This window comes from Dromiciops gliroides, chromosome 6 (assembly GCF_019393635.1).
Source record: "Dromiciops gliroides isolate mDroGli1 chromosome 6, mDroGli1.pri, whole genome shotgun sequence".
NCBI lineage: Eukaryota > Metazoa > Chordata > Mammalia > Microbiotheria > Microbiotheriidae > Dromiciops > Dromiciops gliroides.
Window position 1 is genome coordinate 101653101 of NC_057866.1, and position 60948 is coordinate 101714048.

General features: G+C 43.7%; 2 protein-coding genes across 6 annotated transcripts; both read right to left on the bottom strand.

Moving 5' to 3' along the window:
• Positions 1–20680: 20680 nt before the first annotated feature.
• On the bottom strand, positions 20681–58802 carry UBOX5 (U-box domain containing 5). 5 transcript variants are annotated; one of them, XM_043969940.1, is made up of 5 exons: positions 58648–58802; positions 30787–30881; positions 28372–29571; positions 24615–24776; positions 20691–21594 (listed from the first exon to the last, which is right to left on the bottom strand). In XM_043969940.1, the coding sequence occupies exons 2-5, from the start codon at positions 30869–30871 to the stop codon at positions 21386–21388; spliced, it is 1656 nt and encodes a 551-aa protein (XP_043825875.1). In that variant the 5' UTR covers positions 30872–30881; positions 58648–58802; the 3' UTR covers positions 20691–21385. The 5 variants fall into 5 exon arrangements, with proteins under 5 accessions (XP_043825877.1, XP_043825875.1, XP_043825876.1 ...); XM_043969939.1 differs by lacking the exon at positions 58648–58802 and adding an exon at positions 58397–58541 and having other exon boundaries at positions 20697–21594; positions 24615–24779; XM_043969938.1 differs by having other exon boundaries at positions 20698–21594; positions 24615–24779; positions 58648–58787.
• Positions 44218–46903, bottom strand: FASTKD5 (FAST kinase domains 5). Its single transcript, XM_043969933.1, is given in 23 exon segments — positions 44218–44603; positions 44606–44698; positions 44701–44779; positions 44781–44873; positions 44875–44901; positions 44903–45093; positions 45096–45150; positions 45152–45210; positions 45213–45252; positions 45254–45478; positions 45481–45573; positions 45575–45636; positions 45639–45779; positions 45782–46009; positions 46012–46158; positions 46161–46298; positions 46301–46495; positions 46498–46543; positions 46546–46590; positions 46592–46645; positions 46648–46770; positions 46773–46882; positions 46885–46903. Coding segments are annotated over 23 exon segments (2409 nt in total). The 3' UTR covers positions 44218–44457.
• Positions 58803–60948: the final 2146 nt, after the last annotated feature.

Genomic DNA, 60948 nt, shown 5'->3' on the forward strand with positions numbered 1-60948 from the left:
GAGGATAGGGTCAAAGAGTAATTAAGCCATTGGCATTTATTTATTCAGAGACTATTTATTATATGTAAAACATTATACTAGGCACTAGGGAGACAAAGAAACCAGAAACAGTCCCTTCCCTCAAGAAGCCAACATCCTATTTGGGGAAACAACAAGTACACGGATAAATAAATGCAAAATATATGTATGTAGTGAGGACCATTCCATGGAGCATGCCCAGAGTTGCCCTTCCTGGTTCCAGTCAACTATGTGCGAGCTTTGGGGTTTGCCATTTGATGGTCCAGCAATGGACAAACTTGCTTTGATATAATGCAGCAAGCCTTTGGTCCCTTGTTCTTCCTCTACCCGAATGCCCTGTCCCATGATAGTAACGAGGATGCTGAGTTAATTAAAAGAGATAGTTTTCAAATCAGCCTCTCATTTAGTCTCTCATAGGAGAAGGAGTATACTGTGTGCTGCACTGTGAGAAAAAGGAATTAGCACCATTCATTAGAGGTCAAGACTGTATCTGAGTCCAAAACTGAGGGAGTGGGAATGGGTGCAGACCCCCAGTTCTATTGGTTCCAGAAGTGTTTCCTCCGTGTTAGGCATAACAAGTAGATATAAAGTAATCAAGTAAATATAGGTAAAACCCCAAATAAAGTAGTTGAGGGTACTGGGAAAATCAGGCTGCCTTGCATAAAAAGTTACACTTCATTTGAATCTTGAAGGAAGCCAGAAAAAAGCAGAGGAGAGAGAGCATTTCCAACATGGGAGACCAACTTGGGCAAAGACACAATAATGGAAGATGGGACAGCAAATAGATATTTGTCTGCAGTGTGTGAAGGAGAGGAATTTGGGATGAGTCTAGAAATGTAGGCTGAAGGCAGATTGTAAAGGTCTTTAAATGTCAAATTAGGAGTTCTGATTTTATCCTAGAGCCAATACAGACTCTCTGAAGCTTCTTGGGCAGAAGAATGTCACGGTCACATCTGTGCTTTCAACATCAATTTAGCTAAACCTTGAGGAGGATGGAATGGAGAGGGGAAACCAACCAGGAAGCTGTTCACTGCAACAGCAGGAGGCAAATGAGAGTATGAATTAGATGAAAAAGATGAGAGAAAGGGATGGATCTTAGTTGGTGTCATGGAAACTAAATCTATAAGACTTGGCAATTGAGCGGGCAGCTAGGTGGCGCAGTGGATAGAGCACCAGCCCTGGATTCAGGAGGACCCGAGTTCAAATCCAGCCTCAGACCCTTGACACTTACTAGCTGTGTGACACTGGGCAAGTCACTTAACTCCAATTGCCTCACTTAAAAAAAAAAAGACTTGGCAATTGATTGGACATGAGGATGTAGGAGAGAACCAGGAAGAAACCAATTCAGAGACTTGATGAGGAAGCCCAGCTTTCCTCTTGGCATGGAATTTGGTGCTAAATGAGGCACACATTTGAAAACATGGACACATGTAGATGTGGTTTTCTTGCTTGCATTTATTTGTTACAAAGCAAGGTTCTAATGGAAAGGAGAAGTCATTGGAAGTAATGAGGAAGTCAAAAATGAAGGGATTATATAAGCTATTTAAAAAAAATTTTTTTTTTAAGCGAGACCAGATTTGAACTCAGGTACTCGGGACTCCAGGGCCGGTACTTTATCCACTGCACCACCTAGCTGCCCCTATATAAGCTATTTTTAAAGAAATGAAAGAGAGGAGTCAAAAATGACTGTGAAGTTGTGAGCCTTGGTGCCTGGGAGGATGGTGGTGCTCTCCACAGGGGGGAAAAAAGATGTTTGGAGAAGGGGGCAGGGTTAGGGGAGAAGATAATGAGTTCTTTGGGACTGACTCTGAAGTGCCTATGGGGCATACAGGTTGGAGATGTATGATGAGAGCACAGGAGAGAGAGAAGAGCTGGATTAATACATCTGAATAGAGACAGTAGTTGAATCCATGGAACAGATGAACTGGCTGAGAAAGTGTAGAAAATGAAATGAGGAGGTCTCAGAAGAGGTCTGGGTTATACCCACACATGGGGGGCAGGACATTGGTGATGATTCCAAATGTAGGCTTAGAAGGCTCAGTATGACAGGTCAAAATGATAGCACTGAGAAAGATCAATGCTTAAGAAAGAGAGGCAGTGATCAGCCACACAAAACATCTTAGCAGTTCAGAAAGATGGAGATAGAGAAGACTTCAGATTTGAGGATCAGGAGATCATTGAGGCAGTGAGCTCTCGAACTCATGACATGATCGCTTCAAAAAACATCCAAATAATGCCATAGGAAAATGCCCAGAGCAGCAAAACCCACAGAAGAATGTGCTGAAATCATCTTCTAACCAAGAATGGCTTGGATGGTCAGAAGGAGGGAGCTGCTGTGCTGATACAGGAGTCGGGCCCAACCCCACAGTCACCCTGACACAGATCCAGTTCCAGGAAGGCCTCACCAGAGAAGGAGACCCCCAGAGCCTCTGAATCAGCTGAAGCTCCAGTGTTGTCTGGAACTAAGCTCACAGTCTGGTGAAAGGGCTGAGTCCTGGGCAGGGAGAAGACTACAGGGGTCTATGCTGGTGCTGAGGCAGAACTTGGGTTTTCACCCCTGCTGAGAACCAGGAGGTAGGCTTGAGTAGCAGTGGCCCAGGTTGGGGAGGGGCACAGGCTCGTGGGAGCTGACAACCACATCACACAAAGCTGGTTGATTAGCAAGTTGGTCTGGGGTCATCTACGGACCAGGGAACAGGCCAGGGGAGTGAAGAACCTGATTCTCCTTAAATCATACCACCTGGGACTTCTTAAGCTTGGGATACTGCAGCCTGGAAACAGTGCCCCATTTTAAGGAGTTAAAAGTCAAGTAAAAGAAAAGCAAGATGAGCTGACAGAGAAAGGTGAGGACCACAGAAAGTTTCTTCAGTAACAAGGAAGACCAAGGGGCACCCTCAGAGGAAGATGTCAATATCAGGGCCCCTATATCGAAAGCTTCCAAGGAGATCATTGAGACAAGAAGGGAATAAAATATTCCTGCACATAAGAAACTATGGGTATGATGAATACAGAGAAGTATGGGAAGGCTTATATGAACTGGTGCACAGTGAAGTAAGTAGAATTAGGAAAGCAACACACACACACATACCCAATGACTGCAACAATATAAATGGAAACAACAACAATGAAACAATCAACACTGCATGCTGTGAAACGACACTAGCCATTTCATGGGGCTGGTGCAGTGAATAGAGTGCTGGGCCTGGAGTCAGGAAGACTCATTTTCCTGAGTTCAAATCCCTAAAATGAACTGAAGAGGGAAACGGTAAACCACTCCAGTACCTTTGCCCCCCCCCCAAAAAAAAAACAAACCTCCAAATACGGTTACAAAGTCAGACATGACTGAATAAAAAAAACATGGTTGGGAAATTATTGGTCAGCTAAGTGACTCATTGAATAAAGTGCCAGGCCTGAGTTCAAATCCAGGCTCAGACACTTAACTAGCTGTGTGGCACTGGGCAAGTCTCTTAACTTTGTGTGCCTCAGTTTCCTCATCTATAAAATGAGTTGGAGAAAGAAATGGCAAACCACTCCAGTATCTTTGCCAAGAAAATCCCAAATTGGGTCATGAAGAGTCAGACATGATGGAAACTACTGAGCAAGAAGAAGCTTGGCACCAAAAAAGATCTTTGAAAAGGTACTTTCTCCTTTTTTGCATATGTGGGAGACTTATAAGGGTGAAATGTCAGGCTTTTTTTCATGTTTTCATTAATCTTTCCCCCTTTTTTATTCTTTTTTATAAGGGATGATTCTTGGGGAGGGATATGTTGGAAAATGTAGACGATGTAAAAAATGAAAGAATTCGATGCAAATTTCTTTTTAAAAGAAAAGAGAGCTAATAACTTTTAGCAAGAGCAGTTTCCCTTGAGTGATGAGGTCAGGGGTCAGATTGCAAAGGGATGAGAGTGAAGGAAGAGATGACAGCTTTTTCTAGGAGTTTGGCTGTAAAAAGAGGAGGGATACAGGAAGAGAGGTTTCTTCGAGCCGGAGAAGATTTGGTTGTGCTTATAGGAAGCAGAATAGGAGTCAGCAGGTAGAAAGGTTTTAGAAATTGGAAACTGAAGTGAATGGGAGTGTAATTGGAGGTTAAGCTACTGGTGGGATGCTCAAGCAGAGATAGAGCAGTGGGACACGCTTTCCTAGCCTCACCTCCATTTCTACTTTTTTCCAGGTTGGAAAAGAGAAGGGAGAGAGTGAGGAAGGGGAAGAGAAATCAATCAGGCCTTATACCTATACTCTTTGTAAGGGGGTGAGAGGGAGGGAGTGAACAAGACTATGGGGAGGGAGGGAGGAAGGAGAGAGTCCCTTGGGCTTTGCTGACCCACCAGCCTTCAGCCCCCAGCCCTGGCCACTGGGGAGGCCTGGAAACATGACATTAGCATGCAGGAGGGAATCATGGACCTAATGAGTGCATCAGCATGGCCAGGGCCAGCAGGGGGAGGTGGATAGGGAGAGAAGGAAGGAGTGGAAGCTCAGGGGGGATACCTCCAGGGGCTGCCTAGAAGGAAGGTGACAAAGAAGGGGATGCAGTCAGGCCCTCAGGACAGACCCAGGTGCTCAGGGAGGGTCCCTCCAGCCCCTTCTAGCTTCCCCCAGGCCACTGTCACTGAATCAGCAATGGAAAGGCTGGGTGCTTCAGGGACAGGGGGACAGGGGGGCTTCTTTCCCCTTTCAGCTATTGAGCTGAATGGCAGGCTTAGATTTCAAGGCAGATTTCAAGCCCCAGGAGGTGTCCCCCTCCTCCTGTGCCCCTCAGGGCTCCCCTGTGGCCCTGATCCTGCTGAGCTTCTCCTCCAACACACCAGGAGTCCAGCTTCCTCCCTTCTCTGTCCCCTACCCTGGACATCCCAGGGAAGACCCCTGTGCCCCCACCCCATAGGACCCCAGAGGCAGAGCCTGGGCCTAGATGCCTGGGCCCTGGACTTCCTTGCCAGCATAAGTTTTCTGGTCTTATGTTCAGGAAATAAGCTCCTTCCTTTCTAGCACAGGTGACCCCTGACCCTGGGCCTGGCCCCTGATCTCTGCCAGTCTGACCTTCCAGGCTGACCCAGAATAGCAAAGTTGGAAGGGCCTTTCCAGGTCATCTAGTCCAGCTTCTCATTTATAAAACAAGGAAACTGGGGCCCAGAGAAGGCCATGGGCTTACTCAAAGACACACAGCATATCCAGGGCCAGCAAGAGAAGGGCTAGCTCTTCCACAGCACCATCCTACTGTCCTCCTATCTTGAAAGGTCCTAGTGAGCTCAAGACATTGGAAATAAAGGTGTGGGGGGTCGGGGCAGGGGCAGGCCTGAGCCCTTCTGGGCAATCTGGCACAGGGCCTCCTGAGGGGGGTTCAGCATGGTCTCATACTTTCCCTTCCCTCCCAGTTAAAACTCTCTTGTCCTATCCCATGCTAACCTTTTGCTCTGGGCCTGCTAAAGGCCAGCAGCTGATAAACACATCCTGGGCTAATAAGACCATGGGGATCATGGGTTTTTGAGCCATCCTGCCCAGCAGCATATTTGATTTCACCAGGAGTAGAGAATGATGGAAAATCCTGGTGTAGGAAAAAGAGCCCTGCATTGGTGGTCAGTAGATCTAAGAGGCAGATTCTGGTCCTGGTTAAGTGACTGTGATCTTGGCCAAGTTATTGTCTTTCTCTGAGCCTCACTTTTCTTCCCTGGGAAAACAAGAAGGATTTTTTTTTTAATTGAAATGAGGAGTTAAACTCTAGCTCTGGGCTAGGGTAGTGGGAGTGGTCTGAGCAGTCCCTATCCCAAGCCTGTGAAGGCTCTGGCTTCTGGTCCTCCAAGAGTAATGTAGGAGCAGCTAGGTGGCATAGTGGATAGAGCACCAGCCCTGGATTCAGGAGTACCTGAGTTCAAATCTGACCTCAGACCCTTGACACTTACTAGCTGTGTGACCCTGGGCAAGTCACTTAACCCCAATTGCCTCACCAAAAAAAAAAAAAAAAAGAGTAATGTGGCCAGAGGCTTGACTTCCCCTGGCCTTGTGTATATTCTGGTCTATGCCACCCTGTTCAGCTACTGGGCAAACAGTTCAAGTCCTGAAAGCTCAGTCCTGTTCATCCCAGGCCATGCCTCTGAGAAGGACTATCTAAATCTGTCAGACTCCTCTCATGCAGCAGAGCCTGGGTCTCAGGGGAAAGGGGGGGGGGGTGTTTGGGAATGGACTTTTCTCAGACAGGCAGTATTACTTCTTTGGCCCTCGTTTTTAACTCCTGAGCCCCAGACTGTTGGTGGGACTGAGGTCTAGAATGGGAGAGAGGGAGGAAGGGCAGGTGAGACCCTTCAGTGTGGTGCAATGATCAGAAGATCAAACTGCCTAGGGTCAAATCCCATGGTTTTCACTGACTAGTTGTGCGACCTTGGGCAAATTGCTTTGAGTCTCTGTTTCCTGTAAATTGGGATTGAACTAGATGACTGACCTCTCAGGCTGCTTATAACTTTTGTTGTTTTTGTTGGGCAATGGGGGTTAAGTGACTTGCCCAGGGTCACACAGCTAGTAAGTGTCAAGTGTCTGAGGCCGGATTTGAACTCAGGAACTCCTGAATCCAGGGCCGGTGCTTTATCCACTGTGCCACCTAGCCGCCCCCTGCTTATAACTTTTAATCTGTGTTTCTTATGATCTGGTTGAAGCAGAAAGGGCCTTTCTTCCACAGACCCCTTTACATAGAGGATCCAGAGATTCCCCTTCCAACAAAACGGGTGGCCCAGCCCCAAGCTGTGTCCCAGGGACTTCTGAGTCTTCTATGAGTCAGGGCCTGCTCTATCCCACCTCTCCTCTTCCTCCCCAGTCCCCAGTCTTGGGAGTGTCCATGTAACAAATGCAGGTTTGGGACTTGCTGGGGTTTCAGACTCCTTGGAGGGAAATGAGGAGAAGATGTATGGTAGCATATGAGGCTTCCTGAGATCTTGGCACAAGGACTGGAAGGTTGCATGAGCCTGGGTTAGCCCTCCCACCCCACCCCAAAGAGTAGCATGAGGAAAGAACTGGGCTGCTGAGACCTGACCTCTGCAACATGGGGAGATGGAGAGGGGTGGGGAGCCTCAACCTCCTGAGAAGAAAACAAGCAGAAGGACAAAGTGAGAAATGAAAGAAGGGAGACAGGAAGAGAATCGTGTACAAATTGGCCAGCATCTATCCCTCCCATGCCTGGCTCTTCATTACTGTATCTTAATGCAGATTAGTGCCTGGCTGTGTCTGGAATTCTAAGAGGGGAATGATGTTTGGACCTGTGTCAGTCTCCTGAGGGCCCCCAAAGGTTAATGGAAACACTGGGTGAGTTAGCATTGAGGAAGGCACTACCCAGCATCACTTAATGCAATCAGGCCCCAGGAAGAAGGTGGGGGCTCCCTTGAGGTAGACCCAGAGCTCAGAGATGGAACTGGGGGGGGGGAGAGAATCTGTCCTTTTTTTAGGAAGTAAAAGGAGGTGTGAACAGGAGATAAGTTCATGGTGTACCAATAGAGAAAAACAAGCTGTCTTGGACTCCCTGACCCTTCCAGATTCAGGACTGTCCTTCCCCTGAAGAATGAAAAGAAGTACTCTGGTCATTGCCACAACACCAAGTGCACCCTCCACTCCATCCAAGGCTCAGGTCACAGTCTTCCTGGGCCTGGATTCCAGGTGCTGCTATCTCTGCCACTAGGTGCCCCTTCCCTCTCTGCTCAGAACCTCTTCCTTCCCACCCTTGGCATGCTTTTATCCAGGGAACTGGAGAGGACATAAAGTCCAGCTCTGCCCACCTGGCCTTAGTCTGGCCTGGTCCAGCCCCTTCCTGAGCCGAGACCACTGTCACTTTGTCTTTGTGGGACAGAGTAGAAGAGATCGGGTTATTCAGGCTACTGTAACGGTGCATTTGGATAGCAACGAAGAGCTGAGCTAGGGCGATGCCAATGGGAACCGAGAGGAAAGGATGGAGAAGAGGGGTGCTTTGGAGGCTGAATGATGTGGAGAGGACAGAGGGCCCAGGTCCCTGGGTCCACCTCCCAGCCTAGGAGTCTCTGGGGCCGTCTAAACAAGGTGTGGGGCTGCATTTCCTCTTTCTTGTTGCACAGGCTGGGCGGCTGGTGAAAAGCAGGTGAGGGTGGGCTAGGTAAGAGGATTGATAGTTGTTTCAAGGCTACACAAACAGATACCCGACATCATGGATCCTCTGCCCCTGAGACTCTCAGCCCCAGACACACTCTGGGCCTGGAAGATATTCATCACCCCAACCAAGCCCTGCCTCTGACTCTTCTTCCTTTCCAAACTCCATTCATTATTGTCTACTGTCCCACCACCTTCTCCAGGCTTCCATAGAGTAAAGGCACCCAGGCCCACTAATTATAACCGGGTTTCTGGGCCCTGCATCAGCTCCTTATAGGGTGTCTTTTCTGTGCTCTTCTTTCTACTGCTCAGTTATGATTGAACAGACACCCCCACACACATTGTCTCTCCTCTGCATGAGAGTCCTTTGCCCCTTTTGGTCTTTCTCCCCTAGAAAGTTGTCATCCATCTCTCCTAGAATCTGTCCAGAAACTGATACAATATTTTTTTTTGTTTTTGTTTTGGTTTTTTTTGCGGTGCAATGGGGGTTAAGTGACTTGCCCAGGGTCACACAGCTAGTAAGTATCAAGTGTCTGAGGCCGGATTTGAACTCAGGTACTCCTGAATCCAGGGCCGGTGCTTTATCCACTGCGCCACCTAGCCGCCCCCGTAAGTCCTTCTTTTAGTCTTTTTTTTTTTTTTTAGTGAGGCAATTGGGGTTAAGTGACTTGCCCAGGGTCACACAGCTAGTAAGTGTTAAGTGTCTGAGGCTGGATTTGAACTCAGGTACTCCTGAATCCAGGGCCGGTGCTTTATCCACTGCGCCACCTAGCCGCCCCACCTGATACAATATTTAACATATTAGCTGCAAAGGGCCTTAAAACTCACCTCCTCTGTCTTTGATAACCAAATTCCTAGACAAAGGAGTCTACACTTGCTCACCTCCTACTCACTTTCACCCTCTTAATATCTGGCTTCTGACTTCACCTCTCTCTCTCAAATGAGAAACATTTTTATAGTTTTGAGTTCCAAATTTTATCCCTCCTTCCCTCTCTTCCCTCCACCCTCTGTGAGGTGGCAAGTAATCAGATGTGGGTTATACATGTGCAATTATGTAAAACATTACCATATTAGTCATTTTGTAGAAGAAAACTTGAATAAAAGAAAAAAATGAATGAAAGTGAAAAATAGCATGTTTCAGTCTGTGTTCAAGCAATATCAGTTCTTTCTTTGGAGGTGGATAATATGCTTCATCAATAGTCCTTAGGGATTGTCTTGGATCATTGTATTGCTGAGAATAGTTAAGTCATTCATCAAACAATATTGCTGTCTCTCTGCACAATGTTCTCTTGGCTCTGTTCACTTCATGATACATCAGTTCATACAAGTCTTTCCAGGCCTTTCTGAAATCATCCTGCTTGTCATTTCTTATAAGCACAAGAATATTCCATCACTATCATATACCACAGCTTGTTTAGCCATTCCCCAACTAATGGGCAATCCTTTGATTTCCAATTCTTAGCCACCACAAAAAAGAGCTGCTATAAAGATTTTTGTACAAATAGGTCTTTTTCTCTCTGGGATATAAACCTAGCAGTGCTATTGCTGGATCAAAGGGTATGCACAGTTCTATAGCCCTTTGGGCATAGTTCCAAATTGATCTCCAGCATGGTTGGATCTTTTCACAACTCCACCAACAGTGGATGTGTTCCAGTTTTCCCATATCCCCTACAACATCCAATATTTTCCTTTTTTGTTATGTTTGCCTGATAGGTGTGAGGTGATCTCTCAAAGTTGTTTTAATTTGCATTTCTCTGATCTATCATGATCTAGAGTATTTTTCAATGATTATAGATAGTTTTAATTTGTCTGAAAACTGCCTGTTCATATTCTTTGACCATTTATCAATTGGGGAATGAGTTGTATTTTTTATAAATTTGACTCAGTTCTCTATACATTTGAGAAATGAGGCCTTCATCAGAGATACTTATTTTTAAAATTCTTTCCCAGGTTTCTGATTTCCTTATAATCTTCCTTACATAAGTTTTGTTTCTGCAAAAACTTTTTAATTTTGTATAAGCAAAATGATCTATTTTACATTTTGTTTTGGTCTCTATATATTCTTTGGTCCTAAATTTTTCTTCTGCCCATAAATTTGACAGATAAATTATTAATTTATCTCTCTTAATTTGCTTATGGTATCACCCTTTATGTGTGATTCATGTACCCATTTTGACTTTTTTAGTACATGGTTTGAGATGTTGGTCTATACCTCGTTGCTGCCATACTGTTTTCTAGCTTTCCCAGCAATTTTTGTCAAATAATGGGTTTTTGTTCCAAAAGTTTGGATCCTTGGGTTTATCATATACTAGATTACTATAGTCATATACTATAGTGTAATTTGTACCTATTCTATTCCAGTGATCCACCTCTCTATTTTTTAGCCAGTACCAGATTGTTTTGATAATTACCAATTTATAATACCTTTTGAGATATGATACTGCTAGACTACCTTCTTCTGTATTTTTTCCATTGATTCCTTTGATATCTTGAGCTTTTGTTTTTCCAGATGAATTTTGTTATTATTTCTTCTAGATCTATAAAATATTTTTAATAGTTTGATGGGTATAGCACTAAATAAATAAACTTAGATAGGATTGTCATTTTTATTATATTGGCTTGGCCTACCCATAAGCAATTAATATTTTTCCAATTGTTTAGATCTGACTTTATTTGTGTGAAGTGTTTTATAGCTCTAGTCATATAGTTCCTGTGTTTGTCTTGGCAGGTAGATTCCCAAGTATTTTATATTGTCCACAGTTGTTTTAAATGGAATTTCTCTATCTAATGTTGCTGGACTTTGTTGGTAATATATAGAAATGCTGATGATTTATGTGGGTTTATTTTGTATCCTGCAACTTTGTTAAAGTTGTTAATAATCTCAAGTAGTTTTTTAGCTGATTTTCTAAGTATAGCATCATATCACCTGCAAAGAGTGATAGTTTTGTTTCCTTATTACCTATTCTAATTTCTTCCATTTCTTTTTTTTCTTATTACTATAACATTTCTAGTATAATATTAAATAACAGAAGTGATAATTGGCATCCTTATTTCACCCGGATTGTCTTGGGAAGGCTTCTAGCTTATCCCCATTATAGATAATGCTCACTAATAGTTTTAGATGAATATTACTTATCATTTTAAGGTAAGATTTATTTATTCCTATGCTCCCTAGTGTTTTGTTTTGGTTTTTTTGGTGAGGCAATTGGGGTTAAGTGACTTGCCTAGGGTCATACAACTATTAAGTGTCAAGGGTCTGAGTCCAGATTTGAACTCAGGTCCTCCTGAATCCAGGGCAGGTGCTCTATCCACTGCACCACCTAGCTGCCCCTTCTCTAGTGTTTTTAATAGGAATGGGTGCTGTATTTCGTCAAAGACCTTTTCTGCATCTATTGAGATAATCATGATTTCTGTTGCTTTTGTTATTGATATGGTCAATTATGCTGAGTTTTCTTAATATTGAACCAGACGTGCATTCCTGGTGTAAATCCCACCTGGCTATAGTGTGTAATCCTTGTGATGTGTTGCTGTAATCTTTTTGCTAGTATTTTATTTAACACTTTTGCATCTGTATTGATTAGGGAGATTGGTCTATAATTTTCTTTCTTTTTTGGCTCTTCCTGGTTTGGATACCAGCGCCATATTTGTCTCATAAAAGGAATTTGGTAGGACTCCACTCATTTTCTCAAATAATTTATATCTTATTGGGACTAATTGTTCTTTAAATATTTGGTAGAATTCACTTGTGAATCCATCTCTGGTCCTGAGGATTTTTTCTTAGGAAGTTCATTGATGGCTTATTCAATTTCTTTTTCTAAAACTGGGTCATTTAAATATTTCATTTCTTTTTCTGTTAATCTGGGTAATTTATATTTTCATAGATATTTATTCATTCCATTTAGATGATCAAGAAACTGCTCTCTTTAAGGTCATCAGCGATCTCTTAATAGATCAGTCCAATGGTCCTCCTTCTGCTTGCCCTCTCTACCATGTTTGACAATCACACCCCCTTAGTCCTTCCTGTGGATTTTATGACATCATCTCATCTGGTTCTCTTCCTGATTGGCTGGCTATTCCTTTACAATCTCTTTTACTGGAGTATCATTCATGGGTCACCCTGGATATTACTGGATTGTAGGATCATAGACTTAAGACTAGAAGGAATCTTCAAGACTACTGAATCCAATTCTTTCTCCACCCACCCCCTAATGATGCAGAGAAAACTGAGGCATAGTTTGAGAAGGACTATAAATGTCAAACACAGAAGCAGTGGCAATGGGGAGCCATTGAAACTTTCTGGCCAGAGGAGTGATATAGTCAGACATGTATTAAGGAAATATCGACTTGGTAACTGCATGGAGGATAGATTTAAGGGAAAAAAGACAGGAAGAGGGAGACCAATTAAAATGTCATTAGAATAGGGGGCAGCTAGGTGTCACAGTGGATAAAGCACCAGCCCTGGATTCAGGAGGACCTGAGTTCAAATCCAGTCTCAGACACTTGACATTAACTAGCTGTGTGACCCTGGGCAAGTCACTTAACCCTCACTGCCCAGCAAAAAAACAAACAAAAAAAAATCATTAGAATAGTTCAATGATCTAAGCTGAACAGGCCTATTTGATTTTTCCCCATACTAGACATTCCACCAACATTCCTTTCCATGCCATTGAATTTGGACCATCTTCCACAGCCTTTTGAGATCTTTTTAGATTAATTTTTTTTGTCCAATGAATCTGTCAGGACTCTACTTACATACTTGTGTGTCCCCCCCCACCCCAAATCTCTTCTAACAATTTCATTCACATAAAGCTAGTCTTTTCTCCTTAAAATTTCACAAGCGGGCAGCTAGGTGGCACAGTGGATAGAGCACCAGCCCTGGAGTCAGGAGTACCTGAGTTCAAATCCGGCCTCAGACACTTAATACTTACTAGCTATGTGGACCCCTGGCCAAGTCACTTAACCCCAATTGCCACACTAAAAAAAAAAAAAAAAAAAAAAAAATTCACAAGCATTTTAGCCTTCATCCTAATTATCGATTTTTTGACCTATTCTTTTTTTTAATTAATAAAGTATTTTTTTTCAATTACATGTAAAGATAGTTCTCAACCTTTGTTTATACAAGCTTTACAATTTCAGATTTTTCTCCCTCCCTCCCCTCCCTCCCTCCTCCCCTAGACAGCAGGTAATCTGATATAGGTGTTTTATATATATATATATATACACACATAATAACATTAATTCCTATTCCTGCATTAGTCATGTTATAAGAGAAAAAAAAAATCAGAGCAATGATGGAAAACCTCAAATAGAAATAAAACAACAGCATCAAAAACAAAAGAAATAGTATGGTTCATTTAGCATTTATAGCTCCGGTTCTTTTTTTTTTTTTTTCCTGTTTTTTGGAGATCCTCTTCCCATCACGAGTTCCCTGGAACTCTTCTGTGCCATTGCATTGGTAAGAAGAATATTAGTCCATCACAGTAGATCAACACTCAATGTTGATGTTACTGTGTACAATGTTCTTCTAGTTCTGCTCATCTCACTCATCATCAGCCCTAATTATTGATTTTTTTAAAAAAATGTTGAACAACAAAGGACCAAGGACAGAAGCCACGGATATTCTATCAAATACTCACTTTCCAGGTAGTGAGGCAATGATCTCTCTCTTTTTTTTTTTTTGGTGAGGCAGTTGGGTTAAGTGACTTGCCCAGGGTCACACAGCTAGTAAGTATTAAGTGTCTGAGGCCGGATTGAACTCAGGTCCTCTTGAATCCAGGGCTGGTGCTCTATCCAACTGTGCCACCTAGCTGCCCCGAGCAATGATCTCTTAATGGATCAATCCAATGGTGTTTTCTAAGTTCCCTTCTGCTTACAGAAGGAAGATTCAGTGGAATATAATAGGAATTCCACTGATAACCCACTTTCCAAGTAACCCATTAAATCTCTGAATCTGAGTATTTGGGGACAGGCACTTTTTATGATGCCTAGAATCAAGGAAGAGTGATAGCAAATGACAAAAGATCAGAGAGAGGTCACTGAAAGGAAGGGGAAAGTGGTCAAAAGATTCAAATAAAATTCAGGTTAGATGTTATATTGCAAAGTAGATAACTATTGGAGATGAAAGGGATATGGCAGAGATGATACCAGGGGAATGGCTGAGAGAGATCATAGTGCAGCTCCCTCTCTCAAAGATACATCTCCTGGGAGCAGCTAGGGTGGCCAGTGGGATAAAGCACTGGCCCTGGATTCAGGAGGACCTGAATTCAAATCTGGCCTCAGGTCACTTGACACTTACTAGCTGTGTGACCTTGGTTAAGTCACTATGGTAAAATAATAGAATTTGGCAGACGCCTAGGGGTCCCACTTGAATGACCTAGTACTGTTTGGGAAACCAACTAGGGATGATTGGATATGGGCCACACCTGGCCTGGCCTGAGTGACGTATGTTGCTCATGTCAACAGGAAAATCCTTCTCTAGTCTGCTCCCCAGAAACTCACCTACAGAAAAAAAAAATCTCCCCATAGCAAGCATTCCTTTTTCTACTTTTACTCTCCCTCCCCCAAAAGGGAGGTCCTTCAAGCTGGATCTGAGAGTGGTTCTCCTGCTGATGTCAGCAGCATACATCACTCAGGACAGGCCAAGTGTGGCCCACATCCAATCATTCCTAGCCAGTTTCCCAAACAGTACTAGGTCATTCAGGTGGGACCTCTAGGCACCTGCCAAATTTCATTATTTTACCACATTCCCCCCTTTGTTTCTTTGAGGAACATGGAGGTTCTCTTGATGAATGCCATCACTTTAACCTTCATTGTCCCGCCCCCGTCCCGCCCCCCCCCCCCCCCCGCAAAAAAAAAGATAAATCTCCTAACCTTTTAAATTTGGGGCAAGGTCAAACACTGTCATATTGTGTTATGACAATTAATAGGGCTTAGGGGATATGAGAAGTCTTTTCCAATTGACATTTCTGATGTTCTTTAAATCACAGCAACAGCAGTATTCTTTCAAAAATATCAGTAGAGAACAGAAGTGCTGGGACTGTGTTTTTGTTTGTTTTTACCATTGTATATCCACTTAGCACAGGACCTGGGACATAAAAGGTATTTAACAAATGCTTGTTGATTTGATTTGACTAGGACGCCCTTAAGGCCTGCTAAGTATCTAACCTAGTTACAATAGTACAAACCCCTTCACAGCACTGTAGGTGGGAAAGCCTGGGACAGCAAAACCACCTAAAACAACAGGGTGGCTTCCACCTGGGGAATGAGATTGCATTTTCTCCCGACCTAATTCCAACTAACCCAGCATAAGGGAATAGCATCTACAATTGAGGTTAAAAGCAAGGCAAAATGGGAATTGTCAGACTTAGTTCAATCCACTTCTGATCAAAATACAGCCTTACAAATCTAAAAGTACTGTCCATTCCACCCCTTCCCTAATAACCCAGATACCAAACCTCAGGGGAGTCTAGCTTCTGCCTGAGACCCGGATATGGAATATTTTACTGGGTGAGTTTCCTGTTCTCTCCTGGTGACCAGGTTATGAAGAGCTCTAAATGCTATATTGAAGATCTGACAATAAGTGACTCCTTGATTTTAACTGTATCTGTAGTGCCTTACAGATAAAGTAGGAATATAAATAGTCCCAGGAAGATGCATACAATCATACATTGTTTTGCTGTTCCAGGAAGTCAAGATACCCAGTGTTAGCTTCCCTTGCATATTGTAAATTTCTCTATTTGTGCAGATGTACAAAAAGTAGGTGCATAATTTGCTCAGAAAGAGATTAAGACCTTAGACTCTCTCCTTGCAATCCTTCATTGTGAAATACTTATTCCCAGATACCACTTTGTGCTGTGACCGCGCTGCACTGCAGTTACCCATGTAGAACATTTCCCTGCTATTTTGGTATCAGAAGTGGGATGACAGTACTCAGCTGAGAACCCTTCTGGTCAGTGCATTTTTTTGATTCTCAAATCTCAGTTGCTTCACTCCCCATTCCCCATTCATGACTCTCTCCTTTGACTGTAGTTCCTTAAGCCCTTTCTGTTTTGTTTTTGTTTTTTTTGGGGTTTTTTTGCAGGGCAATGGGGTTTAAGTGACTTGCCCAGGGTCACACAGCTAGTAAGTGTCTGAGGCTGGGTTTGAACTCAGGTCCTCCTGAATCCAAGGCTAGTGCCTTATTCATTGCGCCACCTAGCTGCCCCCCTTAAGCCCTTTCTGTTTCAGACTCTGAAGAATTGTATTGGGGGCAACTTATTAGTGCTACCCATCTGGTCCCTCTATTTTGGAAAAAAAATAATTAATTATAGGATAAATTACCTCCAAATCCTCCAATCTATCTTTTCTAAAAGGAACTTGAGCAAATTTTATGTGTAATTACAGCCCCCATTCCACCCGTGATTCTTTTTAAAAAGTGAACATCTTTTACTGGTGATAGTAATCAACTGCAGTTTCTCTTAAAGGAATCCTTTAGTATTAAAATTCTCAAAATGCCTTCCTAAGTCTTGAGATAGTTCCCATCCTTAGCTGACGGAGGCATGCATTTTGTGGGAGGCAGTCAGAAATGAGAAAGCAACAAAGCATTATTACCAGCTTCTGCGGCAATAAATTGAAATTGAAACGAGTCAGGGTTCTGGTCCTCTCTCCTACTGTCTCAAAGACCCACCTCTTCCAACTTCTACTGCAGGTTTTGCTCTCTCTTGGACCTCTCGTCCTTATCAACACTAGCTTCTCTGGTGGCTACCCAGCTAGAGACTGAAAGGGAATCTTTTACCACTGGACAAAGGCAAAGCAGTACAATCAAAACATGCTTCCTGGGGCAGCTAGGTGGCGCGGTGGATAGTGCACCAGCCCTGGATTCAGGAGGACCTGAGTTCGAATCCGGCCTCAGACACTTGGCACTAGCTGTGTGACCCTGGGCAAGTCACTTGGCCCCAGTTGCCTCACACACACACACACAAAGACATGCTTCCTGGCCATTGAGGAAGTACAGAATTGGAAGTCATTGGTCATGACTATGACCCCTGAAATATAACAGCTAGCATTTTATAGTGCTTTAAGGCTGACAAAGCCCTTTACAAATATTTTAACCAGACAACAACCCTGGGATGCAAGTGCTATTATTGGCCCTGCTTCACAGATAATAAAAGTGAGGTAGACAGAGGCTCAATGATTAGCCCAGGGTCACTCAACTAGTAAACATGTGAGGCTAGATTGGAATTCAGGTATTCCTGACTCCAGGTCCAGTACTCCATCCACTATACCATGTTCTGCCTCTCTCTGTTGATAACCCCTCAAAGTGAATTCTGAAGTTCAGGGTCATGTGAACAAGATGGTGGACTAGACATTTTCTCCAAACCTCATGACCTCTCAAGCCTCACCAAAACAGGAAAAAAATGTACCAACGGGGGCAGCTAGATGGCGCAGTGGATAGAGCACCGGCCCTGGAGTCAGGAGTACCTGAGTTCAAATTCGACCTCAGATGTTTGACATTTACTAGCTGTGTGACCCTGGGCAAGTCACTTAACCCCAATAGCCTCACTAAAAAAAAAAAAAAAATGTACCAAAGATAAGGCTGTCTCTGGCCCAGGGCACTCAGTGTTCAAAAGGATGGTTATGGTGGCCAAACCAAGCCAATTTTTATGAGGCCCAGACCATAAAGAATATGGCAGGGAGGCTTGACTGTGTCAAGCCCAATGCTAGGTCTAAAAGAATGCTGACCATGAAGAGATATAAGCATTTTGAAATGGGAAGAGACAAGAAAAGGAACAGCTAAGAGATCCCAGTTCTAAACTTCACCTTTTAACATTGTCCTAAGAAGAAAAGCTATCACACTGATGTTGAAGCTATTGTGTTGATCTTTGGTCTTATATCGGCGGTTTTGGAAAGGAAAAGGGCTTGAGTAATCTGAGTCCCGTACCATGTTAGGCTTTTCCCACATAGTAAAAGTTAATTAATGCTGGAAAATGTGGCTAAGGATGTAACTCTCATCAGAAGGTCTCTGAATCCAAACCCCTGCTCTGCCAAATTCAGGTGACCCATCTCACCTCTTCCACTTTTCCCCCAACATCTTCCCTGTCCTCCTTACCAACTTTCCCCCTCCTCTCTAGCCTTATTCGAGGCTGATTGATGTACCTTATTAGGGACCAGCCTTCACCCACATTCCTTCAGGAAACGGTCTCAGGTGGATGTCATTCACTCCTACCTACTTTGGCATTTGTTGCTCACTCGGTAACATCATCAAAGCAGGGAGCAGCTCAATAACATCAAAAATGTTCTTATTTGCCTCTGGTCTTTCTTTTTTACTGGCAAAGATCTGTTCTACTGGTGATATTTGTCACCAACAAACCTTGGAAAACCTATTTATACCCACGGGTACCTGACCCTTCTCCCATGTGCAAATAGATTTTATTGATTTGCTCAGTTGGCTAATATGAAGATGTCCTGGTTATGTCTGCCTCTTTATTTCATTTTACTTTTTTTTGGCGGGGCAATGCACACAGCTAGTAACTGTCAAGTGTCTGAGGCTGGATTTGAACTCAGGTCCTCCTGAATCCAGGGCTGGTGCTTTATCCACTGCTCCACCTAGCTGCCCCCCATGTCTGCCTCTTTAGCCAGTGGCCTGACACACCCTTACTGGAATGCTGCTGCCACTTTGGTGGCCAAGAAACTTTTTTCCTTCCTGAACTAATTTCCAGGTGATCTAACAGGGCCATTAACTTCACTCTCAGAGAACTCTACCACAATAATCAAATTAATGAGTTCCATATTTACACAGCTCAGGTCCCACTCAAGATTTTCAACTGCATTACTGGATCTTTGTCACAACAGAACTGCCTCTCAACCTTGTGGAAGAGAGATGATAGAAGTCTGCTCCCTAACCCTACTGCATGAGAAGTGTCCAAAACAGCTTCAAACAACATGCTTGCTGGGGAGCAGTGGGCCTGCTAATTCTTCTACTTGACTAGACACCCTGGACAAACAGATTAATCTTGGAATATCCTAGACTACCTAACAATCGAACCCCAACTCTGGTAAACTATCAGCATGAACACTTCTCATTTCTGAATAAGTGTACTTGAAATGCTCCTAACACAAACGGAATGCCTTTGGTAGGAATATCCAGGCAGATCCCAGATTTCTCTTGGGCCCAGGCTGTCCTAGATATAAACATGTCCTGACAGAAAGCCTGTGATCTTTGGGAAACAAAAACAGTCATGTTTGAGGAACCTTCTTTTAATGAACCTAGCCACTACCCCCATCCCCACAATGATACATCAACATGGTCTTCTGCATTAATAAAACAATGGTATAGGCCTAAAAGTTGTCACAGTAAATCTATCTTTACCAGCCTTCAAACTATAATCACTGAAGGCATCTGCCATTTCTTTCCATCCCTGCTATGAGAGGCCCTCATAGAGTAGCTTACAGAACCTCTTTAACACGGCATAGTCAGAATTTAATATAAATCCTGGGATGCCAACAAAGAACAACTGCTACTATGTGGGAGAAGTGAGGTGGCATGGTGCATGCTATCATGGGCTTTTACACTCCCCAGGGCCTATGTGTAGAAAAGATGATCTACAATAAAGTTTCCTCAGGTGGATCTCAGAAACTCTGCGGGAAAGTCTTTCCCATGTACGGAGCTACAAGGCAATGAGGCAGCTAATGTCCTTAGCAAGGCCTTCAAAAAATTCACTAATGATCATGAGCTGTCCTTGAGCTTGCTCTGTGGAACTTTTCACCCTGTAACAAACAGCTCTTCAAAGCCATAAAGCTCTAGATATGGTGCCAGCCTCCAAGGGGTGGGGGTGGGGGGTGACTAGCTGCCTTCTAAGACTTCCCTTCCAACTTTCAAGCACAATACTGATGAGCTACCTTCACCAGAGGGCCGGTCTGTCTCCTACCTCTCTAAGATTTCTAGAAAACACAAGCCCTAGCCCCTAGGGCTATTATTCTCAAAAATATTACTATGTGTGAGTAGTCCTAAATAGTGACTTCTTTAGTGTTTTAAATCCAAATGAGGAAACTGAAGCGCAGAGTTTAAGCAATTCACCCATGGTCAAACAGGTAATAGGTGGCAAAGGTAGGATTTGAACCAGGATCTTCTGACTCCAAAGTAAGCATTCTTTCCCTGGCACCATGCTGACTGACATCTTTGGGAAGACCACAGAACATCTTACCTCCATCATGTTCCCTTTAGAAGACAAAGAATGATTTCCCAGAGAGTTTGATAAGAAATAGAAAAGCCAATCCAACCTCTCCCTCATTTCCATTTTTTCCTGCTGTCAGTGGCTTTTCCTGCACAAGTAAAATGACTCAGAAATTGTCACCCTCATTTCCTTCCTGGACCACTTATGCACATTACCAAATGGACTCTCGAGGTTGCAGTGACCGCTCTGAGGCAGGAGGCCCCACCACTTAGTGTGGATGTGTCCCCCACGTTCCTGGGAGAAATTATAGCTAGAGAACAGGTCAGGACGCAGGCAAAAAACAAGACAGTGCAGCCCCAGGCAGCCCAAACCATCCCTTTATTAAGGCTTGAAGTTTCTCAGACAAACAGACAGAGACAAGAAACTATTTGTTCACACAAAAGAATTCCCAGTTCCCCTCCCACCCCTTCCCACCCTCCCCCTGATTTGATGCCACTTTGTTCCCTGGGAGAGTTGGCTCCTCCACCATCCAGAGGCCATGTGCTTAGGTACTTCTGCCAAACTTGGCCCACTGGGAACTCCAGCTCTTTTCTCACTTTGGACGAAGGGGCCAGTAAGAGAAGGAGAGAGGGAGGGAGGGACAGGGAGAGGAAGGAGTCAGGCTGCCCTTGGCTTCTCAGTCAACCCAAAGGAAGACTTCCACAGAGCAGATACTTGTGTCAGAGGGATGGATCTTGGAAGGAAGGACCAGGCATGCCCATAACTGATAAAGGTTTGACTCAAAGGCTCAGACCTCAGGGTGCCTGGCCTGGGGAATGATGTAGGTGGGGGGTGGGAAGGACGGCCCCAACATCTCACCAACTCCTGCCCTGGAAGCATATGGCTTGGCTCTCCTATTACCACTTCAGGGGGGCTGCAGAGGGATGGCCCTTTGGGCAATGTCCCTGGAGACAGAAGGCTGGGTTCTGAGCCCAACCCCACCTAGCAGACTGACCCAGAGTGTGATTGACCAAGACTGACCAAGGGTGGCTGGGCCACCCTGAAGGCATTCCCCTTGGGCTCCTTCCCCCACCCCTCCTCACATCCTCCCCCGGACAGCTCCTGACTCCATGGAGCACAGCTCAGAGGTGCACCCTCAGCACATCCTGGTTGGCAGCAGCCTTCTTACAGCTCACGCAGTGGACAGAGGGTGACTTCTGCCTCTCAGCTAAGCAGGTGCGACAGATCAGGTGGCCACAGGGAAGCTGATAAGCAGGCTCGCTCCTGAAGAAGGTTGTGAACATTCTGCTACAAGAGCTGCACGAGGGACCAGAGCTGCTCCAGGGCAGTCCTGGGAAATGAGGGAGAAAAACAGGGGCCAGGATTAGGACACACATGCTCCATGCTGGCGTGCCTGGGAAGGGGTTTAAAGACATTCCTCTGCAACCACCATGGGCGTCTATGGCAGCTCACATGTTCGCTGCCAAAGGAACGGCCTTGCTTGTCTGTGTCTACAGAGGGGGGTGCTAGAAGGCAGGTCCATCTACCCCAGACCCACAGATAAGTAGTTTTTCTACAGGCTGGACTGCCTGGTGCTCGACAAAGTGAGGATCACTGGCTCACAGAATCCCAGGATGCAGTGGGGTAAAGGGCCTTAGGAATCCTCATTCTAGACTGGGAAAGGAAGGCCCAAGGAGATGAAAGAACCTGTCCCATATCCCACAGGTGGAAAGCAACAAAAACAGTGCCCCCACAATGGCTCCACATGGGCCCACACTCTGGGGCAAGTGCAAAGAAATGGAATAAAGAACCCCTGGTGGCTTCCGGCGGGACTCCACATAGTGAGTAATGATCCAATCAGAGGAGCGAAGCAGAATAAAGGGGACCGACTACAGACCGAGGCAGGCCGAGGGGCCCTAGGAGAGCTCCCAGCTCAGGTGGCTGGGCCAGCACTTCAGAGGCCTAACCCTGACTCTATCGGGGATTTCCTGCGTGAGCTTGGCTTGTGCCAAGTCCTTTCTGGCCCTCGTGTTCCCTCCTTTTAGATCCAGAACAACAATGTTCTTTAGTGTGTCCAGGGGACAGTCATTACCCTGAATTTTGCTTTGAGAATTTCAAGCCCTATGTTGAGACAGCAGGAGATGTCATAGGGTATCCTAGGGCAGGGAATTTGGTCTGAAGGGGACTCTGAGCTCCTCAGAAGGAGGGCCATAAGCCCTATCTGGCTACAAAGTCTAGGAAGCTCCATGTCCTCCATGGGACCGTGGGGGCCACAAGACTTTCTAACATTCTCAGGCCACTTACAATGGCCTTGGTTAGAGGATCCCTTTTTTTTGTGGCTTCAGGAGCAGGAGCTACATTCTTGGAGTTTCTTTTAAATCACACCTATCACTAAATCTCTTCAGGCCAAGGGTCACAAGATCCGTTCTTACACAGTAGCCCCAATTCCAGGATTTTCAGAAGCTGTTATTGGCTCTATAAGCTAAAAAAATTCCCTTCCCTCATCCCCTAGTATTACTCAAGTTTTCCCACTAACTATAGTCCTTTTGCCAAGAGAATAAATGTGTTGACCAAGCCAGGGCAGACACAAAGGCAAGCATTAGATACATCTCAATAGGGAAATTATCTGGTGAAAAGCAGCTCTTGGCTCATGACTTAACTACTGGCAGAAATCAGTGCCCTATACCCACTGAATGTGGTTTTATCAGGCGATTCAACACAAATATTCAATACAATAAAACCTCATTAATTTGGATTCTACTAATTCAGACCAAAAGTATCTAAATATAGGCTGGGCCAAGGCCAAAGTTTTCTTTGCAGAGATGTAAAAGATGATCCACCTCCAAAGAACTGATGGACCCAGAGTGAAGAATGAAGGATGCTTTGTTCCTTTTTGAATTTTTCTTGCCTTTTTTTCCTGTATCATGGTTAATGTGGAAATGTTTTGCATGACTTCATATGTATAATGGGTATTGTATTTCTTGTTTTCTCAATGGGTAGGGAGAGAATTTGGAACTGAAAATAAATATTAAAAATAAATAAATAAGTAAAACAGTAAATACATTTATTTGAAAAAACAGGTTTTTTTTGCAGAATGAAAATTAATAGTGTCAACAAAATGCCAAAGGAACATTCAGCCTTGGGAACCTTTGTGAGCACTTCAGAGAGGCCCCTTAACACCTAAACCACAGATGTAATAATTAACACATCTGTCTTAGACATTTGGCCATAGCTAACATAAAGCCTCTTTGTAGGAGAAAATACTTGTTTTTTGTTTTGTTTTTTCAGATAAGAGATAAAGGTTGCTCTCCTCGCAGGCCCCAGGAGCCTTTCTGCAAAGCCTACTTAACTTTAGGACTCACTACATTTCCCTATCAACATGGATGAGCTGGTTCTGGAAATGGTGAGCCAGTGTAATCTGTCATTCCTATGTTAGCCATGCAGAAGCTTGAAGGCCACACTCATGTTCCCCCCAGTTTTCTCTCCTCTGGCCATACTAGTTTAGCCTTTGCTTTTAAAAAAAGACAACCACAACAACATGTGGATTGGCACAGTCAGATTTGCCCTCGTTTCTGGAATCATCTCAAATGTCCCATAGCTTCCCAATGGACCATGTCAGTGACCTGAGGAACTCAGCATCATGTGAGGAAGCCAGAGAAAAAGGAGACGCCTTCCCTTCTGCACATGGACAGCTAAGTCAGAACTGAACTGTCTGCCATCTACAAAAAAATCAAAATTTCCTACATCTATGAAGTTTGGCGACCTAATTTTTCATTCAAACAAAGTGAAGCATGCAGGCTAAGAAATGTGTCCACAGCCACAGGCACACACCAAGGGTTGGAGAAAGACCCAGAAATCTGAGGCTCCAAGGCTCAGACAACAGTCAGGGAGGAGCCCTTCTGGACTGGGGCTCAGTTCTACAGGCCAGCTTCTGCTATAGTCTCTCTGCTTGGAAACTGAGCTCTCCCCCTAAATCTCGCAGACCTTTTCTATTTGCAGATATCTAAGACTCATGCAAAGAGGTCAAAGGCTCCAAGAGATAGCCTGACAACTTGCTAGCAGGAGAAGCATTTGCCAGCACCTAGCAGGATGCCATCAGACCTGAATGGTCAAGTTGTCAGACACTGCCCAAATCCCTATGTGTATGGCACCTAGTTTTGAAGAAAGAGGGTAACTCACAGCAGTGGAAACCTTTCTCTGAAGATCCAATCTGCTTTAGAGAGTCCCTAACTCTGCCCATGAGGCACAGGGACAAGTACCTCTCTAGCTTCCTGCACAGGAGGAGAGGCTGGGCAGACAAGGCCTCGGTCAGGAGGCTCAGGAGCTTCCAGAGGGAGGAGCCTGGCAGGAAATGGGCAGGGCTTACATTACCAGAACTGATGCTTGAACTCCAAGAGCTGCTGCTGGAGCTCCCTGCGCTGAGCTGAGGCTGAGCCTTCGTCTGACGGCTGGTGAAGGATGGCAGAGAGCTGAGGGCCGAAGTCAGGGCAGCATCCAAGCTGTTGGATAACCTCTGTTCATGGGAAGTGGTACCTGCTGGGAGAAAGACAGAGGGCTATATCTACAGATGGATGGAGGGCCAAGAAAAAGAGGCGAGAACTAAGCAGGAAGGTGGCATCAGGAAGAATTTGAACACAGGCAGGAAAACCAAGGTTGACTTGACATCTACACTCTGGGGAATCATCCCCTTTTGAAACACTAGGTGGCGTGAATGGGCATGGGTTAACACATCAGAAGAGCAAAATTCAAAGAGATGGTTTGCCTGCATGCCCAAGATGGGCAGCACATTTATTGGGCATGACTTCACAGCAAACCAGAAAAGCATTTTCTCTGTTTAAGTCAATGCACATTCCCTGGGCACCTACAGCATATAAGGCCTTGTGTTCAATACAGGGGAAACTCAATATTCAGTACTGGATTCAAGGAGCTCCTAAGTCCTGACAGGGAGGTACAACTGTATGCAAAAACTATAATACAGGGGCAGCTAGGTGGCACAGTGGATAAAGCACTTGCCCCACAAAAAAACAAAACAAAACCAAAAAGAAAAACACCCTTATAATACAAAGTTGATACATCAGAGAGGTACTGGGTATTCTAAAAGACCCGAAGAGGGGAAAATTCCCATTTGTGGGCCGGGGGTTGAGGAGGGACAAGGAAAGCCTAATGGAGAAGATACTGATGCTGAGCCATAAAGGATGGGCAAAATTTCAGCAAGCATAGATAAGGGTGAAGAAAAGGGCATTCCCGACATGGAGCACAGGATGAGCAAACGCAAAGAGGTAGAACAGGACAGGATGGCATGAGGGCATCGAGCTGTCCAGTTTGACAGGACCAAAGAGTGAGGGTCAATAAGGCAGGGAAGGTCAAAATTGTCAAGAAAGGATGTGAAGGGTAGTGAATGCCGACTATGTACATTAACCACCGAACGTTTCCAGAAAAGGGAATAGAGTTATTCTATTTGGCATCAGACAGGAATAGGAACAACGAGTGTTACAAAGAGGCAAACTGAGGCCTGATATAAAGAAAAACCTTACAATTAGACCTGGACCAAAGTAGAATGGGCTGCCTTGGGAGGCTCTTGGGGGAAGCAGCAGAGGCGTGTTGAAGCCCCAGACAACTCAGATTCCACAAATTCCGAAAATACAAAATGCTGCTTTTACATTTTGATAGGAAGGGCCACTGCAGGCTGTGGGAAGACATTCTTCTTCCTCGAGGTAACCAGCAGGAATTATAGTTTTCAGGCAGCCCACCCCAGAGGGCTGACTTAAATAGTGCATCTTCCTCACCAGAGGAGGTAGCCCTCCCTCCTAGCCCAAGGCAAACCCTTCCACAGGCACCTTCCCCAGCAGACTGCTTCCCACTGCATCCCCACTCTTTGGGTCATCTCCCCGCCCTTGCCTGAGGCATCCATACCCACCAGCTATAATCCAGTATCTCTCTCCTTTCTGTGGGGAACCTCTTTCAGAAGGTGGCCAACAAATGGAACTTCCTTTTCTTAACTCTCAGCAGTCAGGCTTCCAAACTCTTCCCTCCAAAGCTCCCGATTACTTATTCTCAGTCATCTTTCCCAATGTCTCTACAGCCTCTTACACAGTGAATCACCTACTTCTCACTCCTTCTCCTAAGATGCACTTTTCTCCTGGTTCTCCTTCTACCTGTCTGATTGCTCCTTCTCATTGTCTTTTGCTTGATCTTTTTCTAGGTCATGCCCACCAATTGTGGGCATCCCTGATGACTCTGTCTGTCCTGGACACTTTTCTCCCTCTTTACTAATTTCATTGGATGATCTCATCATTTATTTAGCCCTAAGCTCTCTCCTGACCTCCAGTTTAGCATCTGCACCTGTCTACTGGACATCTCAAACTGGATAAACCTCAGATATTTTAAACTCAACATGTCCTAAACTGCACTTACTTCTTTTCCCCAAAATCCTCTCCTCTTCCTAAATTCCCTATAATCGTTGAGGATACCAATATACTCCTAGTCACCCAGGTTCACAACACAGGTATCATCCTTACCTTCTCACTTTCTCTCACCTCCCACATCCACTCAGGTCTCACCTGATTCTATCTTCATAACATGTCTCACACGCCCTGTTCTCACCTCTCCTGCATCCTCCATCTCCTGGTGGCTCTTCAACACCACACACCTGGTCTAGTACAAAAGCCTGCTGGTTGATCTTGCTGAGTCAAGTATCTCCCCACTGCAGTCAATTCTCTACTCAGCTGTCAAACTGATCTCCCTACAGTACAGTTCTGCCCATGTCACTCCCTGTTCAATAAAATCCAGCAGTTCCTTGTTATCTCCGGTATTAAATAGGAAATCTTGTTTGTATCAAATGAGATATCTGTGAAATGCTTAGCACCAGTGCCTGCACACAGTAGGTGCTTAATACATTTAAGAGGCAGCTAAATGGTGAGAAGAATAAAGCACGGGCCCTGGAAAGGCCCAAGTTCTTATCTAGCCTTAGACTCTAGCTGTGTGACCTTAAACAAGCCATTTAATTTGTCTGCCTCAGTTTCCTCAACTGTAAAATGGGGAAAATAATAGCGCCTACTTCCCAGGGTGGTTGCACAGATAAAACGAGATAATATTTGTAAGAGCGTTTGTGCCCTCCCCCTCTAACACATCTTCCTCTCCCCTCCTCCACGCACACCCTGTCCCCTCTGCCATCCAGTAACACAGGCCTCCTTGCTCTTCTTTCATAAGTCACAAAGGCAGCCCATCTCCTGACCCAGCCAGGCCCCCTTGTCAAGAACTGTCTCCTTCCTTATATCCACCTCCTGACCTCCTCCAAGCCTCACTTTCTGCAAGCAGCCTTTCCCAGCTGTCCCCTCTGAGACCATCAGGAGGCAGTCACTGAGTCACATGAACGGAATCAGCCTCTGTATGTCACTCTGAGCTCTGTTATTGATCTCTGGTGGGATGCTAGGCACGCCGCTTGAATTCTCTGGGCCCATCTCTTCACCTGTACAAGAAAGCCAGACTTGGATGATTTCTAAGATCCACTCCCTAGCCCTGCAATGCCTTCTTCCCACATCACTGTGAGCTGAAATCCTATTCCCCTAAGACTTCTAGAAACATACTTTCCTCCCTTCTCTGAAGAGAAGGAGCAGTGGAGCTGTGGGATACTGTCTATACCATCAGTCGTGGCTGATATTCGGAGTGGTTTTGTTGAACCTTGTTTTTTCATTTGTCGTCACAAGGAATGGCTCAGTGGGTGGGCAAGGTAGGAGGGAGATACTAAAAAATAAGGTGACAAAAAAAGGATCTGAATGTGTGTGCGTTTTTAAAGGAAAAGAAAGAAATGCTCTTCTCTTGTCGAGGCCCAACCTTGGGACACCGTATGCAGATCAGTGTGGAACTTTTTAACCCTTAACTAGACCAAAATACCAGACAAGGTATAAACAGAGAAATAACAGGGAGAATGCCCTTCTGATTCCCACTGAGGAGAGCCACAGTGCAGGATGAGAGTGCTAAGCCCCCACCCAGATGGGGCCCCTGAGAATTAACCCAAGAACACAAATACTGCATCAACAGACACAAGCCCAGTGGCTCTGTGGCAGCCAGGCCTTATGGCAGAAGCCACTCCTACTTAAAGAACAGGGAATCAGTGCAGCAAAACTACCTGATGAGCAATCCATGTGTGTCAGGCTTGGTTCAGCGTTGGATTTCATTTTCTTAGCGTGGTACTCCGAGGTAGAAGATAGGACTCGTGGGTCTGTGGTAAAAAAATTGGGAGGCGGCTCAACCCGAGGAGGGTTATTTGGCATCTGCTCCAGGAACTCCCCTCTTCTCTTCCGAGAAGCCACTGCAATGGAAGAGGGAACTGCTACCCCAGGAGCCTGGGTTCTTCCCAGAAGGTTGCAGCCAGGAGGAGTGTGCTGGAGCAGGAAATAGTCTATCCTGGCCTTCAGAGAAGTATGGGGCATTGGCTGGGTCTGGGGAGTGAAGGCCACCCCTGTGAAGGGGTCACTGGGCACTCGGCCCCAGACGGCTTCACTCCTGTTACATTTCTCCAAGGTGCTCTGGTCGATGACATTGCCAGAGGGCAGCAGCATGGGGATGGTCATGATCTCCAGAGTGATGGGGTCCAGGAATTCCTCGGGCACATCCTGGATGCCATCTGCCAGTTCCCGAAGCCCTGGAGCCCGCTGGCTCTGGGCATGGCCACGAGGCTCAGAGTCGTTCTCCATAGGCAATGCTGAGGCAGGCTGGGGGGCTGTGGAATTCAAGCCTCGAGGAAGGCTCTGGGAGGCTAACTGCATGACGTTGTCTATGACCTCTTGGGGGCAGCTTTTGGCTGGTTGGCCCCAGACTTCCACCTTCTTAATGCAAGTGATCCCACTGCCAGTGATTTGGTTGATACAGATCTTTAAATTGGATACATGACTGAGAGAGAAGGGGCCTTTACTCCAAAGGTCCTGAACTGCAGATCCAAGAGTGAAGATGTTGTTTTCCAAAAGATGGAACGGTGGCCGGACCTTGAAGCCCCTGTGGATGAATGTTGCTCGACTCTGGTTTTTCAGCAAGATTCTCCCTATCAAGGTGAAAACCTCTTTTTCAGGCTCCAAAACCGAGGGTTCAGACTCCGAGACGCTCCAAAAGGTTTTACCTGATGAGGTAGACGTGGACACTTCCAGACTAACGATATTTTGGATTCCCCCTGCTGTGAGGTCCACATTAATCCTGCTGAGTTCCACGTTAAAGGGAAAGGAGACAGTCACATGGATTGGTGGTTTAATGAAATACTCAGTGCGGAAGCCACGGTTTCTCTTTACAAGGTCTTCAGAGATGAGATTTTCAACTTCATAGCATCTGCTGAGATCTGGATTTAATAAAAAACAGGAAACATGCTGGTTTGAGCGACCCAAGGCCAGGCAGACTGGATTTTCAGAAATTACCATTTAAAAAAAATAACTGTTTCAAGATAACCTATGAGGTTGTGGCAAAAAATTCACATTTCATGAAGCTTGGTTCTCCCTTACTCATAAATGAGGTAGACTTGTGAAGGCAGAGTTACCATAAGTAAACAGGAGCTCAGACAGCATCTATCTCGATTTACTAATAACATCTCAGACCCTGTGACTAAATCCTTAATACCTATTCAAGGGGCACTGAAGCCCAAATTATAACCAAATGTCACAGAAACATGGATTGGTGTCTTACACCTTTGGGGAAAACCGACTTTTCCTGAACTTCCCACATTTGTATCTGGGTCCTACCAACTATGACACTTGCCTTAGATAAACATTCCAGACACATCTTAAAATCAACATGCGGAATAAGAGAGGTATGTTTGCTAACTGCCTGGGAGTTTGCCATGCTTAGTGCTCCTCTTCTAGTATTCACAGCATTGCCTCTTGCAGCCACACCTTGAATGCCAGAAAGATCCTAAAGAATAACAATTCTTTTTTGTTGTTTTTTTTTTTTTTTAAGTGAGGCAATTGGGGTTAAGTGACTTGCCCAGGTCACACAGCTAGTAAAGTGTCTGAGGCCAGATTTGAATTCAAGTACTCCTGACTCCTGGGCTGGTGCTCTATCCACAAAACAGTTTGCAAATATCTTATTTGAGCTCCATTGGAATAGAGTGTGGCACTGAAAATGAAATGGAATTTTTGTTTAACCTGCCTTTCTTGGCAATTAAGCCAAGGTTCGGAGAGAGAAAGAAGCCTCCAGATTAAGCATGATTAGCAGACCCAACAAGGCAGTAAAATGGAGTTTCTACTTTATCTATGCCTTTAAACCATACTGTAATTTACCATGTAAGCAGAGAGATTATGGAGGCGTATGAATAAAACTCCATTATAAAATCAGTCCCATCTTACAAATCAGTCTATGTTAACCAGGGTCTCTAAACCAGTTCAACATAATCAGTGGGTGATGCTTTTACACAAAGTTCATTTAAATTGGTTTTGAAGGAAACAGGAGTGTGGAGGTCAGGAATTATAAAGTAGAAAAATTCACAGTATATTAAACTTGAATAAGCAGACCGACTCACATGCCATCGATTAAGAAAGAGCAATCACGCTGCATTTTTTACCTTGTTGCAGTGAATTCTTGGTTTGAACTGTGGGAGGCAAAGGTTTATTACCATCTTTGCAGATGAAAAGGCAGCACCCAATCATCCGAAGTGCCCTTAAAGGAAAAACAAAATCTGGGATTACTAAGAAGGAGCGGCAATGACGGACTCTCTTAGTTTAATTTAACAGCACACATGAAAACTCCAGGAACAGGCCAACACATGGATTGTTGCTTTAATGAAACCAACAACAACTTGGAACACTTACATCCTCCCTCTCTAGGTCCTATATGATGCTTAAAACGTTGGCTTCTTGTAAATTACCACAAAGGAGCTTTCCTAAACTAGACAGGTAACAGAGAACTCCTGTTTTTTCTCTAACTCTCTTCCTGGCTGTTCCCTTCCACTTTCCTAACAGTATTAAAACTGAATAGAGGGGGCAGCTAGGTGGCGCGGTGGATAAAGCACTGGCCCTGGATTCAGGAGGACCTGAGTTCAAATCCGGACTCAGACACTTGACACTTACTAGCTGTGTGACCTTGGGCAAGTCACTTAACCCTCATTGCCCCATCAAAAAAACAAAAACAAAACTGAATAGAGTGTTTCATTGTCATACCTCTCAGGTAGGAAATTTCAAATATTCCCATTTTTTAAATTCCCTCAATTGGGGAATAGATAAATTGCAGTGCAGGAAAGTACTAGAATAACCCTACACCATAAAACATTACAAATGATTCTGAGAACTATGAAAAGATTTATATGAATTGATACAAAATAAAATAAGAAAACTCAGAAACTATACTAATGGAGATGGAAAGAACAATAATGAGCAAAGGTAGCCCCAGAGAAGAATAGAGAAAATACATAACGCTCCCTTCATTACAGAATTTGAGGACTATGGCTGTGGATTGTTTCAGATACTATCGGAACTAATCAATGAATGGGGTGGTTATGCACAACTGGTTTTTTTCTTTTAAAATCCACTCACTGAGAAGGGGAGAGAGGGGGTATATTCAGAAAGGGATATGATATAAAAAACAAAAGGTATCAATAAAAAAACCACCCCCAAGAACTGCCTGCTCTGATATTGCCTACTCCTTCACTGATACAATCTGTGAACTTCAATCTTTTTTTCCCCCCAGGGCAATGGGGGTTAAGTGACTTGCCCAGGGTCACACAGCTAGTAAGTGTCAAGCATCTGAAGCCGGATTTGAACTCAGGTCCTCCTGAATCCAGAGCCAGTGCTCTATCCACTGCACCACCTAGCTGCCCTGTGAACTTCACTGTTTAAGGGTGTCTCCAAGTCAGACTAGTGATCTGTTCTAGCAAGGAGCCAAAGTGGGCTGTGGGCAGAGGGGAAGAGAGAGACTATATCTGTTCACACCTCTGTCCCTGCTGGCCAGAGCACGAGGAACTCCCTGGGAGCTGATGCACCCCAGTCCTAGGCAAAGACAAGCCGGGAAGATGGCCTTTGTTCTGAGCCGAGAGAAATAAATAGTACTGAATTAAGCCTGGTAAAGGTTTTTGGCAGAAAGATGTCGTTTATGTAGGGAATCTTCAGGTTTACATGTAGGATGGAAGAAGGAAAAAAAAGAATCCATCAACAAGTCAGCAACTGGTTTTAGGAAAATGCTCCTTTCATACCAACCCAGCTGGACCCTTGGTCAAAGAACACAAGGGTGGGCTGACCCATTCAATTCTAGCCAATTCAATAAACATTTTTAAAGAACCAACCATATGCAAAGTTTACATGCAAAAGCAAAATGAAAAACAGTCCCAGTCTTCAAAAAGCTTTTATTGTTGGGAGAATTGAGTATTTTCACAGATAGTGTAAGTATAACTTGAGAAAGGAGAGAGCATTAACAACTAGGGACAACTAAGGAAAAGCCATCTTTTAAGAGGTATCTGACTGACATGGACCAGATTTTGAGAAGCTATTTCAAGGTATGCGGAGAAAGGAGATCAAAACTCTAAGAGATATGCTAATTAAACCAAACTTAAGGAGTAGGGGAGAAATACAAAGGAAATTTAGGCTGTGTAAAAACAAAATACACAAATAAAAATCAATGAAAGATAACCCATTATCTAGGCTGATATGAAAAAGAATGGAAATCACAAATAAAGAAACAAAGGAAAATTATCCAACACTATTCTGTCTAATTAAAATGACACCCAAATTATGCTATAATAAAATTGATGACTACCAAAATACAAAATATAGAGATTTTCACGACAAGAAATAGGGAATTTAGGGGCAGCTAGGTGGCACAGTGGATAAAGCACTGGCCCTGGATTCAGGAGGACCTGAGTTCAAGTCTGGCCTCAGACACTTGACACTAGCTGTGTGACCCTGAGCAAGTCACTTAATCTTCATTGCCCCGCAAAAAAACACCCCCAAAACAAACAAGCAAACAAAAAAGAAATAGTGAATTTAAATGACCAAATTCCAGGAAAAGCAAATGAATGCTATATTTCAGTTAGAGAATTAGCGAAAATATATAATTTGGGTGGGGGGCAGCTAGATGGAGCAGTGGCTAGAGCACCGGCTCTGGATTCAGGAGTACCTGAGTTCAAATCCAGCCTCAGACACTTAATGCTCACTAGCTGAGTGATCCTGGGCAAGTCACTTAACCCCAACTGCCTCACCAAAAGAAAAATAAATAAATAAATAAGTGTGTGTGTGTGTGTGTGTTTCCCATCCAAGTTAAGATCTTTATCCTTATGAATATCAATGCAAAGTTTTTTGGTTTTGTGTGGGGCAATGAGGGTTAAGTGACTTGCCCAGGGTCACACAGCTAGTTAAATGTCAAGTGCCTGAGGCCAGACTTGAACTCAGGTCCTCCTGAATCCAGGGCCGGTGCTTTATCCACTGTGCCACCTAGCTGCCCCAATGCAAAAGTTTTTAATAGAATATTAGCAAAATACCCAAAAGACTGCACATTATGAACAAGTAGGATTTGTAACAAGAATACAAGGGTGGCTCAGTACTAGAAAAACTAAAAACATGATAAACTATATTAACAAAACAAATCAAAATCACATGATTATGTTAAGAAATGCAGAAAAGGGGGCGGCTAGGTGGCGCAGTGGATTAAGCACTGGCCCTGGATTCAGGAGGACCTGAGTTCAAATCCAGCCTCAGACGCTTGACACTTACTAGCTGTGTGACCCTGGGCAAGTCACTTAACCCCCACTACCCTGCAAAAAAAAACCCAAAAAAACAAGAAATGCAGAAAAATGCTTCTGATGAAATATAAAAGCAGTCTTCAAAACTATTAGGCATTGATGACTACACATGTAGAATTTATATTGAATTGCTTGAATTCTTAAGTGAGGGGAGGGAGGGAGGGAGGAAAAAATGTGGAGCACAAAGTTTTAAAAACTGATGTTAAAATTTGTTTTTACATGTAATTTGGGAAAATAAAATTCTAAATACATTTTTAAAAAGCTATTAGGCATTGGCTAAAAACCAGAAAAGTTAGGGGCAGCTAGGTGGCACAGGGGATAAAACACCGGCCCTGGATTCAGGAGGACCTGAGTTCAAATCTAGCCTCAGACACTTACTAGCTGTGTGACCCTGGGCAAGTCACTTAACCCTCACTGCCTGGCCAAAAAAAAAAAAAAAAAAGAGGCACCATGGCCTCTTAATAAAAAACAGAAAAGTTGGACTAATTCAGAAACTCAATATATAGGCTCTGCTTACTTCACTCTGCATCAGTTTATACAAGTCTCCCTAGGTTTCTCTACAAATTTCTGTTCTAACATTTCTTTATGGCACAATAATGTTCCATTAATGCTCTATACCATAATTTGTTCAGCCACTCCTCAGTCGGGTTTAGGAAGTGGAATTGTCTTATTAGATCTCTGTATTGCTAAATCATTTACAGTTCTTCATCAAACAATATTGCTGTTACTGTACAATGTTCTCCTGGTTCTGTTCATTTCAACTATACATCAGTTCTTATGTGTCTTTCCAGGCCTTTCTGAAATCATCCTGCTTGTCATTTCTTATAGCACAATCATATTCCATCACAATCATATACCACAGCTTTTTTAGCCATTCTGAAGTCTTTATTTTAAAGGGCTATGGTATTGAGCACAGTGTTTTCTATGTAAATAAAAACACTTCAGTGAATGAATGGTAGAGATGTCTGTATGTAGAAATGACCCCCTAAACCCTACCCCACTTCTGCACCATGTTTGTTTACAAAGCCAGTCTTTTAGGTGCAGTTCAAATGTCACTCAGTCTAAGAAACCTCCTCTGACTTTCTCCCTTCCTCAGCCAGCAGAGATCTCTCTTCCCTTTGAACTCTCAAAGTCCTCAGTTTACCTTTTACCCACCCCCACATAGTTTTCTATCACATTTTATGCTGCATCTCTCCCCCCACCCCACTAGACTTCTTTGATTGCAAAGACTGTATTTTTTGTTCATCTGTTTATCTCCATAAGCATGAACCACAGCACCTGCCCAGAGTGTAGCATATGCTTTCTATTATGCTTAAGGGTGCAAAGAAATACTTACCCTTCGGTATAGTTAGAAATGAACACTTAGGGGCAGCTAGGTGGTGCAGTGGATAAAGCAAGAGGAAAATGTTTTTTTTTAACATTACTGTGGTCCTCCCAAGATTGTTTTTTTGTGGGGCAATGAGGGTCAAGTGACTTGCCCAGGGTCACACAGCTAGTAAGTGTCATGTGTCTGAGGCTGGATCTGAACTCAAGTCCTCCTGAATCCAGGACCAGTGCCCTATCCACTGCGCCACCTAACTGCCCCCTTGTTCTTTTTCTAAAAAGATCCTTCCATGTGAAGTAACCCAAGGGGAAAAAACACCACAGAATATGAGCTAGAACATGAATGTTAGAACCTATCGAATCCAAAGTATGATTGCACCATCTACTCTCTAACATACTTTACAAGTGGTCATTCGGCCTCCACCTCAAGACCTATGAGAAAATGTCTACCACCTCCTAAGCCAGGACATTCCATTTTTGAATGGCTCTTAATTGTCCAGACCCTTTTCTTTACATCAAGTCTAAATCTGCTTCTCTATAACCTCACCCATTTTTCCTGTCCCAGAAGTCTAACCCCTCTCGCAATGAGGGTTAAGTGACTTGCCCAGGGTCACACAGCTAGTAAGTGTCAAGTGTCTAAGGCTGGATTTGAACTCAGGTACTCCTGAATCCAGAGTCCCTGCTCTAGCCACTGCGCCACCTAGCTGCCCCAGGCAGATATTATTATCCTAAATCTTTCCTTCAGGTTTGGAAACCTCAGTTCCTCCAGTCCTTGATGGTATGTTCTCCACCCTCTGATCACTCTTCTGTAGCAGTTTCATCTTGCCTGTGCCTTTCTGTGACTTGCAGCGAACTGGACTTAAGCAAGGGAGGGCTGTGCAAAGTCACCAACCTCCCTTTCTCCTCTGGAGTCAAGGACTGAAGATGGCCCCAGTGTTTAAGGAAATTGGGGACAAGGAACTTGTCCAGGGTCACACAGCTAGTAAGTGTCTGAAGTAAGATTTGAAGCTGGGTTCTCCGGACTTCAGGGCCAGTGGTCTATAGACTGGGCCACCTAGCTTCCTCTAGGTGGCTGTGACTATAACCAAGGGAAAAGAAAGAAAGGGATAAAAGAGATCTTGTGGAGGTCATGGAAGTGTTGTCATGGATATGGGAGCTGAGAGGGCAAAGTCATGGTCGAGATTCAAAAGCCTGAGTGACTGGGAAGCCCTCAACAGAAATGGGTCATTTTGGAGGAGGGAGCAGATAGTGAAGAGAGCACGATAAACCTGAAAATGTTAACGACATTAATAACAGCAAAACGATACAGGGGCCTTGAAACATCATACCCCTCTACATGAATGTCCTCACCTGGGAAATAATAAGGTGAAGGAGGTTCTCTCCCAGCTCTAAAGTTCTAAGATTCCCCTGGGCTTAAGGAGCCAGACCCCAGGAAAAAGAACAATGACGAGCCTTTTCTCCTTGCTACAAACTGCAGTGGTCTCAGTGCTACCTTGAGTGGGGTTCGGCCTGAGACTGGATGAGAACAAGGTTAAGGCCAGAAAGCTGAGGTCTGAAAACCGCCCCCAGGCAAGGGGCGGTGCCTCCAGAGTCCCCCTTTCTCTTCTGCTCCCTAACTCCTTCTTCTGGCTGATAAAGCAGCCCTGCCATTTTGGTAGCAGGGAGAGACAGAGTGAAGAGGGTAGACAAGCTCAGAATCTCAGCCTATAGGAGAGAACCAACAGTAGGGAAGAGATAGCCAGGGATCAGCTATTCCAGAAGTCTCCCAGTCACCCTCACCACTCTCTACCTACGTATGCTTAAAAAGAGGTGCCTACAATCCATCCCTTGGAATTAGAAAGAGACTTTATCAAGTGATTCATTTATTTTCAGAGAATAATGTACTGTCCATGCACATGAGAGCCATGAGGTGGTTGCTTAGATCCTAGCCAATGCTAGGACCTATGCTTAACAGTAGCAATCCCTAATGTTTGGGGCTGCTAAAGGTGTGGATTTTTAGCTTTTCTTTATTTTTTAAACTTTTTTTTTCAAAGGGGAGGGGAAGGGAAGGGAGAAGAGGAGAGAATTTGAAACTCACAATTTTAAAGAATGTTAAAATTTGTTTTTACATGTAATTGGGAAAAAATGAAATATTACTCAAAATAGGATAAACCCCAGTGTTGTTGTGTCTGCAATGTCGTTGATTATAGAAATGATAGCATCTTACAAAGCTAGACCTGCTTTGGCATCATTCCTACATCAGTAACAAGTTTCTCCCAGCCACACCCTGCTGAATTCAGTCTTCAAAGCCCTGCTAGGACACACACTCTCAGTGGCTGTCCTTTTGGCTAATCTCTAGGATACTATCCAACCTTGAATGGCTAGCTGCTTCCTGATGGTAGTCAGGGCCAAAAGGCTCCGGTGAGTTTGTCTCTTCAGCCTGAGTATCCTTCCAACAGAGATCAAAAGGGTTCCCGGAACAAGTTTATCATCATCAAAAGCTATCGCATGGGGCAGCTAGATGGCTCAGTGGATAGAGCACTGGCCCTGAAGTCAGGAGGAACTGAGTTCAAATCCAGCCTCAGACACCTGAAACTAGCTGTGTGACCCTGGGCAAGTCACTTAACCCTCACTGCCCCACAAGGGGAAAGGAAAAAAAAATTGCATTACTCCAAAGATCACAAGTGAAACAGAAGGTACCTGCTCAAGTCAGGGGAAGGAGCACAGAATACAGAATAATACCTATGACTTGAATAAGCTATAGATAGTTAGCTTGCAGATCAAATGCAGAGATGACAGAACTGAAAAGATCTTTGGGACATAGTCAATGGGGAAATTTGTTTTGCTTAACTATACATGTCTATACCAGAGCTTTTGTTTTCCTTTCATTCTCAAAAGGGAGTAGGGGAAAGAGGTGGGAGGGAAAAAAAGGCGGATTTTCATTGATTGGGGGAAAAATGAATTAAAAAATATTTTCTACAGAAGAGTTCCAGGGAACTCATGATAGAAGAGGATCTCCAAATCCAGGGAAAAAAAAACCAAAACTGTGGAGTAGATGCTGAATGAACCATACTATTTCTTTTGTCTTTGGTACTGATGTCTAGGGGAGGGGGGGAAGGGGAGGGAGAAAAATCTGAAATTGGAAAGCTTGTATAAACAAAAGTTGAGAACTATCTTCACATGTAATGGGAAAAAAATAAAATACTTTATTAATTAAAAAATTTATTTTCAGTAAAACGAAACCATACAATTAGCTTGTCTGACAATTTGTATAAAATGCTGGCCTCATATTTTCCCATCTCTGCCAGGAAGAGGGAGGTGTGTTTCATTATCCATTTCCAAGGCAATTCCTTCCATTAATTCCTGCTTGCCATGATTTAAAAAAATCTCTTCACCATCGTGGCCATGCTCCTCTCATTGTACTCATCTTTCAGTGGTGGCCAACTGTGGTATGGGCAGGGCAGAGTACAGCAAAAGCATCGTCACCTGCCTCATCCTGGACAGAGGCTCAAATGCCACCTTCTGTGTGCTACCTGTGCCCCACTCTCCTTCCCCACCTAACATTTTTCTGTGCCTCTTATGCTCTGCACTTTATTTCATAAACCAGTTATCTGCCTGTGGGTCACATTTCCCCTACAAGATTATAAATTTCACCAGGGAATAAACAATGCCTCATCAGTATCCCCCCCAGCTTGGAGCAGTGTTCTCTCTCTATAGCACGTATCTAACAATATTTGTAGAACTCAATAAAATCTTCCTCACTATGTTCTGCTGGAACCTCAAGTTCACCATAATTAAAATCCAATTCATCCTTGCTGATAAAACACATCCCTCTCCTTGATTTCTTCTCAGTCATCTATGTTCCCACCAACTATACCTCATCCCCATCCCACTGCCACCATACTAGTTCAGGTTGTATAAACTAGACTACTGCACAAGCCCCTCAGTCAATTTCTGTGTTCCTAGTCATATCGTCCTCAATCCATTCCCGTTAACAAATTCATCTTTGGGAGGGGCGGTGAGGCAATTGGGGTTAAGTGACTTGCCCAGGATCACACAGCTAGTAATTGATAAGTGTCTGAGGCCAGATTTGAACTCAGGTACTCCTGACTCCAGGGCTGGTGCTCTATCCATTGTGCCACCTAGCTGCCCCCAAATTCATCTTTAAAGCACAGCTCTGATCACATCACTACATTGCTCTAAAGTTTCCCATGGTTTCCCACTGCCAATAAGAATAAGGCATAAACTTATTGCATTCAAGGCCCCCCTAAGCTACTCTACAATCTCACTTCCTCAGTAACATGGGTTCTCAGGGTTAGAAGGGACCTCAGGAGCCTATCTAGTCCAATCTGTACCTGAACATAAGGAAAACAAAACTCACACCTATCCCCTAGGGAGCTCTATCAAAATTAAAATAAAAGTATTTTAAAAACCTAACAAAACAAAATACCTAATCCAGTATCCATTTTGTGCCCCTAAACTCGATGGTTTTGTTCTTGGGGGAGGAAAATGTTTTTATTTCTAAACTTCTTTCCTAGAGAAACAACTCCAAGAACAAAGACATAAGGCAATATCACCATCTTGATGTCTCTAACAGAAGTTGTCTGGTGACTAAAAGGCTCTGAGACTCCTCACCTTTCCTATGGGAAAACTCTTTAAGCCTGACATTTTCACAGGCCTATGCCTGGGTCTTTAAACATTACCAGATTGGAGTCATGAATGGTCCTGTTATTCTCCACATCACACAAGTCTTCTATGCCCAGGATGCCATCTATGAGATTCAATGGGAGCTCCCGGGGAAGAAATTTTCACAGAAGGAAAAGCTTTGCGGAACCCAGCTAAGGCAACACTAACAGCTCCTGTTTTCAACCAAATGCTAAGCAGGCACTGGATGCCCAGCAAAAGATAGAATATCATGAGTTCAGATCAGCATTCTGCCAGTTGGCCTCAGTCTCCCTACTTGTAAAATGAGAGGATGAGATTAGATGACTTCGGAGGTTCCTTCTAGGGCCTTACATATCTATGAGCCTATGATAGTGATCTCTGGCAATGAAAGGACTCTAGGGAAACTTTTCTGGCAAATAGAAACCTGATCTCAAAGGGAAACCACAAGTTGTTAGGTAGAGAAGGTTCTGATTTCATTTGGAAATCCAGTTTTGTTTTACTTTGTCTGTAGTCCCTCCTGCACATCATTCCCACCAATACTTGAAAAACAAGAGCTAAACATCAGGTATATTAGCACAGATAAACCTTGGTGTGCATATACACAGACACACACAACCAAGAAGGGGATAATCTGACAACTATCTGGTAATTTCTGACATGAAGACAAACCACTTACATAATTCAGGCCCAAATCAAAATTTTGTTTTGTAATGATTGTAATGACGCCACCTACTGGAGACTTACTATGGGAAAGCTCCACCATGAGGAGAATGCCTCTGAGGGCAAGGCTATGCAGCTTTTCCTTGAGGAGCCTCCCATTTTCTGGGAGGGGACAGGAAGGAGGAAGGAGGGCCTGCGGAGAGCTCTGTCTCTTTTTTGGTTCCTGACTTCACCGTGGTGGGAGAGAAGGAGGGGGGTGGGGAGGGAGAGGGAGAGAGAGAGAGAGAGAGAGAGAGAGAGACTGAGACTGAGACTCCAGAGGACTTCACAGGAAAATTGAGGAAAGATAGGATTGCCAGGCTGATGGAATTCTGTTCTCCATCTTTCTCTTTCTATCTTTCAGTAAACCCTTAAAAATCTAAACTCGTTTTATCAGTGGTTTTAGTCAGTTTTCCCCAAAACTGGGGGAACAGATTAGGACCCACATTTAGAATTTTAAATTATACAGATTTTTTTCCCACCAGAAAGGACTTGGCAGTGGAAGGAGGGGACTGGGTTTTACTCAATGAAGCTACAGCTACATGTCTAATTAACTACCCCTAGCTCTCCATTTAAGCCCAGCTAGTGAAGTGACTGCCTATTTTCTTCAAAAGGAGAATCTCAGGGGTAACAGCCTGGCTTCTTAACACCAGGGGTCATGGAAAAGGGATCTTCCCTCCCCTGTACTCTGAACTTCATTACATGAGCCTGGATTGAATGTATCCCACCAACATGCAGACATGACGAAAGGTTGTCTAAAAGCAGAGCCTAGGCAAGGTGAAGGATCACCCAACACCAGGCTCATCTCAACTGGGATCAGCATATGCAAGCACTGCTGGGTGACCATGCATGACATTAGCACTCACCTGGACAAGAAATAATAGCTTCAGACCCACAGAGTATATGTAGTTTATCTTACTACGGTCCTGTAAATAAGTGCAGTGGGGCAAGCTAGGCAGTGCAGTGGGATAAAACACTGGCCCTGGATTCAGGACCTGAAGTCCAAATCCAGCCTCAAACACCTGACACTTACTAGCTGTGGGGCAAGTCACTTACCCCATTGCCCCACAAAAAAAAGAAAGAAAAGAAAAAAGAAAATAAGTGCAGGAACAAAAAAACAAGGCAGGTTAGGGGAACTTCCCAGTCATCCTCACAGACCAGATACCTACTAAGGGATCACACCTTCTCATGAAACTCTAGACTCCAAAGAGAACAGACTCAGGCCTGATGTCAGGATGAACTTCCTTACAATTAGAGCTGATCTAAAGCAGAATGGGGTTGCCTCAAGTGGTAGAAGGGTTTCCCCTAATTGGAAGTCCTTTTAGCAGACTAAATGAACGCTGCTGGATATGTTACAGGAGAGATTCCATTGATGTTATGTTTGGTGGGGCACTGTCCTAAACTTGTATCTCCCTTGGGTGCCTGAGTATTCTCCCTTTTTTTTTTTTGCAGGGCAATGGGGGGTAAATGACTTGCCCAGGGTCACACAGCTAGTAAGTGTCAAGTATCTGAGGCCGGATTTGAACTCAGGTACTCCTGAATCCAGGGTCAGTGCTTTATCCACTGTGCCACCTAGATGCCCCCTCACAGTATTCTCTTTGTGGCAAATAATTAATAGAGGCTTACAATTATACAATGTTTTAAAGTTTACAAATCCCTTAACACACTGTAAACAGATTCACACAAACTAAGACAGGTAGTAGGAACAAGTATTCCCATTTTGCAGATGAGGAAAATGAGATGCAGACGTTAAATGATTTGCCCAATGCCCAACAAAAGCAGCCAGAGCCAAGATTGAAATCACAGCTCTTCATAATTGCAAGTCCACAGTTCTTTTCACCATACTTGGTATGGTGGGATGCCTCTCAAATGCACCGTTAAATGGAAATAATCTATTATTTTCCACTTAATCCTGTAAACAGCTTGCTTGTACGTAGTTCTTTTACATGTTGTCTTCTGGTGAGTTCCTTGAGAGCAGGAATTGGCTTTTAATTTTTTGTATCCCCAGAGTTGAGCACAATGTCTGGCATATGGTAGGTATTTAATATTTACTGGCTGCCTAAATAAAAACATCTTGGGACACTTACTAGCTGTGTGACCCCGGGCAAGTCACTTAACCCTCACTGCCCCACAAAAATTAAAATTAAAAAAAATTTTTAAAAACAAAAAAGCAAAAAACATTTTGGCTAGACCTCTTAGGTACTTAATATATTTATTTTATATGCAGTATTATATTTATTTACACAAATGCCTTCTCAACCATCTAGACTATAAAAGCCTAAAGGGTAGTTACATGGAGTCATCTGTCTTCCCTAATGTCTGCCTAGTGAAGGGAGTTATGTATAGCCAAAAAAAATTGGGGGTGGGGGGGAGAGAATGAGGGTTAAGTGACTTGCCCAGGGTCACACAGCTAGTAAGTGTCAAGTGTCTAAGGCCATATTTGAACTCAGGTCCTCCTGAATCCAGGGCTGGTGCTTTATTCACTGCGCCACCTAGCTGCTCCCCAATATAGCAAATTCTTAATGGGTATTATAGGCAGTATGGTATAGCTGATAAAGTGCTGGTCTGGGAGTTAGGAAGACTTCATATCAAACTCCACCTCTCATACTTCCTACTGTGGCCTGGGGCCTCGCCTATATGAGAAATAACAGTATCTGTGGTACTTACCTCACAGAATCATTGTGAGGATATATATAAAAATATAACCTATATCAGAATGCCTGCAGGGGGAGGGAGAAAACATTTGAAACTGGAAATCCTTATGTAACAAATGCTGAAAGCTATCTCTACATGGAACTAGAAAATAATAAATACTTTTATTTTTAAAAAGCATCATTATGAGGGAATCAAATGAGATAGGTATGTAAAAGTGCTCTGCAAACTCAGAGTGCTAATGTTAATCATTATTGTTGTTAACAAGCTAATCCCATGATTCTAGAAAATACCCGAGCCACATATTTGGCAAAAAAGTAGCTGTAGTATCATCATGTTGCCCCTAGAGGGTGCTGAGGCCAGAATGTGTTGCTCATCAGAGCTGGGGTTGTTAACTTGGGATTTGTGATTTTTCAAGGGATTTGTGAATTTGAAAGGGAAAAAAATTTGAACTTCCCTCTAATCCTGGTGTATTTTATTTACACATTTAAAAACATTTCAAAGAAGTACAAATACATGAGAAATCTTAGAAAATTAGGATCATGTTTACACTTTAAAATGAAAAATGAGGATCAATGCTTACAATTTTAAAATGAATATCTGCGGGGCAACTAGGTTGGCGCAGTGGTTAAAGTACTGGATTTGGATTCAGGAGGTCCTGAGTTTCAAATCTGACCTCAAACACTTGACAACTTACTAGCTGGTGACCCTGGGCAAGTCACTTAACCCCAACTGCCTCCCCAAAAAAAAAAAAAAAGAAATATCTTGCAAGCCAAATAAATTGGGTTTGAAAAGTAGAGATTTTTTTTTCATCAAGTTTTCATGCTGAAAACTCAGAAACAAATCCCGGGCATGTAAATAAGAAAGCACACCAACACATCAAAGAAGTAAATAGGAGCCAGATGGGTAACTTTAAGTTATTTATTGATGTAATGGTAATACCATCAAGCAAACATCACTCCAATCATCAAAAAAATCAATACTAATTCTGGTTTACTGCATTTTTTCAACCTTGTCAGAGGAAAGGTCACATGGATAGAAGTCCATTATTTCCTCTTTGATCTAGCAATGATGGAAATGTGGTTTGCCTCACTTCACTTTGGGCTGGCACAATTATCTCAAAGTGTAAGGAGGAGTGTGCCACCTACTAACTGCAACGTGAAATGATGTCGGCAGATCTCTGATGCTTCAGAAGCCAGTGTTGAACACTTTCTCATGAGATAGGAGAGCTTCTCGGAACGTGTCCTGTTTGGATAAAGGAAACCACTCCCAGAAGGCCAGCTCCACACAGTGTACCCAAGCCTTTCTCAGCTGTCTCCTCTTCATGTTGTGCAGCCAAGCAGGTGCCTGGAACCATAGCAAAAACTGAATTCCTATTGTGTCACCTGAATGGCCAATTTGGACACTCCTGCCTGTGGCCCTGTTAGGAACACAAACTGCTCACTTCTGGGGCCCCCAATCCCGGCAAGCTGTTACCCAGCGGCAGTGGCTTTTCCCTGCCTCTCCTGGGTTCTCACTCTGGCCTCTGCCTCAGCATGAAGACACGTGCTTGATTTTCCCTTTAGAAGCCGAGTTATCAAATCATCTGAAGACTGACCTCCTGCTATGGTTCAGGTGACAGTTAGTCACATCTGCTTGTTATGGCTTCCTGGTTAAAAGGGAGTGGTTTATTATTGATATCAAGCTGAACTTCTAAATCAGATGATCGTGTATGAGGCAAAATCATATGATGTTTGATATACTGAGGTCCCCCTAAAATAGTCTGAAGTAAGAAGAGAGCTTCTAGGAATTCAGGCTTGGAGGTCATATGTTTGTTTGCTAAATCCATAGCATTGCTGCCCCCTCTTGCTGCAGCTCAGCATTAAGACGATTGCCTTTGTAAATCTGGGCACTCAATCCCAATAGTGCCATCAAGAGTATACAGTTCTTTGGTGAGCTCAACTTACTTCTCTCCATAGCTAGCCTGAGAAATTCTGGACTCAAAGGCAAAATTAAAAAGATCCAGTGGAAAGCGTTCAGTAAATGCCAAGCCTAGCAAACTAGTGAACAAGTGGTCAGGGAAGTTGCTAAACTCAGGCATCTTTCTGTGAATCTCACCTATCAGGCTGGAATAAAAGTTTTCAGCATTAGGTGGCTCATAATTCAAAGTTCCCAAAGACCACAAAATTTTTGCCACATCTTTGCTACGACAATATGGTTGCCCTGGAAGGCAATGAATGAATCAGCCCAAGCATTCATGACCCTTTCATCCAGAAAGCGTAAGGATGAGCAGGCAAGAGTTAGGTGCATGACACCCTGGACCCCCCATGGGAAGGGATGCGCTGAGAGCAATCTGTCCAAACTGCTTCATGAAATCCACGTGATCACATGAGTAAAGCGAAACATTTTCAGTATGTTCACCAGGGCATAGTTGCTCAAAGCTGCATCTGAACACAAAACTTTGTCACCAATTTTGCGCATGACGTGCTCAGAAAGGCTGCTGTTTGTTTTGAAGAAGCCTAAACAGATGTGCCAAACTCTTCTAAATTGAATAAATCCAAATACTTGAGAACCAAGGACTCTAGTTTCTGCATTAAGTTCCTGAGGCACTTGACGACCTTTCACCAATAATATAAATTAAGTTGCACCAGCGTGGACAAGGAGAGATCTTTCCAATGCAAGTTAAGATAACTAAAAAATATCTTTAAAAAGGATGGTACACTGTGACCTAAGCACCGCCACAGGTCACCCACCAATAAAGCTCATCCAGGCTCATATCCCACACCCGACGGCAAAATTCTCCCTCATACAGAGACTAGCATTGGTGGGAGCAAGGGATCTCCATCGAACAAACGCCTTTCAAGATACCTATTAGGTCCGAGGCATCAAAGAGTCGTAGGTTGTCTAGCTTAATCTGCACAGTATGGTAAATGTATATTGTTCAAGAGTACAGAGAGCGCTGCTCCAGGGCAAAGAGCTCAATTTGCCAAAGTAGTACAGCGATGGTTTGGGGCGAAGATTATTTTGCAATACTGTCACTTTGTGCAAATCAGATCACCCTCCTCAATGGGCAGGGCCTGGCAAGCCTCAGATATGCTGTAAGTGTGATGCTGGTACTCAGGCCGTAGCTTGAGGAAAAATCTGGGGTCTTCAAAGGTGTCGAAAGTTTCTATATCAACTTCTTGAACATCATCTTTTTGTTACCTTTAGTTTGCCAAGCCTACCACACTAGGCCGAGGAGCAGAGCCTCATTGGTCTCCAAAACCAAAAAAGCACTTCTGGTCCTTGGCATTAACCCGAGAAGAGTGGACCACAATAAGTGTTCTGGATTTGCTTTTCAGATAACATCTGAGCTATCCTTTTCTGGAGGACTTTGGTCGCCATGTGTTGTGCTGCTACCTCTGTTCCACAGGCCACTCTTTTAGTACTTTTATAGGCAAGGGGCTTGTACAATACTCGGTAATCTGGAGGATTCAAGAGCTTGAGAGTGGCAGCAGGTTTGGGTTTAATGTTTGATCTCTTCAGGGGGTCTGAACACAATCTTGTGGGGTTTGAGGGGGCTGTGTTTTCTTGGTTTGGTTCTTGGCTGTGGTTGAGAATGTAGATGTCCTGCAGATCCTGCTTGGAAATCTCCGCAAATTATCACAGTGGCCATGGCATCACAAGTGACTGGGTCAGAATTGGTGCCAGGTACTGAAAAAAGGGGTAATGAAGAATGAGTGGCTTCCACTCATTGTGATGGACTTTAAAAAAAAACCCAAACCCAAACCATATAGACCAACCCATAATGTTACCCATTACAGGAAGTTTGGCGTGCACACACACAAAAATCACCCAATTAAATAGCAATAATGTTGGGTTTTATTTAATTTCTGCATCAGCTTCTATAAAGGACAATATAAAAATACTCTGTACAAATCACGTTAGATCCCAAAGTAAAATGATGAGTTTACACAGAGAAATCCAGAAAATGTGGAAAGGAGATGGAAGGAGAGAGAATGTTCCTCTAGACTCTCCTCACAGGAAGAAAGGATGCCTGACCAAAACAAGGCTTCTAGCTTCAAGTCAGAGAACAGGCATGAAGCCAAACTTTCTATCAGAAGAGTGGGCACAAAACAGCTGCCAATTCCAATCGTTAGGGGCACTGCCAAAAAAAAAAAAAAAAAAAGCTATGGGGAGACAAGAAAGGTTGCCTCAAGCACAACACAAACTAGAAAGTAGAAATCCAGCACAGCACTCGGCTACTCCACCAATGGCTCACATAGTGCCTTGACATAGTTAGTGCTCAATAGAGGCTTACTGATTGACCAAAGATATCTCTATTCTAACTAAGTCAAGGAAGTTCTTTCCTTTAAGGGAAACACATTCCAATGCTCCAGGATGTTCTTCCCCAATCCAGATGAGCTGAGACAGCTTCTGAGCATCCAGTGAGGAGAGGTGACTGACACCCAGGGCTCCAAATCCACTAAGTAATGGAGCAGGAGGTTCAGCTCCCCCCAAAAGCTGTTCCCCATCGCAAGAAGCACATCAGTTCCTTTCTTTCAAAGAGCAAGGCTGTTCAAGTCCCCATGGAAGCAGGCCGATGGATTATGCTCTTTTACAGGAACCATGCTGATCAATGACCCGCTTTCCCCGTAGCATAATTCACATTCACAGCCAAACCATGCTGCACTCTAGCTTTTCCTTAAAGCTTCTTCTCCTCCCTCCTTCCTCTGATGACAGTCCATACATGAGAGCCACATGAATATCAATAACCACAAAGGTCTGGCTTCCTCTTTTAAAAATCATGGGCCCAGGACCCCCTAATCAGAAGACAAATGGTGTCAGTATGAAGCAATATTAGGAGGAATTCAGATTATGACAGCCAATCCTGCTGTCGTATCAGTAGAGTTCTTTCCCATGACGTAGTTGTGCCATGCTCTCGTTTCTGGTAATGCTAGTCAATGCAGAACCTGTGGGTATGGATACAGGCATTGCATCCAGGTGGGTCTCAATCACAAAAAAACAAAGTAAGCTCCTTGTTGTCTGGCAGGGCTTGAGGAATGGCATGTTCTAGTTATTCAAATCATCTGAGTTACCATATATTCTAATGACCAAGCTTTACACACCTCATATTAAACGAATATTGAACAAACTGAATCTTTGTTAATGCAGATAGCACTTGGACTTTACAGTGCCTTACAATCATCCTGATTAATATAAGGAACACTAGAGATGAGGAGAAGGACCAAGTAAGAAAAGGCCAGCAATTATCCACACATGAACTTATTTACTGCTCACCAGATTTATTACAGTGAAATTCTGGAAGCTGAATGGCTTCAGGGAAAGCATAGCCAGTTTTGGTAAAGACAGGATAACATATCTGAGAGCAGGATTACGAAGACTTGGAAGGTTTGGCGCTCGCCCCAATCCTTATTTTTTCTGCTAAAAGGCAGGCTACACATCAGACAAATCAACCAAAGTTACTTCTGCCTTACTGTTTCTGAAAAGTTGAAGGGAAGAAAATTCTCAAGTTGTGTAATTTAAATTTCTAAATGTAGGTTCTAATCTGTCCCCCCAGTTTTGGGGGGAAACTGACTAAAATCACTGATAAACAAGTTTAGGTTTTTAAGGGTTTATTGAAAAGATAGTAAAAGAAAGAGAAAGATTGGAGAACAGAATTCCTATAACCTGGCAATCCTAGCTTTCCTAATCTCCTCCTTCTGAAGTCTTGTCTCTACCACAGCGATGTCTCACAGCCAAAGAGACTGAGCTCCCCTGCGCAGCCTCCACTTCCTCCTTCCTGTTCTCTCCCCAGAAATGGGAGGTTCTTTCAAGTTGACTGGTTGACTGGGCCCGAAAGTGGTCAAAGTTCAAAGTGGGTTAGCTTCTGAGAACCAGGCTTTCTTAAGTACCCTTAAGTACCAGCCTGATGTGCTTAGAATCTCGTTACCTATAAATCAGCCAGTAATCCAGTCAGCAGTCAGCCGCCTTATCCAATTCAATCAGTTTAAATTAATCTCCAAGTGGGCTCCTGAGTATCTGCTAAATCTCATCCTTTCACATTCCATTATCTTGACATACAGTCTACTATAGATTGAATCATTTCAGTTAAAAAAAGAAAAAATTCAGGGGAAAAAAAGTAATGATAGAGAAATATATCTATGTCTACGTCTATACAGGCACAAGAAGCCAGACTAATAAACAGAACATTTGAAACCTGAAGTTCTAGTCATGGAAAATCTGGTGCTTAATAGATTATTCAATTCAAAATGAGGTAACACGTACTCCGAATTTTTCTACCAGTCTGGTTACAAATGAATGGTGGAATACATGAGGTACATCTGTAGGTATGAACAGTCTGATTCAAAAGGACCTATCTTCAATGATAAAATGTCATGAAATAAAGGATTCAGCGATCCTGCTTGATCTTTTCTAATCGGAAAAGAAAAATTTGAGATTTTAACTAGTCCTCTACATTTTGTTTAATGCTGAACTACAAATCAGAAGATATCTAGTCCAATCCAAGTAGTCTTCCATCCAATGAGGAAGCCTTCTCTACCACTAGAACTTTTCAGGAAGTTTTCTAGTGCACACACCTACATTTAGCCTCTCTACAATTTTGTCTGGGGCCAAGCAGAACAAATGCAATCCCTTTTCAAAAGACAGCCCTCAAATAATTAGAGTCTACCATCCTCCTCAACCCAAGACTTCTCTTGTGCATTCCTTTAAACTATGCTAGTAAGAAACAGCCTTCAATCCCCTCCCTCTTCTGACTGTCTTCCTTAAGACATGCTCCAATGCAGGGGCAGCTAGGTGGCACAGTGAATAAGCACTGGCTCTAGATTCAGGAGGACCTGAGTTCAAATCTGCCCTCAGACACTTGAAATGCACTAGCTGCGTGACCCTGGGCAAGTCACTTAACCCTCATTGCCCTGCAAAAAAAAAAAAAAAAAGACATGCTCCAAGGAATTATGCCCAAAGGGCTATCAAACTGTGCAAACCTTTTGATACAGCAATACCACTGCTAGGTTTATATCCCCAAAGACATCCCCCCAAAAAGAAAAAGAACCTATTTGTTCAAAATATTGCTAGCAGCTCTTTTGGTGGTGGCTAAGAATTGAAATCAAAGAAAGGTCCCATCCATTGGTTTTTGGGGTATTTTTTTGTTTTTTTTTATTTTTTGTGGGGCAATGGGGGTTAAGTGACTTGCCCAGAGTCACACAGCTAGTAAGTGTCAAATGTCTGAGGCCGAATTTGAGCCCAGGTACTCCTGAATCCAGGGCCAGTGCTTTATCCACTGCGCCACCTAGCCACCTAGCCGCCCCCCCCCCTTTTTGGTTTTAGGCCCATCCATTGGGGAATGGCTAAACAAGCAGGGAGGGAATAGGGGAAGAAGGCAAGGAGGGATAAAATTTGGAACTCAAAACCTCGAATAAAACTTTAATAAAAATGTGTATTACTTAAAAAAGACAGGAAGACTTGAGTTCAAATCCGACCTCAGACACTTTACACTTACTAGCTGTGTGACCCTAGGCAAGTCACTTAACACCAATTGCCCTACCCCCACCCAAAAAAGGGGGGGGGCAGCTAGGTGGCGTAGTGGATAGACCACCGGCCCTGGATTCCGGAGGATCTGAGTTCAAATCCAGCCTCAGACACTTAACACTTACTGGCTGTGTGACCCTGGGCAAGTCACTTAACCCCACTGCCTCACCCCCCCCCAAAAAGACATGCTCAATGTCCAATAAATATGAAGAATGAAAAGAAATTCGGGAAAGCTTGTTTGAACTGATGTAGAGTCCAAAGAGTCTACAACAAGACTAAAACCAAGAAAATGATCTACCCAATGGCCTCAATGATGCAAAGAAAACAACACAAAGAGACATCAGAAACTCTGATCTGATGTCAGTACCAATCTTGACTTCAGAAGAACTGATGGTAAGTTTATCAACTCTCGGCAGAGAGAGTGGTAAAATATACATGTGGCATGAAGCAAATGTGATCACACATAGTCAGTGGTTGGGGTGATTTCTTTATATTTCTATGTTACAAAGAAGAAATTTTTTTTTTGAGGGAGAGTTGGATCAGTGTGAAGTGACAGTGATATTTTAGTAAGCATCAATAAATATGAATTTTTAAATGCTGTGTCCAGAATGGTGTATGAATATGATGGAGTATTACTGTGATATCAGAAACAATGAATAGTAAGGATTCAGAAGCACAGGAAGGACAATATAAAATGATGCAGAGTAGGGCAAGGAAAATTAGGAAAATAACATGTGCAATCATGACAATCAACAGGGAAAAAAAAAAACAAAAATAAAAACTGAATGCTGTTTAACTAAAATGATGCAACTAGGGGCCCCAAGGAAGAGATGAGAAGATGTACTTCCCTCCCTTCGAAAATGTGAGGGACTATGACTATGGACTATTTATTTCAGATTAGGTTGATTTGTTGATTAGTTTTGCTAAATTGTTCTTTTTACTCTTTTTTATTCTTTGTTATAAGGATAGATGGTTTAGTAGATGAGAGTGAATTATATTTGAAAATAAAGGCAGGGTGGCTAGGTGGCGCAGCGGATAGAGCACCAGCCCTGGAGTCAGGAGCACCTGAGTTCAAATCCGGCCTCAGACACTTAACACTTACTAGCTGTGGTGACCCTGGGCACAAGTCACTTAACCCCAATTGCCTCACTAAAAAAAAAAAAAAAAAGAAAAGAAAATAAAGGCAATAAAGATATTTATAATTTTTTTAAATTATGCCTATTTTTTAATGCAGTGTCTATAATTAAATCCGATTTTCCAGATATGAAATGACCAAAGGAGAAAACAGTAGGACTAACACTTACTTCCCTCATTCTCCCCCCATGCGTTTGTTTTTTGGGGTTTTTTGTGAGGCAATTGGGGTTAAGTGACTTGCCCAGGGTCACACAGCTAGGAAATGTTAAGTGTCTGAGGCTGCATTTGAACTCAGGTCCTCCTGAATCCAGGCCCGGTACTCTATCCACTGTGCTACCTAGCTGCCCCCCTTACGTGTCTTTTAATGCAGCCTGGGATCATGTTAGAGTTTTTTGGTTGCTGGGCCACACTGCTGACTTATACTGATCTTACAATCCATTAAAACCACCGGGACTTTTTTTTTGCCATAAACTTTTATCTAGCTTTTTAAAAAATCGAAGTGTAGAGCTTTACATCCAGTAAGTTCACCTTATTAGTTTTGTCCTATCATTCTAACCTGTTGATTTCTTTTTGTATCCCACTTTGACATCCAATACGCTGGTTCTTCATAGCCTTGTGTTATCAGCAAACTTGATTCTAGCACTATCTATGTCTTTATCCAAGTCACTGATAAAACTATTGAACAGAATAGAACCATGGATAGTCTGAAGCACTCCACTAAGGATCTTGCTCTTTAGCCTAACACAGCTCACCTCTTTTTTGCGGGGTCTACATTGGGAAACACTGAAAATATCAATTCGCACTTATACCATACTTTAACATTTCTTCACAAGCCCCATTGAGACAGACAATGGGAATATGATTTTCCCCAACAGTGAGGTAGTTTGTCTACAGTCACACAGCTAGAGATGTACTTTCAGCTTCTGAACCCCCGATCTCCTGATCCCCCCCTCCCCCAACTCCTGCTATCTCAGAGTGCCTCTGCTAAAGAAATTAGGTCATAATTAACTCAGCATTCTGACTTCACTGTCCCAACCCCTTGGGAAAAGCTGTCAGGAACCCTGCACCCACACAGGTGGGGGCACCTGCTCTTTGTTCTCATTCAGAACATCTGAGCAACTGGACTTAATAAAATGGACCTTTCTAACCTGGAAAACACTTACATGAACTGATGCTGAGTGAAGTGAGCAGAACCAGGAGAACATGTGTACATACACAGTAATAGCAACATTGTGTGATGATCAACTGTGATAGACAATTCCAAAAGATTCCTAATGGAAAGTGCTCTCCACATCCAAAGAAAGAACTACAATCTGAATGCAGATCAAGCCACATACTATTTTCACTTCCCCTCCCCCATGGTTTTTCCCTTTTGTTGTTTCTTCTTTCACAACATAACTAATGTGAAATATGTTTAACATTACTGCCCACGTATAACCTATATCGGATTGCTTGCTGTCTTGGGAAGGGGGGAGAAAAATTTGGAACTCAAAATCTTACTAAAAATGAACTATGAAAACTATCTTTACATATAATTGGAAAAATAAAGTACTATTTTAAAAAACAAAGTACTATTTACAAAAAAAATAAATATAGACCATTCTCTAAGGCAGGGGCTAGTCAACAAGTTACCAGGGTCTAGGAGGAACTACTTCTAGAGCTGCATTTCCAAAACAATCTGGCTACAAAGCATTTTTGGACTGAAAGACAGCTTAAGGTGCAGCTAGATGGCGAAGTGGATAGAGCACTGGCCCTGGATCAGGAGTACCTGAGTTCAAATCCAGCCTCAGACACTTAACACTTTACTAGCTGTGTGACCCCTGGGCAAGTCACTTAACCCCAATTGCCTGACTAAAAAAAGAAAGAAAGAAAGACAGCCGAAGCCCCACTGTTGTTGTTGGGACTATTATGGGGCCCAGAGCACCCCAGAAGTTCTCTGGGGTACATCAAGGAACCTTCTCCTTGAGAAACTAAACCAAAGGACAGGACACACCTAAAGAGATAAGTGGAACCAGTTTGGACTGAGCTAGCTCCGGGACCTCCATCCTTCATCCTAGTCTCCCTCAACCCTGGGGAGATAAATTTGGGTGTGTCTGCTGCCTTTGTGTCCAGAGGAGAGAGATGGCTTGAGAGATCTGCAGCCACCCCTCACCCAATTCCCCCAGCCACTACCAGTGGGGGATGGTCCTCCCTCACTAAGGGAACTTTCCACAGTCAGATGGTCACCCCCATCAGTCCTGCTTGTCTCCTGCTCAAGGAGATTGGTATCTCAGAGCCAAGCTCTGTGCCTTTCTCCCCATGAGAAGTCCAAGTATTTCTTTCATGGTTTCCCATTCCCTTCCCTTCCCCTGCCACTAAATAAACAGCTATCTTATCCTAACTGCTTTTGTGTGCAAGAGGGTGTAATTCTTTAAAGAGGAATTCCTAAGGACCCCAAACCCTTACCCCTATCCCCTACCCCAAACCCCCCACCCCATTTTCCCCATGACAGGACAAATTAGGGAAAGAGAATAAAACAGAGATAAAAGTGGGGTTTTTCAAGCAAAAATAGAGAAAACCAAACCTATTTTCATGCCAAAAGGGAGGCAAGCATAATTTATTTATGTTAATACACTAACAATAATAAAGAATAATAAATGCATACAATATGTTAATACATTTAATGTAATAGCTCATAATCTGGAGAAAAACACCACTTACACCATCGTTTTCTCATTAAACCTATGTGTTCATGTGGTGCATACCATCAGGATCACACACACACAGTCTGGTAAATGCTTCCCTAACACAATTTAATTAACATTACTTCTACATATCTCAGTGGAAAACTCATCCCTATTCCCAAGCTTGCCAATTGTAACCTGAATATTGTTGAGAAAACAAAAAGGTGAGAAAAAAGATTAAGTAGAAGCCAAGCAAGAAGTGACACATGGTTATGGTGAAACTGGAGAAAAAATACGAAGGGGAAAAAGACCAAAAATAAAAATTAAAAAATTCTCTTAAGCTGTTTGCTCGAGGTCTCCCAGGGAGCTGACAAGAAAAGCCAAGCACAGAACACTGGGAACAAAACAATCAGTCCCTTAGTCTTTCCCAGTCACATGTCCCTGATATCTGGGCTAAGCTTCATAGGACCCTCTTTCACCTTCCACAGAACATTCATCTGCACTACCCACTCAGAACTACTTCCTCCCAGTCAAGGGTTCTTTCCTAATGTCCATTTCCTGGGGATGTTAGAGTGCCATAGCAACCTCCAGGGACCTGGACACCACACCATTCAGTGAAGTCACTTTGTAAATCATTCTGGAATAGCGATTTCACAAAAATAAGTGCTTCTTACTGCTGGTCTGAGCAAAATGCAGCTGCTTCTTGAACGAAATCAAAGAGAAGGCCAGAGTAGGCCAGGGAGGCAATGCTGATTCTAACTATACTGTTTATGCTACATTTTCAGTGTAAATAATGATGTGGGCAGGAAATTTGGGGTCCAATTGATGGTGGGTGGTCCCAAAAGAATTACAAGACTCAGTGACTCAGTTTCCCAAGTTTTATTGCAATGCTGTGAGTGATCACAGGGAGAGAACCAGAAAAGTGGAAAGGTATCTTTCAAATAATGAAAGAAAAGACAGTTATATTTATAGTATAGATTAACTGATTGTCAGTCTCATAATAATCTCCACCTTGGGGAGGTACAAGGGAAGGCCTGTCCTACTCATAATATTCTCCACCTAGGGGGTGTTACAAGGGAGGGCTTATCCTAATTTGGAGTTCCTGGGGATCCTAAGCCAACCCCCGAGGCGGGTACCTTTTTCAGTGGAGGTGTGTTTTGGGGGCTTACAGGTCATAAGATGAATCTGGGGACAATTTTGGCCTTTTCTGCGAATGTCTCTTTCTGATTCCCATGGCTAGTTTCAAAACATAATCATTTTTCATTAGAATTTCTATAGGTTGTCTTTTTCCTTTATTGTTATTTTGACCTGACCCATTATGGGTTATCTGGTCCGTTATGGATGTTGATCACTATGGGTACCAGAACCGAACATAAGTTATCCATTAACTGGGATCTGACTCCCTTTTGGAGCTAATATCTGAATTAGAGCTTGGGTCTTAGGTTTTTCTATTAACCCCGTTTTGCCTCAGTTACTAACCATGATATCTCAAACCCTTCTAACTCCGGTCTTTTATTCTTCTAGGAGAAAAGCCTGCCTCTCCCCTTACTCAAATAAAAGTGCTACAGAGATGCTAAAGTCTGGCACTCTCCATTTTCCTGAAAACAATGAACTAGGAACAGAACCAAGAAATGGTCTCTATTCTTGACTCTGCAAGTGACTTACCATGTAATACTGAAATCAGATACTGGGTTTAACTCAGATTCCTCAGTTCAGAGTGCTAAATCGAATTCTAAAGCAGACCAACGGTATTTAAAATGTTGACAGTCTTAGATATTCAAATGCAAATGAAGAGAATCTTGGCTAAGAAATCTCACCTCTCTTCATCCTTCACCTCCCCCCAAAGGGGCAGAGTGAGCATGAATACTTCTGATTAAAAAGGTCATTTAACTAGAGGGTTATCCAAATTTGCCCAAGCTGAGAAAACAATCATCTAAAAGCTGAGCCAAACCTAAAGAAAAATCATACAGCAGCAGGTCCTCTTCTCTCTTTCTGTTTTAGGAGTTTCCAAAGAATCTGGGTAATAAAAGTTTTCTCGTCCGTAAAATGAAGATGATCTTTAAGGTTGATTCCAGCTCTAACATTCTTGAGTCTGTGTATAAGGACACCCTGCAGATATTCACATCATCTTAGTATAGTGGGATGGGAAGGACATAATTAAAGATTTAAGAGTGTGGTCTACTTATACTGAATGAGGTCATTGAAAATTTGGTAAGCTGTCCCAGCACTAAGAAGCATCTGCAAGAGCAAAGTTGAGTTATCAGATATAACTTCATTCAAACAGATAACACAATTATTCTTCCCCGATTTCCCAGCAGTCAGGATGCCATGGCAACAGCTAGCTCTTTCCCAGAATGCACCACTTCAGCCAACAGCTCTGACATACAAGATTTCCAGTGTACCACAGCTTCCTTTGGTACCAATATGGGTCAATTTAAAAGCTCATGGCCTTGCCATAATTTAAGGGGCTTACAAAGAACAGAAGAAAAAAAAAAGAAACTAAATGGAGGAAAAACAACTATGCTGTAAAGGAAGTAAGCCTGCATGAGTTTGAAAGGCTGGCTCATTTACACTGTCATACAGTATTCTAATTCTATTTTATGGCCACAAGATGCCAGTAATTCTCTGTACTTTTTTATTTCTTATCACCTTTCTGTTAACAGTATGATCAGTCACATTTTACACACACACACACACACACACACACACACACACAGAAACTAGAACAGAGAAGAATTTAGACAATTAGAGCTTCATATTACCAAGACCCTCACTCAGAGCCTCAATCAATAGCCCCAATATATGCCACTAGTTATCCTAGATTTTCAGAGCTGGGTGCAAAAAGGCATTTACAGGAATACACCTTAGCATCCTACCAAAGGCTGGACTTCCCCAAAGGGAAAAGAGAAAGTCAACACTAGGGCAGCCCTTCCACGTAAAGACATCAAGAAAGCCAGAACCCATCAGAAATTAGTTATCCGTCCCAGCACTGGCCCTGGGCTCAAAACAAACAAAAATCCTGGAGAACAACGCAGATAATCCTGCCAAAAAAGACAAATATGTCACATAAGCACGAAGAGGAATGTTTTCAATGTAGAAGACTGATTATTTTATTGGGCTGGGCCTAATTCTCAATTCTGATTAAAAAAAGACACCAACGCATTGCCCAGCTAGGTCCCCCCAGCTCCCCTGCCCCCTCCCCCCAAAAGGCACTTGCTTTCATCACAGAACGAGATTTTAGATTTTCAAACAGGAAAATCCATCTTTTCTACTAATTGTCAAAAAGGCGATGAAACATTAAAAGCGACCTCGATCTGAAATTCAGCATCGCGTCCAGCTTAAAGACCTGAGCTGGGGGAGGGGGCGTGGGCGTGGGGGGAGGGGAGCGCGAGGGCGGAGGGGCGTGGCTCCCCGCTAGGCAGGGAGGCCGATGCCGCACACAGGCCCTGAGAGGGTAACTCAAGGCCACACCACCATCCTCTTCCCCCCACAGCGCTAAGAGAACAGGCGGCTGCTTACGTAAGAAAATCCAGGGTGGGCAGGGCCCGATACCCCCGCCGCGGTGACTGGCGGGGTTCTAAGGCCCTGGCCTGGGAAGCAGGGGAGAGAGAAGGAAATTACCTCAATGTGGCGGGCCTGCAGTCACTAAAGAAGTGACGCCTTCCTTTCTTGCCCCGGCCGTGGGGATCTCAGGTCACCAAGGTTTCCCGAGTAGTACCAGCTCCACGCCCCGCCCCCAACGGGTTAGGGATCTCGGTGCACCGAGCTTGCAACCCCACGATACGTAACCCCTTGGCAACGCCGGGAGTCCCAGACCCACACACCTGCCTCTCAGGTCCCCGGAAAGGCTGCCACCCCCGCTCGATCCCCAGCGTCAGGATCGCCGGACCTCGTACACGGAGGCGTCAGAGGCTCAATCCGCGTCGGGCCCAGGACCACGACGTCACAAGCTCCAGCTCACCCCGTGACAGTTATGGACAGCCGGGGGAGGAATTGGTGCACCTCCCAGGAGTCGGTCACGGCGTGACGTAACGCAGGAGGACGAGAATCTACCTCCCACGCCCCGGGGACTCACCTGGGCCAGACCTGCCGCGACTGTCACATCAGCTCCCAGCTCACGGGCGGGCGGAGGCAGCAAGTAGATCTCAAGCGGAACAACACAGCGACTTCCGGTCTGTGGCGGTACCCCACTTCCGTTTGCCTGTGCTACGGGGGCTGCGGAGGCTCAAACCGGGCCAAGATCCCCTTTGCTTTCCCGACCGGCGTCTATAGAGCTTTCGTTTGCTCGGCCCTGGAGTCCCGCGAAGGGGCGTGGCCCTCCGCTTTTTAAAGCTACAGGACCCGGGGCTTGGGTCCAATTGGCATTTTGACTGGTTAAGGATGATGCAGCTGTCAAAACTGAGCTGGAAGGAGAAGGGAGGAGCCAGAACTTTGCATCCCGCCATGCAAAGCCAGCCAAAGCTAAGAAAGGTAGCTGAACTCTCAGAAGGATCTTGACAATCTTAAACATTGCACTGAAGCCGCTAAGATGAAATTCAATAGTGATAACTGCAAAGTCGAAATCTACTTCCCCCGTTCCTTAGCATTTGCCTGAAAACTATCTGATAATGTCAATGCCCTTCAAATTCAATATGAATCAACACTGACATGGCGGTCAAAATAGCTAGTAGGATCCTGGGGTTCCTGTCCAGAAATAAAGAGGGGAGAGTCCTTCTGTGCTCTGCCCTGGAGAGGACACAACTGGAGTTTTGTATTTGCTTCTCAGTGTCAGCTTTAAGGAAGGATGCTGTCCAGAGGCGGGCAAAACCAAAAGGGAGTTAGCTCTTGGCACTGCGCTAAAAAAGCCAAAAACCCCTCTCAGGAACAGTAGCAATTCGAGGTATGCAGAGGCAGCAAGTCAGTCAAAAAGTAATGGGCAGCGGGGCAGCTAGGTGGCGCAGTGGTTAAAGCGCTGGCTGTGGATTCAGGAAGACCTGAGTTCAAATTCGATCTCAGACACTTTACACTTACTAGCTGTGTGACCCTGGGCAAGTCGCTTAACCCTCACTGCCCTACAAAAATTGGGGGGGAAAAAAAGTAATGGGCAGCAACTGAGATCCTTAGAGGAATTAGAGAGAACAGGCTAGACAGAAAAAATAGCAGAGTGGTGCTGCCCAGGGGCACACAGCTGGATGACACTTGCCAGGCTGGCCAGATAGTCTGAGGTGGTCCAAAGGAGTACATGTTGCCCTTGCAATGCATGTATGTTTCTCACCCGTACGTGTGTTTCCCAGCTCTGAGTTCCTATGTAGATCTACCCTCGTGTGTGTGTGTGTGTGTGTGTGTGTGTGTGTGTGTAGGGAGGGGCCATTTATTTTGCTATGCTGTTTAATTTCGATTTGAAATAGTATGTTTGGGGGCTGTTCAGTTAAAAGAGTTATGTTTCTGAGTGGATGTTGGCCCACAAAGCCTGCCTTAAACTTGGGCTAGTTTGGGGGATGGGGAGAACATCCTGTGACTGGATCTGGGCTACAGATCATTAACCCTCTCTACTATCTTTAATCTCTCTTGATCTGTATTCCTTCCAACCCTTTCCTGGTGGAAGGGTCAGTAGGGGAAGCAACTTCTTGCAAAAATCCAGACATTTCATATCCTAATAAAGTCTTCATCACATCCTGTCACCCCTTTGGGGCTCTCATCTTTTATCTCTTCTCTTTCCCTGCTGAACTCCTTACAAATTCATCTGCCTCAACTAGGCACAGACCAACATCTTACACCTTATACTAAAATTAGGTCAAAATGGGTACATGATGTAGATATAAGAGGTGATACCATAGGTAAATTACGAGAGGAAGGAAAAGTCTACCCTTCAGATCTTTGGAAAGGAGAACAGTTGATGACCAAACAAGAGATAGAGAATATTATGAAATGCAAAATGGATGATTTTTTATTACATTAAATTAAAAAGGTTTTGTACAAACAGAAGCAATGCATCCAAAATTAGAAGGGATGCAGAAAGCTGGGAAACAATTTTTATGTCCAGTACTTCTGATAAAGGCCTCATTTCTAAAATATGTAGGGAACTAAATCAAATAAGAATCCAAGTCATTCCCCAATTGAAAAATGGTCAAAAGGTATGAACAGGCAATTTTCTGATGAAGAAATCAAAGCTATCTATCACCATATGAAAAAAATGCTCTAAATCACTACTGATTAAAGAAATGCAAATTAAAACAACGCTAAGGTACCACCTGACACCTATCAGATTGGCTAATACGACAAAAAAGTAAAATAATAAATGTTGGAGAAGCTGTGGAAAAATTGGAACACTAATGCATTGTTGGTGGAGCTGTGAACTGATCCAACCATTCTGGAGAGCAATTTGGAATTATGCCCA

Coding starts and splice junctions, on each gene's coding strand:
- UBOX5 (XM_043969939.1), bottom strand. CDS start 30,871: ATGATTGGGTGCTGCCTTTTCATCTGCAAAGATGGTAATAAACCTTTG. Junction 29,572..30,786: donor CAAGAATTCACTGCAACAAG/GTAAAAAATGCA, acceptor TATTAAATCCAG/ATCTCAGCAGATGCTATGAA. Junction 21,595..24,614: donor GAGTTCAAGCATCAGTTCTG/GTAATGTAAGCC, acceptor CTCATTTCCCAG/GACTGCCCTGGAGCAGCTCT.